At 40.6% G+C, this 72,089-nt stretch overlaps 1 protein-coding gene across 1 annotated transcript; it reads left to right on the forward strand.

The window, feature by feature from the left end:
* The first annotated feature begins 5,541 nt into the window (after nucleotides 1–5,541).
* crispld2 (cysteine-rich secretory protein LCCL domain containing 2) lies at nucleotides 5,542–40,402 on the forward strand. Its single transcript, XM_059993179.1, has 15 exons — nucleotides 5,542–7,264; nucleotides 8,887–9,177; nucleotides 11,482–11,600; nucleotides 12,443–12,575; nucleotides 13,661–13,776; nucleotides 14,873–14,973; nucleotides 17,792–17,944; nucleotides 26,934–26,994; nucleotides 27,718–27,784; nucleotides 28,441–28,574; nucleotides 29,734–29,777; nucleotides 29,879–29,951; nucleotides 31,414–31,489; nucleotides 36,942–37,075; nucleotides 38,297–40,402. Exons 2-15 carry the CDS (start codon nucleotides 8,953–8,955, stop codon nucleotides 38,346–38,348), a joined length of 1,488 nt encoding a protein of 495 aa, XP_059849162.1. The 5' UTR covers nucleotides 5,542–7,264; nucleotides 8,887–8,952; the 3' UTR covers nucleotides 38,349–40,402.
* The last annotated feature ends 31,687 nt before the right edge of the window (nucleotides 40,403–72,089 follow it).

Raw genomic sequence — 72,089 nt, forward strand, 5'->3', positions numbered from 1 at the left:
GCAGCTCCCCAGAGTTCTCTGTCTTGGGCCAACAGAGCAATACATTTTAAAAAACCTATAAATTACAATTATGTTATTAAATATAGAGAAACATCCTAATTTGTATGTTCAGTCATCAACATTGCAGAATGCATCAGATGATGGAAAAGGAAATAAAAGGAAACGGGAGATGAGGGTTGATTGGGGAGGAAGCTGCAGTTTCCGGAAGTGGTGCAAACCACACCGACCAGATATCATACTGTGGTCCACCGAAGGCAAGAAAATCATCCTTGTGGAGCTCATGGCACCATGGAGGAAGGATGCGAGGCAGCTCACGAGAGGAAGGCCCTAAAGTACCAGTCCTTAGTCCAGGAGTGCAGGGACAAAGGGTGGCAGACGTGGCAGTACCCCGTGGAGATTGGCTGCAGAGGGTTCCCTGGCAAGGTCAGCACGGAGGTTGCTGTCTGCGGTCGGCCTTAACGAAAAGAAGAAACGAGCAGCTCGCAGGATGGGAGAGGAAGCAGAAAGAGCCTCTTGCTGAATATGGAGCAGGTCTAGAGGAGTTGGGCTGGAAGTCAGTAGCAGAGGGGCAGTGACTTGGCCACCACCGCTGACCCGCCAACCGGAGAGTGTAGTGGTTAAGGGTCGAAACATTCTATAAATTTGGGCACCACCTGGCGACATCTGCTCCTGGCCAAAGGCTAAGGTTACCTCATCAGGTCACTGAAAAGAGCACCCCAGTGTATGATGCAAGAAACATCTGGTTTGCCAGTGTCTTCCAGGAAAGACTGGATGGCAATCACGGAAGATCAGTGACGCAGGAAAGACATCTGACCTCCAGGAAGAACTGGCACGGGCACACAAGGCTAGTAACTTTGTGTGCAGCACTCACAAGAGGGCACCATACAAGCTACGGATGAACTAAATACGCAGTTTCCTAAGGGTCTCTCTGGGGGGAGGGGGAGGATGAGAGACTCAATAGGATGGACATAGTGGCAATGGAGAGACCTGGAATTATGAAAATAAGAAGGCTGCAGCAAGCAACAGTAACCGGGAAGGCATTCATTGCAAGGTGCCATTGCAGCAAAATCTACGAAAACATCAAAGCCTGAAGATATACCAAAGCAGGTCCAGCTGTGGAACGAAGGTGACTCAAGTGAGACAATGGGAAACACTCACAGAGCTGAAGATCTCTCCGCACCTGAGCCACTCCAGTCCCAAAGAAGAGACCAAGTGAGCGCCCCCGGACACCCAAATCCATTCATCAAGGACAGAGAGGGTCAGATGGCCTAGATCATCTGACAATGTATCTTGAAAGCAGTTTGATGACAACCTGGATTGCATCTTGAAAGCTACACAGGCAGGACATGTCTGCAGGAAAATTGACCCACTCCTTTGTGTTCAACTTTGCTGAAGAGCGATTTAAGAAGATTTAAGATCCCCATGGATAAGAAGGGGGATCTTAAACCATCACGGCAATCAAACAGGAGGGAAGGGGAGATTTGCCACCTGAGAAATGAGATAAAAACCCTGAACAAATACTTCAAAACAGATCATCTGATGAAAAAGAAGGTGTCAAAGATCTGTAGGAACAGCTGTGTGAAGTTCCGGAGGTGGAGAAGCTACGAAAGTGAAGAAGGGAGAAAGAGAGAGGAGCACACAGTTTGTTAAAAACCCATTCAGGTTCACCAGGGCTCTTCTTAGCCAGCAAAGATCTGCCACCCTAACAAACTCAAAGCAGGAGGTGGAAGAATTTCTGTGGGAATCACACAGTGATCCCCGTAGGAATCAAGGACCAGTATTCAGTCCGAAAGTCCCCCAACCAAGAATCTCTGCAACTGAACTGAACGTGGCAGGAGGTCCAGGATATTATCAAGAAAGTCAGCTGCTACCCAACAACCAAGTGATATACTCTACAAGGTATATGAGACTCCTCTGGAGGTTGTGGAAGATTTGGAACAAATGTTCTATCCCACAAAGCTGGAAAATAGCTGAAGATCCAAGGATCTTTTGTTCCCAAGGAAGAAGATTCCTCCACAATCACCCAGTTTAGGACAATCTCCCTGCTTAGCGTGGAGTGCGCAATATTCTTCTTGGCGCTTGTGAGAAGGCTGACCTCTCTCTTAATGGAGTACCACTGTATCAACACACCCATCCAGAAGGGTGGGATCCTGGGCTTTTCTGGGTGCCTTGAACACACCCCAATACTCAGCCAATTGATCTGTGTGGCCAGGCAGTGGTTAAGGGTCGAAACACACTATGAAGGTTGGGTACCACCTGACGACATCTGTCCCTGTCCAAAGGCCACAATTACCTCATCAGGTAACTGAAGAGAGCACTCTAATGTATGATGCAAGTGGAAAAGGAAATAAACATATATGAGATCCAGAAGAACTGTTTCAGAATAATTCATTGTGATCTTTCTAATTCTGTAATATTTTTCAATTGAGTTGAACTTATGTAATATTTTTACATTTTGTGGCCGATATGCAATATAAGAATGTGTAATATTTTTAGCTAGTACCTCCATGTCCAGCACATAATTCTCCATAACTTCCACATTCTCTAAAGGGATCCCACCACCAAGCACATCTTTCCCTCCCCCCGCCCCACTCCCCTACTGTATACTGGTGAGACCCAATGAAGATTGGGAGACCAAGCACTAAAACACCATCCACCAGAAAAAGCAGGATCTCCTAGTGGCCACCCATTTCAACTCTACTCCCCATTCCCATTCCGTCATGTTGCCCATGGTCTCCTCTACTGTCACAATGAGGTTGGAGGAGCAACACCTTATACTCCATCAGGGTAGCCTCCAACCTGATGGCATGAACATTGATTTTTTGAACTTCCAGTAATTACGCCCCCCCCACTTCACTATTCCCCCATTTCTGTTTCCCTTTCTCACCTTATCTCCTTACCTGAATATCAACTCCATCTGTGCTTCTCCCCTTCCCCTTCTTCTGAGGTCTTCTACACTCTCTTATCAAATCCCCCCTTCTCCAGTCCCTTATCTCTTTCACCAATCAACTTCCCAGCTCTTTACTTCACCCCTCCCCCTCCCAGTGTCACCTATCACCTACTTCCTTGAATTTCTTTCTCCCCTCTCCCCACTTTCTTACTCTGACTTCTCATCTTTTTTTCCAGATGCAACAAAGGGTCTTGGCCCGAAACGTCAACTGTTTACTCTTTTCCACAGATCCTGCCTGGCCTGCTGAGTTCTGGCATCATCTTGTGTGGGTTGGTTGTGCAATATTCTTAGTGTTTAAGTATTTTGAAATGTATAAAATGTGCATTTCTAAGATTAACATACTAAGCCCAACTGTTTAATTAATCAGAAGTTTCTGTATTGCTACTACATAAATTCTGCTTTTTCACACCTTTTCCAATGTCTGATAGATGGCTCCTATAGCTTTCTTAGCTTCAATTTATAAATTTAGGTCAGTCAAGTAAGTGAAGAATTATATAAAATTGGAAGGGATTTAAAGTTATTTTTAAGTAACCACAGCAGTAGAATGTGGCCTATGTGGAAGAGATTTGGTCCTATTTATTGAGCTATTTTTATGAATGTGATAGCTCTTGATTGTATTATTGCTAGTTAATGACAGGTAGTAATCTGATCAAAATATTGATCTGACCACCTGGCCGCAGGATGAATGAAGTAATGGATACACCTGTACATCATAGACATGTCAGCCAATCAGTGACAGACGGACAGAGATTCATGATATCAGGTTCATGGTATTAAAACACACCAGGACACACTGCACATTGTGAATCTTGGCAACAGCTAAGCAATTAACAACCCCTTGGTCCTCATGTCCTTTCTGCATGTAACAGTTATAATTAAAATAATTTTCTTATTTCTTAAATCCAGCACAAAGTCAAACCTTGGTTACAAATCAACATTGAATTCAAGTGTAAACGAACATTCGAAAAAGTCTCAGAGTTTGGAAAACCAAACTAAAAACAGAAGATGCAGTGGACATTGAACAAGCAGGTCAGGAAGCAACGGGAGAAACAGTTAACATTTCAGATCCAGGTGAAACACCTGCTCATTTCCCCTTTCTACCGACAATTGCACGATCTAACATTTATATCATTCATTGTTCTGTTTATTATTAAATTCAGCAATTTCAGATAATCTGCTTTTCTAGGATTTGGTGGGAATGCACATTATGATCAGATTGGCCATGATTTGATTGACTGATAAGAAGGCTCAAAAAGGGCCAAGTCACCCACTCCAAATTTGAATTTGTATGTTTTATACTTGCATCTTTCAGAATTTTCTTCTCTTATTCAACAATTTCAGGTTTCCATTTATCTTCTCATTTTATAATTCACATTCACCAGCATCTGCAACATGCAAGCATGCCTCATTTCCACCCTATTGTATATTTTCCCTTTTGATTTGTATGGAAAAACTTATTTGTATCTCTGAGTTCACACAGTTGTGTTGAAATCTTATTGACCCTAAATATTAACGCTGATTTCTTCAGCAGTACTGTTTGGTCTTCTGAGTATTTCCAGCGTTTTCTGTTTCATTTTACATATAACCATATAACAATTACAACATGGAAACAGGCTACCTCGTCCCTTCTAGTCCATGCTGAACACTTACTTTCACCTAGTCCCACCGACCCGCAGTCAGCCCATAACCTTCCATTCCTTTCCTGTCCATATACCTATCCAATTTTACTTTAAATGATAATATCGAACCTGCCTCCACCACTTCTACTGGAAGCTGGTTCCACACAGCTACCACTCTCTGTGTAAAGAAATTCCCCCTCGTGTTACCCTTAAACTTTTGCCCCCTAACTCTCAACTCATGTCCTCTTGTTTGAATCTCTCCTATACTCAATGGAAAAAGCCTATCCACATCAACTCTATCTATCCCCCTCATAATTTTAAATACCTCTATCAAGTCCCCCCTCAACCTTCTATGCTCCAAAGAATAAAGACCTAACTTGTTCAACCTTTCCCTGTAACTTAGGTGCTGAAACCCAGGTAACATTCTAGTAAATCTTCTCTGTACTCTCTCTATTTTGTTGTCATCTTTCCTATAATTCGGTGACCAGTATCATTTCCAGTATCGAAGCATTATGTTTTTCCATTATAAAAAATTATGACAGTATCTGTTCCTGACGCAGGAACAGGAGGTGAAACTCTTATGACGGAGTTGAGGTTACCTGTTCAAACCAATTACAAAGAGCATCAAGGATTGTATAGCTGAGGCGATAAAAGTCATCACCGCTAGAGGGCAGCACCACACCCAACCAGGCGAAATAAAAACTCCAGAGTTTTAAGTACCGGCCAATCATACTTTACAAATGTATTGATCCAAACATACTATTCAGTCATAAAAGATTCCAGAAATATACGGTGATTAATATTCAGGCGTCGTTTTAGCGAGAAAAGGTTGTTTTTAACATGTATTAAATATGATTAATATTAATTAATAATGTTAATTCTTCGATGATATTGGGATGTACCTGGAATAATTCTGAACCATTTAAGTTGGCTAGAAAGTTTGAAAGTATGGCGGAATGCTAATTACACATATAAGACTCATCCTTCCAGCTGGTTATTTTGTTGTTACGAAGTTTAATGATTAAGTTCACCAGTCTAGTAAGCAAGTCGTGATGGCAAAATCAATCACATTGTTTGAATGTGAATATCCTTGGTCGCAAACAATTCAAGGCATAGCGGATGCGCCAGGTCGAAAACCAGCACAAACACAAAACCCAAAGTGATGGAGATACTCATTGGGTTAAGCAGCATCTGCGAAGGAAGGAATCCAAACCCTGTAGGTCAGAGATATAATAACAGCACCCAGCACTCCCCTATACGGTTTATTCACTAAGCGAAGGGCTACATTTGGGGGAAACATACAACAAATCTAATTTAAAGTTACATCGCGTTTGGGCGCAAGAAAGAATCAACAGAAAGGAGAGGAAATCTGCAGACGGCGGAAATCCGAGCAACACACACAAGGTGCTGGAGGAACTCAGCAGGCCAGGCAGCATCCATGGAAAAGAGTACAGTCGACGTGTCGGGCCGAGACCCAAAAACAGAATGTTGGTTACAAGGAACATCGTGTAATGCGAATACATCTACCTCAGTAAACTCGCTCGAGCGAGCGGAATGATTCTAGAGCAGATCTATTCATTCATCCATGTGAAGATATGGAGATAAATCTTTATGTGAAGATGCCTTTATCTATATTGCACAAAACGTCCTTCGCTGAATACTGGGACATGGGCGGAGAATATAAAATGGAAGTAGACACGAGAGCAACATTGAAGAGGATTTTAGGCTGGCACATAGACTTGTGGGGAATGGAGGGATGCGGATTTTGTGCAGGCATTCGGAGTTACTTTAACCTGTGAAGAGCGCAACATGTGGGCTGAAGGGCTTGTTCCTGTGCTGTATTGTTCCACGCTCTTCAAGTTAGATAAATTGTGTAAGAATGGTCATTCTACTATCTGCAGTCTCCTGTGCGTTCAGGAGGACGCTAAGTATGCTTTCAAGACACTTAGTGAAATCATTCATACTTAGCTGTTCAATAATCGGGGTGACATTAAGTCTGTTAAACGTTAAGTTTTCTCGTAGTAATCATTAGGACGAAAACAGAGTTGCAGGGTTTGTTACATTACAAAATTTGCCCGAATAACCATTTCCCTCGATACCCCAGGCGTCCCAGTTCGATTGGGATGCCTCGGCATTGAAGTCGACCGGGGGGCGGTGGGCTACAGCCGCAGTTTGTTTTCCCCGTCCGGCGAAGACACACTTCCAAACATAATAGCGACTGCGAGGGAAGTTTTACATAGTCTCGTGGTCTGGATGGGCCAGTGCACGGTCGGGATGTTTCCAAATTTGTTGCTGCATCAGTAAAAATCGGGTACTTAAGTGCGTTGCAGGGGGAAATTCCCTCCACCCACTAAAATGATCAAATAAAGCCCTGTTTGGGCTCTCGTCCTGCCTCGGGGTCGCAGCGGCCGGACATCTGATCCTGGACGGCGTCATCACCAGGTCCGGCGCCAACAAAAATCACTTCGCAGGATATGACCAGCCTATCTGATCCCAGATATAAATTCGGCCGTCGGCTGCCGCAGAGACGCAGAGAGCCCCGTCAACTTGAGCTCCGCCAGTCAGCTGCCGAAGCGGCGCTAAGGGAGTCGGTTTGAAACCGAGTGCGTGCGCTCCTCCAGCTCCATCCACATCACTCCAGCTCTGCACCGGCCAAGGAGCTGAGCTCCCCTTATCCTCTTGTTGCCGCTGCAAGGTGAGTGAGAGGGTTTTTCTGCACCAGGTGCCCTCTTTGTAAAATAACAGTTTTATTTAAAGCGGGTGGACTCCTGCGGCGAGCCGATTGTGAACTGGAAGTGCCAGCTGCTGGATTTGGCCAGACTTACAACAGAAGAGGTCCCAGACGAAGGTAGAAGCCCCACACACGCGTTAACCCGCCGCTCCCTAGGCGAACAAACTTCTTGTCCCGCTCTTTCGGGTTCTTTCGGAGGGAGGAATTAACGAGACATTTAGACAGATACTGAAGTAAAATGTAGAAGGTGCAGTCCCAACTCTGGCATTCGGGTTAACGGGGAGATGCAGAGGAGCTATTGTGTGAGGGATGCCACTGGTTTGAAATTAAGAGGCAAAATAAAAGTGCGCTTGAAGGAGTTCAGAGCGGCACACACTCAAAGTTTCAGAAACAACTTCTTCCCCTCAGCCATCAGATTTCTGACTACCTCTCTATGTTGCTCCTTTCTGCACTACCTATTCATATTTTATCTATCTTATCTTTGTTTACGCCTTGCTCCTGCAAAACAACAACTTTCACAATATATGTCAGTGATAAGAAACCTGATTCTGAGCAAACACGAGGAAACCTGCAGATGCTGGAAATTCAAACAACACACACAAAATGCTGGTGGAGCACAGCAGGCTCCAGCTCTGTATTACTTTCCCCAATCATCTTTCCAGCTCTTAGCTTCATCCCACCCCCTCTGGTCTTCTCCTATCATTTCGCATTTCCCCCTCCCCCCACTACTTTCAAAAGTATCTCTCCTTTCAGTTAGTCCTGACGAAGGGTCTCGGCCCGAAACGTCGACAGCGCTTCTCCTTATAGATGCCGCCTGGCCTGCTGTGCTCCGCCAGCATTTTGTGTGTGACCTGATTCTGATTCTGAATTGGTGGTCATGATCCTAATTGGCTTTATTGGACTTGGAGTAGAGAGGAGATTCTGTGTTGTTGATACTGGGCCAAGCATTGACCCTCAATGGATACCCTTCCTATACACGCAAGTCCAACCTTCAGAGCAGATCCCGTCTGGCTTCTCCATCCGAATGTCTAGTCAGCCTTACCACGTTAGTGCCACCAGTCATCATTATCATTATGTGCCTTGTTGTATCACACAGGCGATCCACGGTCTTTGACCATGGCGATTCTTGGTAAATTTTTCTATGGAAGGGCTTTGCCATTGCCTTCTTCTGGCCAATGTCTTTACAAGATGGGTGACCCCAGTCATTTAATACTCTTCAGAGATTGTCTGCCTGGCGTCAGTGGTCGCATTACCAGGATATGTGATATGCACCAGTTGCTCATATTACAATCCCCCACCTGCTCCATGGCTTCATCTGACCCTGAAGGGCTGGGGGTGGTCGGTTTCTAAGCAGGTGCTACACCTTGCCCAAGGGTGGCCTGCAGTCTAGCAGAGGGAAGGAGCGCCTTACACCTCCTTTGGTAGAGACGCATCTCCACCCTGCCACCCATACAGTAGTGGGGCTGTAAGTCGCTGTTGTAAATAACCTCACTGCCCGTTGTCATGGCAGCTCTCTCCTCCTGAGGCTGCCCGGTGAAACTATTCTAGCCCCAGCTGAGTCTGACCACTTGTTATCTTTGTTCTAGGTTGTTCACTTAAGGTTCTCACAGGCCGTTTTAGTGGGTTATTGGAGGCCACATCATTTCCCAGCCATGAGCCCTGTCTACACCTGGATCTCTGTCGCCTTTCTAATCGGCCTGGCTCAGGAGTCGAGGTGCCAGGATTTCCGCAATGTCTCACACTTCGGAAGTATGTTGGGGCGCATCCTTTTCAGGAGCAAGCGAGCCATCTCCCAGATCGACAAAGATGAGATTTTGCAGCTTCACAACCACCTGCGCGGACAAGTCTACCCATCATCCTCCAATATGGAGTACATGGTGAGTACCTGTCCAGGTTTGTATGATGGCAGCTTTGCCCTCAGAGTGCCGGGGATTCCCATTGTACTGAATCAGACCTTGAGGTGCTTGAGAACATTCAGAGATCTGAAGAGACCAATAAAAACAGATTCCACCTTGTGTACCTTTGTCCTGAAGAACTAAAAAGCAATCAGTTCAATGCAACTCTGCCATATTCTCCTTTTGTCATTTCAGGTCCTATCACTTCATTGTTAGTTAAGAATTCTTTGTGTTTTATGGGATGGGAGGGTAGAATTGGGACTGTAGATGCACTATATCCAAAATCAAAGCATGACAGTTGCTGGAAATCAAAGATAAGATCTAACAGGTCAGTGTTAGAATCTAAGTTGAAGATAGAATCTAAGTTAGTATTTCTTCACTCTTATAACTCTGTATAATGTCCTCACCTCAACACTGAACTAACTCTACAACCCATAGAATCACATTCAAGGACTCTACAACTCATGTTCTCAGTATTATTTGTTTACTTATTTTTTTAAATGTTTATTATTAGCACAATTTGTCTTCCTTTGTAGTTGGTTTGTCAGTCTTTGTTCTTGTATACATTTTCATAAATTCTATTTTGTTTCTTTATGTTCCTGTAAATGCTTGCTTAATAAAAAGAATTGCAAGGTAGTATATGGTGACATATATATACTTAGATTATAAATTTACATTATTTTAGATAGATGACAATTCTCCTTGTGTTTTGTGTGAAATTTCTGGCTTCCCATTTTATCTTGGTGGGGCCCTTGCATTTCAGAATCTGATGTACGTTGCTTGGACAAATTAGGAGTAGAAAAGGTTTAGATCAGGGGTTCCCAACCTGGGGTCCACAGATCCTTCGGTTAATGGTAAGGTTCCATGGCAGAAAAATGGTTGGTAGAAAGATATGGACTAAATACAGGTAGGTCAGATAGGCAATTTGGTTGGCATGAACTTGTTGGTGGAAGGGCCTGCTTCTGTGCTGTATACTTTTTGAGTTGGCCACTTCGCCCCATAGCCAGCTTTGCCACTAAAAACATCATGGCCAATTTTATTGAGACCTCCAATTCCACATTTTAGTCTGCACACTGCATCCTTTCATCCCCTTGTTAATCAAATATTTATCTGTCTCTGCTTTAAAGATATTCAAAGACTTTGAGGAGGAGGGCCCGGTTCTCGAAGCTCTGCCTTCTCTTCTCCTAAAAGGATATTAATGATTTCCACTCTTTTGTCTAGATGATCAGGTCCTGGCAGATTGAGTAGAGTATATGTGGTAAAATGTGAGGAAACCGCATTTTTATTGCCTTCCATTACGTGCCTTTGTTTGGCATACCTTTCCAGTGTTTGCTTGTGATTCTTGATAGAGAATGTTCCTGTTCTCCCTGTTCTAAGTAGACAGGGGACATCTCAATAGAGATTATAACACAAAGAAGTTGGGTTTTAGTGATAAGCTACAGAAATATAAAAAAAACTTAGGTATTTGAGTAAACAACATTTTTACCATGTTTCAATATAGTCATAAAAAATTAAAACCCAGTTAGTCATAATTGATGCATCTCTCTCAGTTGTCCTTTCACCCTTGGGTTAATTGTCTACAAAGGGAATTTTAAATAGATTGCATAATTAAAAGAAACAAGTTGTAGGGAACATGCAGACAGGTTGATATAGACATACTGTATACACAATTATTTCTGCATGGAGCTAATACATTTCTTGTGTAATTCACAGTATAAAATCCTTTATGGCATGAATAAGCAGTACATGGAAACATGCATAATTAAGCAGATTGACAGATAAATCTGCATGATTGGGCAATTTAAAGGAATGTTATAATTACAATAAAAACAATAAACGCTGGAAACATTCATCTGGTCAGGTCACATCTTTGGAAAGAGAACGAGCAGAGCAAGGTAAAGATAACAAGATCATTTCAAGTTGAAGATAGAGTGGGGGAGAGGCAGATATTTCAACGAGATAAGTATGTGTGTTAGAAGCAGGGAACTGGTTGAGGTTATCTTCAAAAGAGAAATTGTTCAGTGTGTTTAGTTGTTAGCACAGTCTAGTGGGGATGTAAAAGGATTATTAGTCTATAGTAAAGATGAGCTTATTGGGAGCAGGAAATTGGAAGTGTTAAAAGAGGGGGAGGGCAATAGAGGTATCTTTGACCTGAAACATTAATTCTTTTTCTCTTTCCACTTTTTCCAGCATTTCCTGTTTTTATTTTACATTTCCAGATCTGAACTACTTTACTTTCACAGTGGGTTATTCTTTAATTTTATGTGTGGCACGTTTTTTTTGTAGGAGTGGGATAATGAATTGGAACGGTCTGCTGAAAGCTGGGCCCAACAGTGTGTCTGGGATCATGGCCCTTCTCAACTAATCAAGTCAATAGGTCAGAACCTGGCAGTGCACTGGGGCAGGTGAGCCAATCACAGGATGTTTCTTTTAATGTAGAGGAAATCAAGGCTTCTGGGGATTGGCCAAGTCAGCAGCTATAGTCACCTTAGCCATTGTATGGCCAAGTCCTACTCCTGCTTCCAAACATCTTGTGTTTACACAAGCAATGATAGACGGAAAGGACCCTTTATTCCACCCAACTTCTCCCACAGTAAAGGACTACTTTGTTCATGCTAATATGTACTCTTTTCACCCTATCTATAATTATCATTTCCTCCTAGAGCCAATAAGCCAGATAAAGCCCAGGGCAATTTTGGAGAAAAAAAATCTATTAAATTCCTTCCTGATCTCCTTAGGCAATCAGTCTGGAAATATCCAGTAGATGATCTAAATTATTTTGTAAGTTTGATGGCCATACATGCTTCCTGTCAGATTACCATATAGATACCGGTATGTATGATTTAATAACCAAACAGAAATTTGTAATCTGCATTTGCAGCTATTCACCCGTGGGGGCAGTAGTAGCATCTGATATATTTCTTTCCTCAATCTGTGGTTGGTGGTGTTTGCCAACTGCTCCATTCTGCATCCCCATAAAATGTATGTATAATATTTAACTGTGTTAAAGCTGCTGTAGAAGTTTATTTTATGGGTATCTTTCGAAGAGGTTTAAAACAGGAGGGACTTGGACACTGGTGTGACATTTACTCCACTGTATTCATTGAGTAAAGTTGAGCATTGTAGAATTTGACTTTCATTTTCCAGACCACTACAAGTTAAATCTGTATTTATATGTGTATTCATGCTTTACAAAAGTTCAGTTGAAAACTGAAATGGTGACTGAGTGGTGGTTCTGTGGTTTTAGGTACCGATCTCCAGCTTCACATGTGCAGGCCTGGTACGATGAAGTCAAAGATTACACCTACCCATATCCTCATGAGTGCAATCCATGGTGTCCTGAACGATGTTCTGGTACAATGTGCACCCATTACACCCAAGTAAGTAAAATGTACTCTAACCTGGCTTTGAAGAACAAAGTCTATTTATTGTTGATTTTGCCTGGGTGCAAGAGTCAATCCAAGCACTTCCAGCAAATATGGTCAAACTTCTGAAGGGTGAGGAACTTGGCTGAGTAACACTTTGGCTACAGCAGAAATCAAACTGAAGGTGCAGTGTTATTCTACTTCGAGTAGTTCACTTTTGTATATTCCAGCAAATATGAAACAGTTTAAAGATTCTTAGAGAATAACATTATTAATACAAGTGCATAACCCATCATCCAATCTTCCTTTCCTTGATGATAAAATTTACTCTGCTTACAAATACCGCTGAATGTGTGTGCGACAGTAATGGCTGTTAACTACCTTTAATAGCAGTTCCTGATCTGAGATTGTTATCTTAAATAAGGTCATTTGGAAACTGCAGCAGAAAACGGAATGGCGACAGACACTAAGAAGGAGGTTCTAAAGTACAGTCCATCTGGTAACAGCTGTCCTCCCAGGGGAAATGCAAGCCTATATGTTGCTATGTCCGGACTGCATTCTAGCAAGATTTCTTTCTAGGCAGGCATTTTATTGTTGGTATTGTAAATAGATCACCAACAATCTTTAGAATGTGATTAATATCTAGTTGCCATTACATCTCATTGTAAGAGGAAGTTTGGCTTGAGATTTTGAAGCAAACTTTGCATTGAAGTGTGTGAGTTATGAAATTGTATTACATTTCGGATGAAGCTTTTTTTGAAGCATATTTGAAAATATGTTTATTAACTATTCAGTTACTAGCTTGAATTCAGATCAAAGGATAATTCACCACTTTTCCTTTCATAAACCTACATAACTTTACATTCTTAATTAATGCTACCTATTTCCTCCTTTATTTTCAATTTTATGCTGTGGGTTATTTTGCCATATACTAAACCAGATTTGGGCTTGAATAAGAAAAGCTAGTGGTTAGTTGAGTTATACTTTTAAAACAAATTTAGATTACCTGTGTTGGTTAGCAGTAAATTACTTAAGAGCAAAGGACAAACTTAATTGCTGATCCTTTGTTTAACAGCTTTCTCTTTGTCATTTCTTCACAGTTGGTGTGGGCAACAACGAACAGAGTTGGCTGTGCTGTCAATGTTTGCGCAAGAATGAATGTGTGGGGAGAAATCTGGGAGAACGCTGTCTATTTAGTGTGCAACTATTCACCAAAGTATGCTATTTATTCTCACCATTGCTTTTATGTGTGTGTGGGTTGGGGGGGGGGGTCATTGCTGGTTAATTGATAAATGGAGCCCAGAGTGTTTGGCTCTTACTTAACCTCTGTCTTTTGTTTATAATGTAAAAATTGTTGATTGAAGCAAATGTAATCGCCATTGAGAGTGTTTAAAATTGCTAAATACTTCATGTACCTGGTCAAAAAAAAGCTGGGAGAGGGCAAATTTGCAACTTTATTTCACTCCAGATGCTGATTACATCTACAGTGAACCTTAATCATCTTGTACCCTTGGAACTTTGTCAGTGCTGAACTAACATATCACCAGCAAACTGTACGCCCGTGAAGTTTGTTGACTTTGCAGCAGCAGTAGGATACAATACATAATATTAGAAAACCAACTGTGAATTACAGTAAATATATATATATAACATAGTTAAATTGAATAAGTAGCACAAAATAGAGATTAAAAAAAAGGAGTGAGGTAGTGTTCATGGGTTCTAAGTCCGTTCAGAAATTGAATGGCTGTGGGGAAGAAGCTGTTGCTGAATCGCTGAGAGCATGTCTGCAGGCTTCTGCACCTCCTTCCTGAGGGTAGCACTTGGATGTAACTCCAACTATTGCTCAAAGATGTGTATATTCCACTTCTTTATCTTATACGGTAGGATGCCTACCTGGCCGCTACCCATTTTGACATGACTCATGGTTATTTTGCTGATGTTAGAGCTGTTTATTGTGGCTCAGAGTCAGTTGCCATCAGTTAGAAGCAATTAAACTATTGCTAAAGCATGGGTAAACATTTGTTTGGATTATTCAACCAACTTTTGGATAACTGCTGATTCGCTGCTCTCACTTGTCAATCTAAATGTGCCAGGATTCAGAGAAACGGCAGGTTCCCTTACACTTGTTACTGATTAGCTGGTTGCTGCATTATACTTCATGCTGGTACCAGTCCTGGCCAGACTTTGGAGCTTTTATACCCTTGTCCTTCCCTTCATTTTAGAGATAAAGGCCAATAGAATCAAAGCTCAAAGTGAGATTAGTTCCTGTAAGCTGACTTTGCTTTGATATTCTTTGCTGTTTATTCAACCAGGGGGAACTGGATTGGAGAAGCTCCTTATAAGCATGGCCGTTCATGTTCAGCATGCCCGCCCAGCTATGGTGGAGGCTGCAAGAACAACCTCTGCTACAAAGGTATGTACAGGCCCTTCTGGCCCAAGGAGGCTGTGCCACCTAATTACACCCACATGACCAATTAACCTACTCATCCATACATCTTTGGAACGTGGACGGAATGTTGAACACTCGGATGAAACCCATGCGGTCATGGGGAGAACATACAAACTCCTTTAAAACAGCAGCAGGAATTGAACCCGAGTTGCTGGTCCTGTAGTAGTGGTGGGTTCACTACCATCCCTCGTTTATTTGAGTGGGTTGTGCTGTTTGCTGAGTATTTTGTATCAGAGACACAAGGTGGTAGTCGTTGAGTCATCAAAGTAACTGCAGACGTGAATCTTGATGGATGTAAGGTCTTGGGCCAAGGAGCTGCTTTGGCTGAAAGGGTGAGCTCCAGTGACAAGGCGTTGTTCCAGAGAGAAAAGTTGGGGTTCACTGAAAGCAGAGACTGAACTTGGAATTCAGGAGATAGATAACATGACTAAACAGATAGAACCATAGAACGTTACAACACAGAAACAGGTCTTTTGGCCTTTCTTGGCTGTGCCGAACCATTTTTCTACCTGGTCCCACTGGCCTGCACCTGGCCCATATCCCTCCATACACCTCTCATCCATTTACCTGTCCAAGTTTTTCTTAAATGTTAAAAGTGAGCCCGAATTTACTACTTCATCTGGCAGCTCATTCCACACTCCCACCACTCTCTGTGTGAAGAAGACCTCCCTAATGCTCCCTTTAAACTTTTCCCCCTTCACTCTTAACCCATGTCCTCTGGTTTTTTTCTCCCCTAGCCTCAGTGGAAAAAGCCTGCTTGCATTTACTCTATCTATACCCATCATAATTTTATATACCTCTATCAAGACTCCCCTCATTCTTCTATGCTCCAGGGAATAAAGTCCTAACCTTTTCAACCTTTGTAATTCAGTTTCTCAAGTTCAGGCAACATGCTTGTAAACCTTTCTGCACACTTTCAACCTTATTAATATCTTTCCTGTAACTTGGTGACCAAAATTTTACACAATACTCCAAATTCGGCCTCACCAATGCCTTATACAACCTCACCATAACATTCCAACTCTTATACTCAATGCTTTGATTTATAAAGGGCAATGTACCAGATGAGCTGGTAATTGATATAAAGCCTTAGTGAGAATGTGAAAATAAGAATTGAAATTTTGGAACAGGGAAAAGCCAATGGCTTATAAAACCTGCTCAAAGATAGAGAGGATGAAATGAAAGCTATTCCTCCCACTCCAATACAGAGTGTTTCAAAGCAATGGAATTAAACAGAACAACAGTGATAATGAAGAACCAGGATTGGCATTGCTTTAACGAACCAGATAAGAAACATATAAAATATGACTTTTGATGGCACATTTAATACTGGTTATATGTAAAAAGAAGGCAAACAAAAAGCCCTAGCAAATATACTGTAATTCAGTGTAATGTTTACAATTAATTATCTGATTACTGGTAATTACATTTTAATTGATTTAAATATTTTAACAATTACTTTAACACTTTATGCAGGTCCATTTCTTTATAACGTTGATACAGCACAACATTTTAACATTAGTTGCATGATATTTGATTTATTGAGAGAGTTTAAAAGCAGACATAAATATGGCATTAGAGGGAAAAATAGTGTGTGGTTTCCAGTAGATTTTTTCTGTTTACATTTGGGAAATGATTTTAATGTTTGCTTCTTTTTCCTCAGACTAAATTAATGTAATTTTCAGTTGACCAATTTGAAAATGTTAATCCAGTTGATTTTGGCTAGCAAAAAACCCCACTGTGATGAATAGCTGCCTGTTTCTAAACAGAGTATTCCATTTTAAGATGCCAGTTACACTGTCAACTGTTGAATCTAAATGACCTTTATGAGCAGTATTGCACTGAATTATTCCAATGAATGATAATTAGCTGTCATCCAAATATAGTAGGGCAGAAGCAAACCCAACTATGAGGAAAATTACCCTTAATGGCTCAGACCAGAGAAAAGGAAGTGTATTGACTGAAACATTGCCTAATGCCAATTTTTTTTTTGTTGATTTTCCTAATATGACCTAATTTATCCATTTGGACCACAACAATAGCTTTATAAAGGGGGAAGCAGAGCAAGTTTCTTGCTCTGTCGCTATGCAATGAATGTTTTTGGAAGTGTGTGGGTGTGTAGATACCAGTGCTTGGACACAGCATTGATTAGTCAACCTGCTACCTTTCAAGATGCAGTCTGAACATTGTCTTCACTGGACCCTAATAGAAGACGTGATGTCCAATCGTCTGTAAATGCCTATTTAGCACTAGCAATTAGAGATAAATTTCTATCTTTAAATTATTTGGACTGCTCTGTCATGCTCATTCATACTTACTTTATTAGGCACACCTGTATTCCAGCTCATTAATGCACATATCCAATCATAGAGCAGGAATTCAATGCATAAAAGCCTGTAGACATGGTCAAGAGGTTCAGTTGCAGTTCAGACCAAATATCAGAATGGGGAAGAAATGTGATCTAAGTGGAATGACTGTTGTTGTCAGATGGGGTGGTTTGAGTATCTCAGCAATGAGTTTTAACAGTGCCAGCACAGGCAGAAGTGAGGAAAGGTAGAGTTATCATTCAAAGAGGCTTCATTGTCAAGGTGTTGGATATTGTCAGCATCAGAATGCAAGATTAAAAACAAGTTTGCCATCAGCACTGCAGTAAGTATGAGAGTGGAAACAAGAAAGCGGAAAAAAATAGGCAGGAGAATAACTTGAATTTTCCCTCTTATATTGAATTCTTAACCCATCTGCACAAAAGATTGTTTAGTTACATTTCACTATCTTCTTACAGAGAATACTATAAAAAGACCACAGCATGAACATACAAATGAAGTTGAGCCTCCACAGGTCAATACAGATGTGCTAAGTCCTTGGAACGTACCGGAGATCCAACCAAAACCGAAGCCAGGACCAAACGTGGAACATAGCGGCTATGATTACATGAGTAAGGAAGCATTTAAGTTGTATATGTATACTTAAATGCTACTTAATATTTTCAAGATGCTTGCGTGCTGCTGAATTAAAACGAAATGTTCAGCGCTTAGTCTCGGGAGCTCAGATGGAATGCATGTTTCAAAATACGATAAGACTGTGCTAACTAGTATTACTTCAGCAACATAGCATTAGTAAGGCTGGTCATTTGCCTTGCAAAGGGAATTCCGGAGCTCTGAGAGGGCTGTAATTGTGCACATGGAAATGATGATCTGCTAGGAACCTGTGTGCAAGTTGCTGGGATTGGAATCTTTTTATGTGTTAATAAATACTATAGAAATAGAAGTTCACCAATGCCCGGGAATGGGTGTTCTCAAGCATTACTTCTACCAACATTATCTAGCTTTGGAGGGAGATTTCTCCCTTCAATTGTTGTTGATAATTTTTCTCTTATCCATCATTTTATCCCCTTCCTAATGTTTTAACTCTTCTCCTCTTTCCTAATTTTTAGCTTTTTTTTTCACCTTCATTGTAGGAGATGATGCCTGTTGTTTCCCAGTTAGCCATAATTTCCTGTTATGCTCTCAAATGCACTGTTATTGAAAACACTGTGGAAAATATTTACAGGATCATTTGACATTAAATCTTGAGGCATAGAGTTAAACAAACTAGAAAGTCATGCAAAACCTCTATAAATCACTGGTTAGACCCAAGCTGTTGTGTTGTATCTAATTCTGGATATTACATTTTAAGAATGATGTTGGAAAGAGTTCAGTAGAGATTAACCAGAACAGTCCTTGAGAATTCCTTCCCTTCAAGAGAAACTGGGATTAGTATGAGAGAAGGATAACAAAACATTTAATCATGAAGGGTTCTATCAGTTTTCCAGCACTAGTAGCCTTGGCATGACTACTATTTCTTTTAGCCGTCTTCATTCATCTCATCTCAACTCATCCAGGGACTTCTTACCTCAACAACCAGGGTGGTTAAGATTATCATCTCCCTGCGGTGAACATTGTAGACATGCTTCTGAAATAAAGATGCTAATCCCACTTGTACAACACCACACTTATGTACCCCTCCCCCACCTACCCATTCCCAACCATTCATGAATCACTCTGTGCCAGCATTGACTAGTGTTTCTGCAAAGTTCTGTTTCTCTCCTGAATGATTGTGAGATGTCCAAATCTACTGTAGCTCCCACCCTGAGGATGGGCCTGACTGAATTATTTTGTTGCCTGTGCAAGTATCAATATTCAACCCCAGGTTGGGGAATTTTAAGCAAACACTTATGGCCACTGAATGACTCATTCAAATGGTGTCATCCTTGTTCTGCTCGATGCTTGAGATTGTACAGAACAGGTAGGGGACAGTGGTGAATATGCTTTATCCACATCGATGACACAAAATGGCAAGGCAAATCATCCTGTCTGAATTGTCTCTGCCTGGTCTTTCCTGATGTTTTCCTGTGTGTCCACTGCCTTCCTACCAACATTATTGCATGCTTCACGTATAGATCAAGAATGCTGAAGATGAAGGAACCCATACTGATCACCATCAGCATATGATAGCTACTGTTTTCAGAATTATTTTCAGGACCCCCCTGATCAAGCTACAGACTTTCTAATATAAAAGAAACGTTTCCAAGACACCATTCCATATTGATCATAGACCTGATATATTGTATCATTATAAAATTTGGAATCTAATGCTCTGTGATTTAAAATAGTTTTTAGATCTGATTCAAGAGTAATCTTCCATAAAAGCTGATTTTTAGCTTTTGATACTATTTTGTAAATCAAGGTTACAGTTAACATTAATTTCACTCACTCTAAATATTCTCCAACTTGCTTTCCTAATATTAATGAATGCCTTGCATTCCAAATCCCTGTTAATTATTCTCCTATCACTTAACATGACTGCCTGGTTCCTGTTCATGTTCTTAACTATTCTCAATACCCTGTTTTTCTTTTGTGACCCCAAATACTGTGCAAATTAAGTTTAGTGCTACTAAGTGGGGGGAAGGGATAATATTTTTAAGGTGTTTGCAGTAAAGTATGGGTTGAAGTCAGAGGTAAGTTTTTCATACAGGGTGTCTGGAACATTTAAGAGACACTTAAGAGTCTCTTAAGTAAGCACGTTAATGATAGAAAAATTGAGGTCTATGTAGGAGGGAAGGATTAGATTATCTTAGTGTATATCAAAATGTCAGCACAACTTTTATGGGCTGAAGGACCTCTTATGCGATGTAATATTCTCTGTTCTAGTTTTGTCTGTAATTATGGTGCACGTGTTTTACAGTACATGACAAAAGTGGAACAAGGTTTGAGCTTTAGTGGTCACAATGACGTTGGCCATTTTGTATCATCCATTCATAGCCGTTCACTGTCTGATATGCTTACTGCTGATGCTTACCCAGTAGGGGATCATTTTGCGCACATCTTTAACCCTTCCATTCACTCTGCAGTATTTCTTCTTATGGTTTTTTTCTGTGTTATCAGTTCAATGGTTTTGAGCCACACCTGTAATCACAGCCGGATCTCCTTCTCACACCAACATCTTTTCCGGCATAAGAAGTACTCCTTTGCCAATGTCACTATCGCAGTCCTGGGAACTATGATCATCTGTAATAAGGACCAGCATCTATCATGCTTCTCCTGGAGAGCTCTGGAATGTTTAACGTTGCATGGCATGCACTGTCTGGATGTTCACTTATTTTTTTCTGATCTCCTTCCATCACTTTGTAAATGTCTGTGTTAAATCCACATTCTATATTAACCTGAAACTTGACACTTGATAAAGCATGATCTGTTTATGCTCAACAGTGCAACTTAGTAAAAGTTGTTGCCCAGTGAATTTTCAAGTGGGGCTGATATTATACAAAACATTTTAAAAGATCCCTATAGTCAGTTATTTAACTTCTGAGCTTACTTTATCGTAGCATCTCCAGCAATACACATGTTAAGTAAACTATAAAGATTCATAACTGAATTGGAAAAACATAATTCACAGATCTGAGTCATGAAAATAAGTATACTGATCCTGTTTCAAACATCATCTGCCTAAACAGCAGCAGGCACAAAGAGAGAGGTGGAGTTGGGATTGGAGTGGGAAAGAAATTCCCAGGAGTTGGAAAAATCAATGTTCGTATCATCAGATGGAATATGAGGGGTTGCTCCTCCTACCCAAGTTTGACCTCATCATGGAGGAGGCCAGGCACTGACTTGACAGAGTGGGAGTGGGAAGACAAATTGAAATGGGTAGCCAGTGGGACATCCTGCACTTGGATGAGTGAAGTTGCTCGACAAAGCGGTTCCTACAAAATTTTGGGTCTCACCGATGTAGAAGAGGCCACACCAGGAGCTCTGAGAGCATTGATTTCTCCAGTGTCTGGTAATTTCTTGCCCTCTCTCCTTTTCTTTTTTCCCATTTCTTATTCTGGTTTCCCTCTTACCCCTTCTTTTCTCCTTGCCTGCCCAACACCTCTCTTTAGTTCCCCTCCTCCTTTCCTCTCTTTCATGGTCCGCTATCCTCCCTTATTAGATTCTTTCTTTGGCTCTTTACCTCTTTCCCTTATCTGCTCCCAGCTTCTTACTTTATCTTCCCTCCCCAACCCATCCATTTTACCCCTTAACTGGGCTTACCTATCACCTGCCAGCTGGTACTCCTTCCTCTCCTCACACCACCTTCTTATTACTTCTGCCCCCCTTTCCAGTCCTGATGAAGGATCATGGCCTAAAACATCGGGACTGTTTATTCCCCTCAATAGGTGGTGCCTGACTGCTGAGCATTTTGTATGTGTTGTTCTAGATTTCCTGGACCAGCAGGATCTCTTGTGTTTATTATGAAAAAGGCATATTGACATATAGTGCAGAGCTGACTCTTCTGGCGCTTTGAGCCATGCCGCCCAGCAATCCCCTAACTTAATCCTAGCTTAATCGGGGTCAATGTACAATGACCAATGAACAACTGGTATGTCTTTGGAAAGAGGGAGGAAACTGGAGACCGGAACACCCAGAGGAAACCCATGCGGTTACGGGGAGAATGTACAGACTCCTTACAGGCAGTGGTGGGAATTGAACTGGGGTCTCTGGTACTGTCAAGCATTGTGCTAACCATTACGCTATCGTGCCACCCTACATGATGGTTCCAATATCAGCATTACACTTTTGCTGAATAGCTAAAAACAAGGGTTTTAAAAGCAAAGGACACCTAAAGCACAGAAATCCCAAGGAAGCAGAAACCATAGGTTGTTTAATTGCACTTTCACCTTCACTGTTGAACACCACTCTGAGCTGTTTCCAGAATTAGAATATTCATCACATTTATAGTGAAGCGTGGTACTTCCTTCCTCCATTCTATGCACATAGAGGCCAAATCTCCCAGAATTGGGGCACTATATTAAATTGATTTAAGAAACAAATGGCCCTTAGAGAATTATTCCAAGCTAGATCCCTTGTTCAGTATTTAATAGCCGTTCTTACCTTAATGATGCTGGAAGGCTGCATATTTTCTGCCATAGCCCTTTATTTTATTCATGTTATGTGTGATGACATTAGAAACTGTTCAATAATTTACTTACACTGTTTTCCACAGAGCCCTGACTTATAATTTAATAACTTGATCAGGTACAGTCAGAGTGACCAGGTCAATTATTCAGGCTTATTTCTGACTCAAATATGCAGGCAGTCTTAGATTGGCACAAGCATGTAAATACAGGAGAAGGGTAGATTATCAAATTTAAAAGATTGTCTTATGGGGTAAACAAAGACTGAAGTAATAGGAAAAGCCTTACTGTAAGGCTGTAAAAAGCTTTGCTGTAAAGCCTTACTAAAGTGGGTGCTATGAATGGGTTAACACTGCAGACAGGAAAAGGTGTGGAGCATGCTGCACACATCTGTAGAATTGCTGTATGAGTAACAACTGCAAAAACTGATCAGTCAGTTGGTATTATATCTCTGAAAAACACAAATCTTATACTACTCTTTGGTTTTATCTCTTGTATTATTATTGTTTAATTTTTGTTGTTTGTTGCACGTGTTGAGAGTAGCTGAGGTCACTGTGAATAGTCTTTGTCATTTATGAAAGAGTTACAGTTAATCCCAATTGCTTGCCAACATTTTTTCTTTCCTCCACATGGAGAAACGAGGCAGGGAGCCATAGAATATGGGTGGGTGGAAGGAGGCTTGGGCAAGGCGAGTTCTGCAAATGTCCAAGTCTTGTTCTCATTCTCTTTATGAAAATGACACAACTGCTCTTTATCCAGTAAGTATCTAGACATATTTTTGAGCACTCCCATTTCTCTTAAGCTTAACTCCCTTTTTTTTTCCCAGTTATCACTTCCTCCAATCTCCATTTGTTCTTCTTTTTCAGTTTTGAATTCCTGTCTTTATAACTCCTTGATGTATTTTTCCTGAGTTGCAAATCTGAACTTCTACCTAGAAAGTTCTTAATCTTTAATTATTTCCCCCTCCCCCTCCCCTTCCCCCTCTCATTTATTTATTGAGATGCATCACGGAATAGGCCCTTCTGGTCCTTTAAGTTGCATTGCCCAGCAACCCCAATTTAACTGCAGTCAAATCACGGGACAATTTACAATAACCTATTAACCTACCTATGGGAGGAAGCCCATGCTGTCACGGGAATAAGATACAAACTCCTTTCAGAAAGCAGCGGTAATTGAACCTGGATTGCTGGTATGTAAAGCGTTGTGCTAATCACGGCGCTACTGTGCCGACCCTAAAAGCCCTCACTTTCCATGGGAGGATATGCAGATTTCTTACAGATGATGTTGAAATTGAACTCTGAACTCCGATGTCCTGAGGTGTATTAGCATTGCACTAACTGCTATGCTACTCTGGAAAACATCTCTGCGTGTCTCTCTCTGTCTCTCTCTCTTGCTGTCTCTCTGCCTATCTATCTCTGTTTGACTCTCTGCTGCCTCTCTGCTATTGATATGCTCTTTTCCTAGACATTGGCTCAGCAGGATCTCCAATATCTGTCACCTCCTGTGGAGAGGATCTTTACTGGTTCTTGTTGGGGTGAATGCATGCATGATTGATGCTGAAGAGCAGAGATGTGCATGCACCAAAGCCACATGTTTATTTACTTTCATTTGATGTGATTATATTTGGGGATGTGCTCCTGATTTTACCCGCCCAATTGCATGTACACCTCTGCCTGATGATTATCTTGTTCAGGAGGGGATTCTACATCTTGTAGCATTGGGCTCTTTGCCTGGATCTTCCTTGTTGTCTTCCAGGCACTTTCTGGAGTCTGCAAATGTTACTACAGTGGGTTTCCTTTTCTGCTCAGGCACCCTCATTCAATGAACTGTTGCCAGACATGGATGCAATTACCTGCTGACATTTTTTTTCTATACTCATTATAAAATGTTCCACAAAATTACTGATAAAACTCTATATGCCGGGATCCCAGTTTATGGAGGTGCTTTTAAGTGTCCTTACTGTGGTCATAACTATTTTATGGATAACTTGTTTTTTGATTTTAGCTTTTACCTTTCATCTCATTGTAATTTAAATCTTGTGTGACAAATTGTATTAATTCTCAATTCTCTATACCATTCAGCTATAACAGGAGAACGGTAGCTGCCCAGACTGATTCTTGCAGGTGGAGTCTTGCTATTGGCTGCAACTCCGAGCAGCCTGTGGTTCTGCAGGCTCATTGTTCTTGAGTTATACGGTTCCTAAAACATAAGACATTAGGGCAGAATTAGGCCATTTGGCCAATCAATTCTGCTTGAACTGCAATGGCCTTGTGTAGTTTCAGAAGTAGTAAAGAACTAGATCGCCTTAGCTGAGATCCACTGTTGTCCAAGTACAGAAGACTACATGAACCCAGAAAGGAAGTGCCAAATCATATAACTTACTTGTACAGTGCAGAACAGAGCAACGACTGAAAGCAAGTTATGGTGGCGTGTGATAGAGCTTAGTATTATTTTCCTATTATTAAAATAATATTGCTTCTTTAAGATATTTAGTTATAAGCATCTTTTTAAATTATAGGTATTTAAAATTGTTTTAACATGTGTTTCAATCTAAATATATTAACATGTACAACATGGGATTATGTGGAGTTTTTTGTCTTCATTATTATAATATATATGACAAAAAAGCAAAGATGAAAATCAGACTGGGTTTGTTTGCAGGATAAAAGTGGTTTTATGAAAATTAATGGTGTGAGATAATCACATTTCTAAGGTTAAGTTAGTTGTACAAAATAAAGCCAACTATATGAAAAGATCACTGCAGATGCTGGAAATCTGAAACAAAGTCAGAAAATGCTAGAAAAAGTTAGCAAGTCAGGCAGACAGAAGAGTCTGCAGATGTCGGAATCTGGAGCAAGGCCAGGTGATGCAGGTACTCAACCCAAAATGTGGACAGTTCCTTTCCTTACACAGATGTTAAGTTTTGCTAGAATTTTATTTGTTGCTAGCAGGGCAGCCAGCATCTGTGTAAACAAAAATCAGTTATCATTTCAGTTCCAAGACCCTTAATTGGAATTCACCTTAACTTTTTCTCTTTTACAAATGTTCCGTGACTTGCAAACTTTTTTTTCAGACATTTCCTGTGTATTTGTGAAGCAAGCAATTTGATTGCTCTAAGGCAATGTCCTCTTCACCCACTGTGTATGGAAATGATTTGTCCTTCCAGAAATGGACTAGAACCATACATTACAGCCTTATCTACAAATTAATGCATGTGGCCCCATTTTTAGTGTCTTGGGAACAATTGGAGGACATTCTGTGATTATTATCTCTTCATGTGAGTAGAGCAATAATGAAAACAATTACCTTTGGTCTTTCAGCTCTTTATAAATGCTGCCACATTTACATTCGTTTCTGCTGGCTTCCCGCAAAGGCAGAGAAATCACGTTATCAATTATTTCACATTTGCTGAAGTTTTCAGTTTTTAAAAAGTTCACTTTTTGAAGATCTGGATGTCACTTACAAGACAGATATTTGTTGTCCACCTCAGCAAATGAGGTGGTGTCAGCAGCCTTCTGCTGGCCTTGCAGTCCTTCTCGTAAAGGTCCTTTTTTTTAGGAATGTTGAGCAGGCAGTTTCAGAATTGAGATCACCAAACCAGTATTCTCCTATTTGCCTGAATCCTCTAAATCTACTCATGTAATTAGATAGCTTTCAATGAAATGCATAATAGCAGGTCTCCTTTGCAACTGATTCTCTTCCAAGCTATGTGTCAAATTAAATGAGCAATAGACACAAAATGCTGGCAGAACTCAGCAAGTCAGGCAGCATCTGTGGAAAGGAATAAAGAGTCGACATTTTGGGCTGAGACATTTCCTGATGTATGGACATTCCTTGAGCATTTTGTATGGATTTCCAGCATCTGCAGAACCTCTTGTGTTTATATTCTGTGTCAGATTAAAATACCCTGTTATGATCAGCATGATCAGTCTTCACTTTTTACCTCTCATGTTCAAAATCTTTGTGCTAGCTATGTTCCCTTATTGTGTTTTCAACCTATTAGCTTAATACTGTATTAGTAAATTGCCGCTAGTCAAGTCTATAGTGAAAAAATATTTCTCTTTCTCTACCCTAGATCTTATATTTCAATTTGCATCTACGTTGCTTTAATCTAGACTTTATGTTAAAAGTTTTCTTCAATCTGCCCAGTCTTATTCATTCATCCCTTCAAATGCTTGTATCAAATCACTCTTTTGTTCAAATTAAAATATCATTTTTAGTCCTGCTTTGTGTTTGTACGTTCTCATTCTAGGCAGCTTCCCAGTACTGAGACATTGAATTCTGAGTTTTTTCTAGAGCCCCAAAGCCACAACTGTTCACTGTACATTTCTTGTTGCCATTCACTGTTGTCATTTCTTTTTTACCTATTGATTCACTGAGAATTTTATGGATTCTCCATTGCATCCTGAATGCTATTTGGTTGCCATTTCTTTTGTACTTTGGACTTGAATTGTTTTGCTTTCAGATCATTATATAAACTCTGATTGCCTTTCAGCTCAAGTCATCAAATGTGAAACAAAAATGAGAGACAAATGCAAAGGGACAACTTGCAACAGGTAGCATTACTTTCTCTGTCTATATTACTTGTGTATTATTTCTTCACTTTCATTGTTCATGAAGTTGTACATTGACAAATAATAGGTATAATTATCACAGCTTGCACCAGTTCAGTTGTCTGAGGCAGTTTTAGTTTATTTACAGAGAAAGTATTTTCAAAAATTGTGACAGTACAACACTCAATTTTGAAATCGACTATTACACCAAATGTCCTTCAGAGGATATGATGGCTTCCATCTGACCCACTTATTTGTATTATTTAATTTGCAACACACACAAAATGCCACAGGAACTCAGCAGGTCAGGCAGCATCCATGGAAATGAACAAATTGCTGAGGTTTCGGGCAGTTTGTTTCTTCGTGACCCCCTTATTACTGAAGAAGGGTCTCGGTCCGAAAATGTCAACTGTTTGTTCATTTCCATAGATGCTGTCTGACCTGCTGAGTTCCTCCAGTATTTTATGTGTTTCTTTGGAGTTCCAGCATCTGCAGAATTTCTTGTGTTTATTATTTAATGTGCAGTGCTAATTGTACAGAAAATTTTATGCGGAAGTAGGAAGCAGAAAGCTTGTGCTGTTAGTTAGGCAGTAGGGAACACACTGTAATGCTGTATAGTATTTTAGCATTTAAAACAATTAAATGTATCTTCAAAGTGTGACCTGAGGATTTCTCACATGTTCTGCACTTTCTAAAACTTGTCTAATCGGGTATCTTTTTGATTAGGTACAAGTGCCCAGCCAATTGCAGATCTTCAAAGGCTAAAGTAATTGGGACACTCTACTATGAAACGGTAAAGACAGTCTCTCAGTTCACTTAAATGTCTGAAGGTCCTTTCCCAATATAGATACTGAGTGTGCTTGTGAGCTTATGCCTATGAATCTTAGCAGGATGTATGGCATTGTAGTTGGAGCTGGAAGAAGGAGGTCTTTGATGGATAGAGAGATCAAGACTTTATCTGGGGTAAACTTCAACCTCCATTACTCTTTCCCTCTGCAGAAATAGGCCAAGTGGTTCAGCTTTACCCACCCTAACCCTCATAGTCATGAGGAAACAAATACATCTTGGGCCAACTTCTTCCTTTGAAAGGAACAACAGTTAATTATTTAAAAAAAGAGAGATTGCCCTGCCCAGTTCTGAGATCCAGAATTTAGCCCATCTCTGGAACCCCTCTGTAGGTAGCAGAGATTTGCCGACTAATACCGATGCTCAATAACAATTAAGTAAGCCCTGGAGTGGAAATCTGCCGTCTCCCTATTTAACGCAAAGTTGGAGGCTACTTTTTATCAAACCCATCCTTGCATGTCTAAATTAGATTGAGACATCTGGTTTATGGTAGGCTTACTTCAGCCTTGCAGTCAAAGATTTCTAGAGCCAGAATTGAGTTTTTAAGGGATTTATCAATTTATGAAGGAGATCTTGAACCAAATTATTTTGCTTAATTTTTAGCAATCCAGTATTTGTCGGGCTGCAATACACCAAGGGATTATCAAGAACGAATATGGTGGTCTTGTGGATATCACTCGGAAAAAAAAAATCCCCTTCTTTGTCAAGTCTACCAAAAATCATATTCAGTCCATAAGGTAAGAACATCCTGACTTATTTAAAGCTTTGGATAATTTTCCCTGTATTTGACTTAACTGCAACAAATTCCTAATGGCTATTCTTATGAATTTTCAGTTTTCCCCATACACCACCACATAATAATTTAAATTGACACCATAAGGATAAAAGGGTTAGGATTATTGGTCATCTGGAGAGAAAACATCAAGGACTGGTAATGTTGCTGTTGGGCGTGATGAATTAATTTACTGGATATCAAAGTAGGCAGCCTAGTAAGAAATTCAAAATTAACATTCACACTCCTTGATCTAACTTCCATTAGTATGAGACTTGAGCTCAAAATATGGTATTGTGTGGCAACAAATGGAATATCACACACTTCGAGGGTTACATATAGTCCAAGGCCTAAAGGATGTGTCCAGTGTGGGAATTGTCCTAGCTCTCTACTGAATAAACACTTGAAGAAGTGAAGCTGCGCCGTTATTTGTAATCTCTTAAGGAGGCAGGAGGTGGAAGATAAATACATGGATCAGAACAACTCCATCTTCCTCCCTTGTGCACTTGTGAATGAGTGCACACTCCTGATAATACCCGCTCAATTTGAGAGGATTGGGATGAGGTTACTGTGCAAAATCAATCTGTTTATTTTATTGGCTGCTTGTGGTTTTCTTTCCAATAACAGTTTCACCCAGAGACAGAATACTGGAGTTTATGCAGATCTATTGAGATTCAGATTTAGTTCTGTTTCCATTAGACATACGATATAGGATAGAATAAGGCCATTCAGCACATTGAGTGCTTCTTTTTCAATTCTATTGCATTATTATGTATAATATGATGAATTGATAAGCAGATATGTATTTAGTATTTAAATAATATTTGAGTAATCTTGTATGCATTGGTTGATTAAGGATTTGTGTTTGTTTAAATAATTCATTACAGATTATGTGTATAAATACTGAATTGTATACATCATCATGCTACCAGGTGATACATGTCCACCTCACTTAAAGTAAAATGTAAAGTTAGATTCACATTTTGGACTTCTGTGGCTTCTTTTGAATTAGTTTCCTGTTTTGAAGTTACAAAACATAACAGATATTTACAACTTTTAAAATCATTGAGTCTTCATAAACTAATGCTAACCTTCCGTTTAATCTGTGTGATATTTATTTACAGCAAGTTCAAGCAAGCCAATGGATTTACTGTTTCTAAAGTGACCAGTAAGATAACATCTTCAAATTTTACTAAATTTCTAAAAGCATTTTTTGACTTTAAGTATTTCCAATGTACTGAATGTAATTTTATAAATTTGCTTTGCCAGCCCGGTCAGTTGACTGTTATGCCACAGTGGCTCAGCTTTGCCCTTACAGAAAGCCATTTACACATTGTCCAAGGTAAGACAGTAGGAACATCTATTTATTTATTAGTTCCCACAAAATTCATAACAACTTTATGGTTGGTTACGAAGAACTTTACTAATAGATTATGTATTGAACATTTAATAAGAAGTAGGTTTTTCATGGATGAAAATACAGTTTCAAACCCTTCTTCCATGATAAATGTGCTTCATAAACTTGTTAAACAGATCCTGTTAAACTGATTAAAGGAAGGGTGAAAATATCCTGTAAATTCAATTCACTGATGGCATAGTGAAACTTGGATTAAGATGATAAGGTAGTTTATGGGGCAAAAAAAAGGAAAAAAAAACTATCCTTTTATAGAAAGTATTCCAGACCTCTGGTATTTTTAGATGTTTTGTCATTTGATGTTGTTTTAAAGAGCAGTTAACTGTAATATAGGTTTCTACATGTTAGCTCCTCGTAATACACACACAAATTGCTGGAGGAACTCAGCAGGCCAGGCAGCATATATGGAAAAAAGTAGAGTTGACGTGCTTTTACATCGACTGTACTTTTTTCCATAGATGCTACCTGGCCTGTTGAGTATCTCTAGCATTTCGTGTGTGTTGCTTGGATTTCCAGCATCTGTGGATTTTCTCTTAAAAGTTTAGCTCCTCGTAATTATTGTTTTGGAAATACTCAGTGTTAATATGATACTGTAGTTTGGAATATTCAGTGTATTTGCCTCCTATCCAATGAAAACATCCTTCTTTTACTCTGGCACACAGATGTTGCCATTCTTAAGAATTAACATTGAATTAAGTCTGGTCAAAGCTGGCGATTACTACTTCATTGTTAACGACATACAGAATTAATCATATCCAAGGACATTGATTGGAGTATTTTACTTGTTCCCATTTTATGCAGTATTTATTTCTTCACAATTATTTTACTGTTCTTCGTAGTATTTTTAGTCAAGTTTGAGAGTAGATTCTTTCTCCTTTGCATCTTCTAATGACACGGTCCCAAACAAGGTCAATGTACCCTTTTCCTTAAAGACTAGGTATCTGTTTTCTCAGTGTATTTCCATTTATTGAGCACCTTGGGATATTAAGTTCAATAATGAAACTGCATCTTTGCCCATTATGTAGGTATCAACCATTGCGTCAGTCTCGGTTTTGTCATGCTGCTGTAAGCACTCTCTATCGAAACCACTTGATGTAAAGTGTAATACAAAAGTCAAACCGCTCTAGCCATTTTGTGAGAGCACAGAGTAATATACATTACCAAGAACGTGTTTCTACATACCACTTTCTGTTACTACTGTTACAGTTGATTGAATTAAAATGATCCACTTTTAAAACTTTTATGTAAGATTGTCCATGTGTTTAAGGTGAAGATTTTATTATATCAACCATTATATTTGTGAACTTGATCTAATTTGTGCAATTAAGTTCTATAATGGATTTTTTATTGTGCAATTGTCAGTTCAGAGAGTTCTTTCTTTGATTTGTAGGATTAACTGTCCACCAAGCTGTTTAGAGGAGTTTCCCTTCTGGGCACGGGTCATCGGCAATAAAATTTATTCTGATGTAAGTACACTGTACTTTTCTTATATTCATCGAGATCCTGTCAGTAAGTGTAGATGTTTACCTCAGTATCATAGGGAACTACCTCAGGTTGTACAATATTGCAGCAGGAAAACTGAAAACTGAGATGTCACAATTTGCCCTCTTGCTTCCCCTTTTGTGGTATGGATGTCCATGTTTACTTTCTGAATTTTTGATTTTAATCCAATGCAATATCCTATTGAGAAAGAAAATCTGCCCATCTGCATAAAACGTTTACCATTGTGCATCATTCTTTTACTAATATTAAAACCACATTTCTGATTGCTGGATAATTGTAATGAGGAAAATAAAAGCCAGAGCTGAAAACGCTGAGGTTACTATAGATTCACCACAGAAAATTTGAACCTCCAGGAAGATTAATCTCTTTCTGAATTTTGTTTTTATATTTGAAGGCGAGTTATGGTTTCAGTACTAGCTCATTCTAGTTTGTTCTGCTATTCTGTGCTCCTCTTGTTTACTTATTTTGCTGCCAGTACATTTCATGAGAACAAAGAAAAATCCGGAAGAAATTGATGTATTTCTTCAGTGGCAGATGTAGCAACAGTAGACAAATAGTATCTGGCTGATGCATTAGATTTGATTGTACTCCCTTCCCCAGGCCTCAAGTTCTACTTAAACTGTTGCAGAACGTTGTGTAATGACTGAGTAGGTTCCGGTGAGTGAGAAGCCAGCAAAACCTCTAGAAGTTCACAGTGTGCTCTCCACCTCTGACTCTGGCACTGCTCTTAGAATTTAGATTCCTTGTGTTCAAACACCTCCTCAAAACAAATGAGTAAAAATCCAAACCCACTGTTAGTTTTTTAAAGAGAAGGATCTAATGATGTTATTGGGTCTGATACTGAATCCTGATCACAATTACTTTGTCTCCATTTTGTTCGATTCAAGGATCAGTGACTGGGGTAATAAACAGAGATGGCTGAGGACCTAACTAGAATGGTTAATGAGTTTAACTCCCTGGGAGTAGAAACTTTTAAGATGGCTTGAAGTTTTTGCTTTGATAGCCCTACAGAGCTTTCCAGCAGGGAGCTTTTGGAAAAGGCTGGGTTCGTAGTGTCTGCAATTACATTTCCTGACCACTTCCCTGTGTTGCCACATACAAGTCCTGCTGTGATGGTAGACCGCAGTCACTGACCTTTTCAGCCGAGCTGATAGTTCGTATATTGTGTATACTTTTGTATATTGTGAGAGAACTAACCATTTTGTATCCTTTGGCAGATCCACAATAACATTAACTATGCTAACAAATCTGAAAGAACAATAGAAAGTTACAGTGTTTATATGTGGACTAATCTCCTTAGTATTATACAGCAAAAGAACCTCCTGTAACATTTCAAGCTGACACTTTAAATGACTCCAGATTAAGGAGCAATAACATTTAAATTAAATGCCCAAGAAGTTTGTCCTTTTAAGAAACAGGAACCCAATATTTTGAGTTCACATTCATAGAAGCATAGAAAACCTGCAGTGCAATACAAGCCTTTCAGCCCACAAACCTGTGCCGAACATGTCCTGAGAAATTACCTAGGGTTACCCATAGCCCTTTATTTTTCTGAGCTCCATGTCCTTGTACAGGAGTTTCTTAAAAAGTCCCTACCGTTATTCAGTCCATTTTGTAATACATTTTTGCATTTCAAAGACAATGTAAATTAATTTTCTAAGCATGTTATAGTATACTACATTGTGGTTCATTTTCTTGCAGGCATTTACAGGAAAATAAAGAAATACAATAGAATTTATGAAAAACTATACATAAGCAATTCTTGGGGAAAGAGTCTGGAAGTGATAAATCCTCATGACTCTTCAACATACCAAGTTCTGTTAACTGTGTGATTGCGATGAAAGTAAACGCATTCCTTCACATCTCTAGAGTACGCTTCTATACACAGTGGCAGTAAATCGTGGATGACAGGTGGAGCTTTGCCAGCAATTGAGTACTGCTTCTTCACCAGTGACCAATATATAAAAAAGAACAATAAGACACTAATGTTGTCTAGCTAAAATGTAATAACATTTCTTAAAGCATCTAAAGCTTTGAAAGACTTCCATAGGTATGTGGTGGAGAGTATATTGACTGGCTGCACCATAGCCTAGAATGGAAACACCAATGCCCTTGAATAGAAAATCCTACATTAACTAGTGGATGTGGTCCAGTCCATCACAGGTAAAGCCATCCCCATCATTGAGCACACCTGCATGAAACATTGTTACAGGAAAGCAGCATCCATCATCAGGGACCCCCACACCCCCAGGATGTGCTCTCTTCTCACTGCTCCCATCAAAAAGAAGGCGCAGGAGCCTCAGAACTCACATCACCAGGTTCGGGAATACTCATTATCCTTAACCATCGGAGTGTCCAACCAAAGGGGATAACTTCACTCAGCTTCACTTTATCATTGAAATGTTCCCACAACTTATGAACTCACTTTGAAGGACTCTTCATCCCACGTTCTCAATATTCATTGCTTATTTATTTATTGTTATTACTTTTCTTTTTGTATTCACACAGTTTGTGCCTTTTGCACACTGGTTTGAATACTCAAGACAGTGAGGTCTTTCAATGATTCTTTCAATGGTTATTATTCTATTGTAGATTTATTGAGTATACAATCTAAGGGTTGTACATGGTGGCATATGTGTACTAAATTTACTTTGAACTTTGAACTTTAAGGACGCAACCAGTTATTTTTATTGTAGTATAGTCAGACCTATGTCACCTTGACCAAAAATTATGGTTGCTTTATTATTTAACAGTTAGGGAACTTGACGATTCTGTATTTAACTAAATTTGTGAACGTGAGGATTTTCCCAAGGCTGAATTATTATTTCAATAATTAGCAATTTTTTTCTTGTTTCTGAACTGCTAGGTGGTAATGATAAAAGAAAGCTTGATTTTCTATTTACATTGGGACAGTAGACGTGTATGTGAATAGTTGAATGTAGGCATGGGGTTTCAATGCACCTGTGTCTTCATCAAATGTGTCCAGATTTTCTTGGCTCTTCAATTATGTACACTGGCTCTTTAGTTTTCCTCGCTAATACTGCTGTCCTCGGATGACATTGTCTTAATGTATTGTTCAGACTTCATTTGGAGCTTGTGGATCCTTGCAGCAATCATCACCCAGCCAGCAGGGGACTATCAGACTGCTTGTAGAGTATTGAATTATTGATAAATAAATAATAACACAGCAGGACTGTTCTGCTTCCTTTAGGACTTTTGCATATTGGCTTCCCTTCAGCTTTTTCACAGAAGGCTGCATTGTGGTATGCACATCCGATGTGTACTATTTGACACTAAGCTCAAGTTCAAAACCCACATCCCGACTATCACCTTCATTCCACTGGTCCAGTATTGCACGTCTCCACTCCCTATCTCACCCACATAGTTACTGGGTCTCTTATCCACACCTCCAGGCCCTTCTGCCACCATTGTAAATCCTCACTCAGAGTTCTTCTACTCACACGCCATCCCTAATATCGGAATTTCCTTTCACTCTCATCTTTGTCTTCCGATTCCAACTCACTGAATTTTATGTTCTTCCCTTTCCTAAATTCTGCAATTTTCTACTACCAACAGAACAGCCAAATTTCGCACTCAAAGCACCTTTAATGTAGTTATACATCCCAAAATGTGGTATTAAGAATGCTGTTCTAATTTCAGTCACTATTGTATTGCCTCCATTCCTTTTCTCATGTGTTTTCTTAGGCCTTCTATTTGTTTTGTCTCTGGATGAACCATTAACAATCTCTTCAAGCATCTCTACTTTACGTCTGCTCAACTTTCCTTCAAAAGCTTCTTCAAAACTATCATTTCAGGCAGGTTTTTAGTCCCTCCCTCCAACTCAATAGTTACCATCAGGACTCTTGGTGTGGCTGCTTTTGCCTGAAAGACTGCTAATGATATGGAGGTTGTTTATCAAAGTCAATCTGTGGATCTCAGAGAGTTTTATTTACCTTGTGTAAGGAAGGCCCAGACACAGCTTCTTGTTTGTGAGGATTCAAGGGGAAGACCTAGGAAGTGATTGCTTTTTGAAGTATAAAATATTGATGAGATAAAAATACCCGAGTCTTACTGACCTAATGGAAAGTTACAGAATGTCTCATCTCTGCAAGTCTAGTTGTGATTGCTCAGTACAAGTGGGTTTGAAGTGGTGGGGGGTAGTGTAAGCTCTTCTGTTTTGACATTATAGAATGAAGATTTTATTGGACCAGTCAACAGTGGGCTAATTAATTGAGGTGAAGTTTGCATCCAAGTCTTATTGGCATTGTGGTGAAGATATTTTGGTACTTTCAGATTTTTTGGGGGTCTTGGCCAAGAAGGGTTTGTGTTCCTGACTTATTTCGGAAGTATTATGTATTAGCCCAAGGGAATGGGATTAATGTCTGGACTTAGATTCTGTAAAAACTAAATATTAAACACAGCAGTTTCCAAATCTGAAAGCTTATTCCCCCCTGCCTTCTGCTTTTGGTGAATACTATTGAGGATGCTTTCTCTCAATTTCACTGTAAGTGGTCACAATGCTGCTATTATGTAACACAATGGATCAGAGTGCCTATTAATAGCAGCTTCAGTCATCTTTGGCCCGCCTCTTACTATTTACTAACAGAGAAGCTGCATTAAAACCCATTTTAATGCACACAAGGGCAAACCTAAACAAATTAACTGTGTTGGCAAGCATAACTTAGCATAAACCTATGGATTTTGAATCCTTACCTATTGATTAGCTCTTGACATTGTATGGTGCACATATGATGCCTTCTGTCAACTGGAATGTACTGCAGACCTTCAGGAGGGAGAACCTGTACAATCCACTGAGTTTGTTTAAACTGCACCAAATGCCACATTTTGGACTGAATAGGAAGCTCAGTTTAAATTGATCTCATTACTACAAGATCCATCAATGTCCGGTGAAAGTGTGAGTATATTCAACTCAGTGACATGACGGAACCTGAGCAGATTTTCTGTATTTTTGCTGCAGAACAGCAAAAGAAAAATAACCCTCTTTAATTTGGAATGAGGAAACATTATTAATTTCTGTCCCCTCACCCTACTTGCCACACTTAGGAAGGATGCTGATGCTTTTCCTTCTGACTTTCTGCTGCTAATCTGAGATGAAGGGATGAACAGAAGAGTAGTATATTTTAAGACAGGGAGCCAGGCACTGCAAATGAAACAAAATTGAATAAAAATCAATAGCACTTACATCAAAACTGTAGGGACAGTTTCTTACTTGGTTAAGATTGCAATAAGTGTATTGGAGGAGAGAAGGCATTCACTCTTGAGAACGAGTAGTAATATAAAGGCTCATTTTATCTTTGCCATTTAGAGATAGTGGTTTTAACTGTGGATATCTGAAATAGCTGAGCTATATGGAGCAGTGAAGGGTCCAACTCACTCCTTCTGCTAATCTCTTAGAGATCCAGTATCTGTCGAACAGCGGTGCATGCCGGTGTAATTGAAAACCACATTGGTGGACTCGTCGATGTGATGCCAGTGGAGAAGAAGAACCGATATAAAGGAATCTCCAAAAATGGAATTCAATCAGAGAGGTAAGCAGCAGGAAAAACAGTTGAAAAACACACTGCACAATATAAGAAACTTAATTCTTTTGTAGTGCTACATAGAGCAGAACTAGAATGGGAATCAGGTTTATAATCAGCCGCACATGTCATGAATTTTGTTGTTTATGGGAGCAGTACAGTGCACTACATAAAAATGCCATAAATTATAATAAGATACAGTACTATGCAAAACTCCTAGGCACATATATACAGTATAGCTAGGGTGGCTAAGACTGTAGTAATTTTATGTATTGCACTGTACTGTTGCCGCAAAACAGAAGCAAATCTCATGACATATCTGAGTGATCATAAACCTGATTCTGATTTGGATCTCTATTGTGGACTGTGAATGGGAAGGGGGCAAGGAGAGGGAAATCATAGTTGGGAAAAGGGCAAGGGAGAGGGGTGGGAGCAGGAAGAACTGGAATCCACTGCAGTACGCTACCTTAAAGGACTTTAACCATGCGTTCAGACTCATATGCTAGAGGCAAGAGTATATATGGTGCATTAAAAAATCCATAGTTCTTGTTCCTGTTGGGATTTGGGCTAGCTGGCAGAAGCTTCCATCTGAAGCAATGCAAGTTCCAATTAAATTTCAATATGGGATGGAGCTGTCCCACTTGAATGTTCTTTTATGTTGGTGGAATATGATGAAACATGAACTCTTCTAAACAAAGTTGGAAAAAAAACTTAAGGTCATATTTTTACTGTGGGCATTGTTGCAAAATGGGGGAAGCAAACCTTTGGAGGCATAAGAGACTCTTTCTATCCCCCACCCACCCACCTACCTACCCCCTCTCATCTGGATTCTTATCTGCCAGCTTGTGCTCGTCCACCCCCCCACGTTTTTTAACCTGGCTTCTGCCCTGGTTCTGATGAAGTGTCTTTGCCCGGCATGTTGAGTATTCATTGTCCTCCATAGATGCTGCCTGATTTACTGAGTTCCTAACCATTTTTTGTGTGTTGTTGGATAGCAAATCTTCAAGATGTTCATATTTTAAAAACTCAGCAGTAAACACAAATCCCCCTAAAACTTGTCTCATGCACCTCCACAACAATTCTCAAATTGAGTCAGATAATCTATGCAGAATCAAAGCTCCATCTGAATTGCGAGGATTCTCTGAAAGCACATGGAAGCAAATCTGGCATACTGTACTTTAACAGATTTTCTCTCGGGAGTAATGAGACAATGACTTCCTTCTCTTCCAGTATAAAAAATCCTCCTGATGGAAAAGCCTTCAGAGTATTTGCTGTGGCATGAGCGAGAAGGTAATTGTGACAGAACTACTCTGGAAGCAACAGCGAACGAAACATTTTCACATACCGTGCACACTTGACGATGTTGATCAACCTCATCACATGAAGGATTAAACATCATCCTCAGATTAGAAATCTTACATCTCATTGGCTACAAAGAAAAGTGGACTCTGGTTCGAACATTCCTCTTGTTATTGTACATAATAAATTTGATATTTTGTTTAAATGCCGAAATATAGTTATTTACAGCAGTGCTGCTAAGTTATATTGCTCAGTATAACATAGTTAAGTATTTACTCCTAATTTGATCTCTGCCTCAGTGCAATCTATTGGAAATGATGGGTGCATGTCTCATTTACAATTGTTTGCATCAGTGCGAATGGACAAAGTACCGTGTGTGCACATTGCAGGAGACGAACGCTGGAGAACGGTTAAAGGCGGGGCCTTCAGGTCTTTGTGACACTTCCGGCAGTTTTCTCTTCACCCAGAGGTGTACCCAATAAATCTGGTGATCCTGCAGGCTGATCTACCAGAATGTGTGTTGCTCTGGATTTCCAGCATCTGCAGAATCTCTTGTGTTTGTGAAATGTTTTTTTTTAAAAAGCTGCTTTCAGTTGCACAACAACAAATGTCTGTGTTCTTTGAGTTTATTTGGAACCTCAGAAGCTGATAATGTAAGAATTTGCTTGAAGTTCCAAGAGTTCATTTTGTGCAAACATTTTTTTTGTCGTATGGGGCTGTTACATTCTAATGAATGCAAACTTATTTCTTGAATCAGTGCATAAGCAGATACCTTATGAATAATGCTCTCCGCCTCTGCCTCCCCATTAGTTGTCCTTCAGCATTAGCACCTGACAGGAGTAAGGTAAAAGATGAAATGAATCGTGCATGACGTGAGACAAAAGGAAGGAATTTGTATGCTTTGGCAAACAAGGAATGAGATACACACAGGTGTATGTGGTGTCTCGTTGACTGAGGATTATAAGTGTCTTGTGGCTGAGCCACTCGTGTAAATAATAGCTCAAGTTAATAGAGGACCACACACAGCCCTGCACTTCACCCTCATCCATCTAGTGTTCTGTAAATAAACTAAACCTTGGTGAAATCATTCCTTTCACATTGATACCTCCATCATTCCCTCTTTATTCAATTACCCTCAGTGTTTGACAAAAGTTTCTTATTTATTTGGTCAGAGCACTCTTTGCTCTGTCATGGAGACCACATGACCCTGTTATACTGTTTTCTTTTTTATGAATTATAGGTAATTGATGACCTTACGAACTTAACAGTTCAAGTGCATTAGCACAGTGGATAGTTAAAACGCTGAGACAGAGGGGAAAGTAAGAAGAATTTTATTTTGAGAGTCCTTGATTACCCAGTAATCAATGTAATCAATGGATAATGTGGTAGCAATGAAGAAATAGAGGCAATATTAAAAAAAATGTATCAGATCAGAGGTTCTGAAGCTATTTTTTTAATTGCATGCCCACTTCAAAATTTATCAACTGTTTATGTGTAAGTTACCATCATGTTTAATATTTTAAGCCTATAATTAACTTTTTAACAATTTAACTTTAAATGATATTAAAAGTTCCCTACATATTTTTCTATTCCATTTGTTACTTAAGAATACAGCACTCTATCAAATTTTATCAATGACTAACCTGTTTAGTCTAAAGTAAACAAGAAATATGGGCATGCTAGCACAGTTTGGGAACCCCTGGATTAATGCATTGGATTCACCACTGTGGTTTAGGATTTTTTTTTTAGCTTTTTAATTGTAAAAAAATCTCTTATTTCTCTTTATTGGATACCTGCAAACTGTCAGAATGAAGACTTGCATGTGCAAATTCTGACAATATTAAATATAATTTATTGCGTCGGGCAACAGGGATGAAGATAGCCGCTCAACCACTTTGATTTTTGTTACTGCATCACATTGTATATTTTTTCATATCTATGTTTAAGACTAAATAGACTTACAAGCCGCTAACTATTTTTAATACTTTATAAAACTGAGTGCATTATTTCACAATAAAATGTTATTTTTCTCTCGGATTACCCAGTGTATTGGTTTTGAGCTGCACATTCATAAACTTCTGCTGTGAGTTGACATTGGAAATATTTGTTGGCTGTAAAATGATTAGAAAGGGTAGCCAAGACAGAAACTATGCATATGATATGATAAATGAGTAAGAGGAGGGAGCTCAAGATTTTTGGTAATAGAAACTATTTTGCAGTTTTAGTATTATTAAATTGTGCACAACCATTTAGTACACTTCCAAGGAAAATTGTTCTCTGTTGGCTTTCATCACCCATTAACACTTGACAGAGGGTGTAAACTTTTTTCACAGCAAATCTCTCAATAAGAACAAAACTCCCTTATCCTTAATCTCTGGGACATGTGCGAGTAGCAGGCAAATAAACCAGAAAGAGAGTCCCATAAGGTTGCTAGTTTAATTCAGCATAGCAACAGTGGGGATAGATTTATGCTAATTGATAGGATCAAGGATCAACTTTATTCACCAAATACATGTACATGTATTAGGAATTTCCTGTGGGGTGTTGGTCAGGGTGCATCATTCACAAAGTAAACCATCTTATGTGAATTTCATTATTTTGTAGCAGGTATGGGATAGCATTAGATAGAAGCTGTTTTTACTTTATCATTTGCCATATTATTTCTCATAGTATTATACAAGATGCATATGAAATCTTGAACTACTTATTACATTTAATATTTCCTCATTTATTGAATATATTACAGTTTGGATCTCAAAACAGGTTGTACACCCAACAAAGCATTCTGTACCAGATTCCCAGAGTCATAGAAAAGTGCAGCACAGAAGCAGATGCCTCGGTCCACCTACTTGATGCTGAACCATTTAAGCTGTCTAGTCCCATCGGTCTGCACCCAGACCATAGCCCTCCATACACCTGCAGCCCAAACTTCTCTTAAACATTGAAATTGAGTTTGCATGCACCACTTGTGCTGATAGTTTGTTCCACACTCTCACGACCCTCTGAATGAAGAAGTTTCCTCTCATGTTCTTCTTAAACTTTTCACCTTTCACCCTTAACTAATGACTTCTTGTTGGAGTCCAACCCAACCTCAGTGGGAAAAGCCTGCTTGCACTTATCCTATCTATACCTCTCATAATTTAGTATACCTCTATCAAATTTTCCCTCAAACTTCTAAGCTCCAAGGAATAAGGTGTCAAATTATTTAATCTTTCCTTATAACACAGGTGCTCTGGTCCCAGCAACATCCTTGTAAATTTTCTCTGTACTCTTTCAAACTGGTTTACATATTTCCTGTAGGGAGGTGACAAAATGTACACAATACTCCAAGTTAGGCATCACCAACATCTTATACAACCTCAACATAACCTCCTGTCTGCTGTTCTCAGTACTTTGATTTATAAAGGCCAATATGTCAAAAATTTTTACGACCATTTCTACCTACCTGTGATGCTACTATCAATGAATTATGGAGCTGTATTCCCAGATCAATTTGTTGTACTGCAACCCTCAGTGCCCAAACGTTCACTGTGTAAGACCTACCCTCATAGGCTCTACTGAAGTACAACACCTTACACTGGTCCACATTAAGTTCCACCTGCCATTTTTCAACCCAGTTTTGCAGCAGATCCAGATCCCGCTCTGAGCTCAGAGAGTCTTCCCCACCGTCTACTACTCCCCCAATCTTGGTGTCATCCGCAAATTTGCCGATCCAGTTAACCACATTATCATCCAGATCATTGATATAGGTGTCAAAACAACAATGGACCCAGCACTGATCCCTGCGGCACTCCATTAGTCACTAGTTAGACAGCCACCTACTACCGCATTCTGACTTCTCCCACAAAGCCAAGATCTAATCCAATTTACTAGCTTATTTTGAATGCAAACGACTGAACGTTCTTGATCAACCTCCCATGTGAGATCTTATCAAAGGCTGGCAGGTGGTAAGAGTGGACTTCCACACCTCTGTCCCTCTGACCCTCAACACAGGTGCCCCTCAGGGCTTTGTACTAAGCTCCCTCCTTTACTCTCTCTATACTCATGACTGTGTCGCCACCCACAGCTCCAATCTGCGAATTAAATTTGCTGATGACACTACACTGATTGGCCTGATCTCAAATAATAATGAGGCATCCTACAGAGAAGAAGTCGTCACCCCGACTCAGTGGTGTCAAGAAAACGAAATCAAAGCAGCTGGTTGTAGAGTACAGGAGGAATGGAGGCAGGCTAGCCCCTATTGACATCAATGGATCTGAGGTTGAAAGGGTGAAAAGCTTTAAGATCCTCGGCATAAACCTCACCGAGGATCTCACGGGGTCTGTACATACCTGCTCTGTGGTGAAAAAGGCACTACAGTGCTTCTTCCACCTCAGACGGTTGAAGAAGTTTGGAATGGGCCTCCAAATTCTAAGAACTTTCTGTAGGGGGCACAATGGAGAGCATCCTGACTGGCTGTATCACTGCCTGGTATGGAAATTGTACTTCCCTCAATCGCAGGACTCTGCAGAGAGTGGTGCGGACAGCCCGGCTCATTTGTAAATGTGAACTTCCCACAATTCAGGACATTTACAAAGACAGGTGTGTGGAAAAGGCCCGAGGGATAATTGGGGACCCGAGTCACCACAACCACAAACTGTTCCAGTTGCTATCATCTGGGAAACGGTACCACAGAATAAAAACCAGGACAAACAGGATCCGTGACAGCTTCTTGCACCAGGCCATCAGACTGTTTAATTCATGGTGATGCAAATGTACTTCTACGTGATATTGACTATCCCGTTGTACACAATATTTATTATAAATTGCACATTGCACATTTAGATGGAGACGTAACATAAAGATTTTTACTCCTCGTGTATATGAAAGGTGTAAGTAATAAAGTCAATTCAATTCAATAAAGTCTATGTAGATAACATCTACTGCTTTGCCTTCATCAACTTTGATGGAAGCTTCCTAGAAAAACTCTATGATTGGTTAGGGATGACCTACCATGCACAAAACCATGTTGACTATCCCTAATCAGTCCCTGTCTATCCAAATTCTCATATATCCAGTCCCTCAGAAAACTTTAGAAAAACTTTCCCACTACTAATGTCAGGCTGACTGCTCTATAATTTGCTGGTTCATTTTTAGAGCCTTTCTTAAACACTGGAACAGCATTAGCTCTACTCCAATCCTGCAGTACCTTACCTGTGTATTTCAATATCTCTGTTAAGGCCCCTGCAATTTCTGCACTTGCCTCCCACAGAGTCCAAGGGAACACCTTGTCAAACAATAATTTGCCTCAATTCAGCAAATAACTCCGCCTTTGTAATCTGTATTCGGTCTATGAAGTCAATACTGCTCTATCTGGCTTCTATAGATGTTGTATCCATCTCCAGAGCAAATACAGATGCAAAAATCCGTTACAGATCTCCCCCTTCACTTTTAGCTCCACTCATGGATTTCAGTCCCTTTGCTCTCCATATATCTGTAGGATCCCTTAGGATTCTCCTTCACCTTTTCTGCTAGCGTAACCTCACGCCTCCTTTTATCCCTCCTGATCTCTTATATTCCATCAGTACCTCATTTGTTCCTACTTGCCTATAACTGCTATGCACCTCCTTTGTTTTAATTAACCAGATCCTAAATATTTCCCGAAAACCCCAAGGTTGTTTAAACCTTTTATCTTCACCTTTATTCTGACAGGCACATACACACTCTGTAAAAGAATTGTCAATTCTTTTCTGATACCATCAAAATTGGACTTTCTACAACTTAGCATTTCAAACTGCAGACCAAACTTATCTTCTTCCATATTTACTATGAAACTAATGGCATTATGATCATTCAATGCAAAGTGTACCCCTACACAAACTTTGTCACTTGTCTCGTTATCCAAAAGCAGATCAAGTATTGACTTCTACGCACCGATTAAGGAAACTTTCCTGAACACATCTGACAAACTCCATCCCATCCAGTCCTTTCACAGTATGCCTTTCCTAAAATACTTCTTGCTTTGATATATTTGCAGCTCCTAAAATATTTTGTTGAAATCTTATATAATAAACATCCAGGTAGTAGCGAAAAGCATGGTTCATAAAGTTGTGCAAATTGCTAAACCATGTGGCAGAATAAAATTAAAAATACACTGTGTGCGTATAAACCTGTTTGAAAATGCTGAATTGAAGATCTCGTCTAGAAATTGCTGCCAGAAAAAGCTTTAAAAATCACTTAATGTCTTTGCTGGATAGTTGAATTTAAATTTGCAGAGGATTGGTTTTCCATCTGACAGATGGTAGAGTGAGTTGTGGGCATGGTATGTTGCCATTAGAAGTGTTGCGACACTTGCCAACTCCCCCGTGTATCCTCGCTGATTTGATTTGACACAAACAACATTTCCCTGTATGTTTCAACGTATGTGTGACAAGTCAACCTAACCAACCAAAGATCTTTCAGTGCACAGAACATATGCTGAATATAGTGTTAATGTGCTCTTAGATGTCCTAAAGATATTTTGGAAAATTGGGCACAAACCTCTTAAAAGTAACACTGAGGTTTTGTGCAAAAAAAAAGCATTTTTCTTAGGAGTTCGTAGTTGATGTATTGTCCCTTGTGCATCAGTGCAAAGAGTTCTCCATATGGCAACAGGAATGTACGCCATGCACAGCAGGAGGAAAGCCTGCCAGAAAAATGTGGTGACGGGGTGGGAGTGATGTAGTGTTCCCCAATGTTTCTTGGCATTCACACATGATCGTCAAGCTCACTTGACTACTTTGCTGTGTGTGTCGTCATTCCACTGCGAGGTGTAGGCTGACTAAGATGTAAACTGATAGATCTGAGAGAGAGAGAAGAGACTGGATACTGGAATCTGCAGTGAGAAATAAACCGCTGGAGGAGCTCAGCAGATCAGGTGGCATTTATGGCAGGAAATTAACGCCCAATGCTTTGGATTTAGATGGAGGGTTTTAAACATGTCCATTCACCCCATGGATGAAGTCTGACATACTGAGTTCATCCGGCAGATCATTTTAGCAAGTTATAGCTCAGGATTGACAGGAACAAAAAAGTTGCAATTATTGAAGGAACCTCCACTGTACCATATAACATAATGCAAACTGAACAATAAAGTTGGCAGATGAGTAAAGAATTTGTTGTGAAAGTGCTGTCCCATTTTTAAACCCACGAACATGTTATGAAGTCATACACTTATACGAGGGGTGATTGATAAGTTTGTGGCCCAAGGTAGAAGGATTCAGTTTTAGAAAACCTTGCACCTTTATTTTTCAACATAGTCCCCTCCTACATGTACACACTTAGTCCAGCGGCCGTGGAGCACACGGATCCCTTCTTTGTAGAAGTGGTCCACAGCAGGGGTGATTGGTAAGTTTGTAGCCTACGCAAAAAGGAGATGAGTTATACAGCTCTCGTTACAAGCCCATGCAGTTCATTGTTTGAGTGAAAATGCAGAAAGTTTGAAATTAATAACATCTCCTTCTATCTTAGGCCATGAACTTATCAATCACCCCTGCTGTGGACCACTTCTGGAGGTCCAAGACACTGACAACTACGAGGGGTGATTGATAAGTTTGTGGCCTAAGGTAAAAGGAGTCAATTTTAGAAATCCTAGCATATTTATTTTTCAACATAGTCCCCTCCTACATTTACACACTTAGTCCAGCGGTCGTGGAGCACACGAATCTTGGACCTCCAGAAAGTGTCCACAGATGGTTGATTGATAAGTTTGTGGCCTGAGGTAGAAGGAGGTGAGTTATGCAGCTCTCCTTACATGCAAATGCAGTTCAACTCTTTGAGTGATTATGCAGTAAGTTTGAAGTTAATAACTCATCTCCTTCTACCTTAGGCCACGAACCTATCAATCACCCCTGATGAGTTATTATCTGATGAACTATTGACTTCAAACTTTCTGCATAATCACTCAAAGAGTTGAACTGCATGTGCATGTAACGAGAGCTGTATAACTCATCTCCTTCTACCTTAGGCCACAAACTTACCAATCACTCTCATACAACACAGAAGCAGGCCCATTGGCTCACCATTTCTGTGTTGACGATCAAGCACCTATCTGTATTAATCCTGTTTAGCAGCACTTGGTCCTTAGCCTAGTGCAGTTCTGCAATATCTCCCTACTTTCTCCATTAGTGAACTGCAAGGGTCAGAGGTTGCCTCTAGAAGCCCCACCTGGCAGTGGAAGAACTGAAATCTATGCTTTATGACCCACAATGACAGCAGGAGCAACACGACATGAGACAAGTTTCAGCCATGGTGGTTTGAATTGTGCAATTTCCGGTTTCCAGAAGGACACACTCAACCCATAAAAGATTGCTAGTGTGATCTACCTTGGGTAAAACCTCTTTTATGCTCAGTTTGCTCATCAAAAACTTATGCCAATGATTTCAGTTTCCCAGTTTTAGACATTTTTGTCTAATAACAAAATAATAGGAGGGAAAAGTTAAGCACATACAGAAAGAAAACAAATCTGTGTGCTAAATTGTTAAAAATTAGGGCATGCAATATTTGTCAAATATCACTTTCTCGCAGATGTGATAGGTCTGAGATGAGGAAAAGCCAACTGAAAGTCACATTGTATAAAAGAGTAAGTCAAAGCACAACATAAGCAACATGTCTCTGGTTTGTTATTTGAAAGAAAATGGGGATGGGGGGGGGGGAAGTTGCTTTGGATGTTGGAATCCCAGTTTCCAGCAGCTGGCATCTGTTGAGTGAGCAGCAGAAATAATGTCTCAGTTTCATTACCTTCAATACAAGATGATTTGAGAGACTAACAGCTTTTCTATGAAAATATGTAGAACCATAGAAAGGTGAGTGAGGATAGGATGAAGGACAGGATTGGTTAAATAAGAAAATGGGTAAAAGGGCTGAAACAATGAATGGCTTGAAGGAGGTTGGAGTGGAGCGGGAGGAAGCATAAGAGTGTGAAGGGAGATGTCCTCTTCTTTCTGACTGACCAACAAATCAGCGTACATTTTTTCAAGGAAAAATCTTGGCTGAAAAAATATTTTATTAGTTGTGCGTAAGTACTATTTTGTCTTTCAAGGATGAATTGGACTGGAGAGTCTGTAATGCTGATCCCTTAAAAGTAGTTGTATTAAGGGATCAGTCTTACCTCAAATGGCTGTTTTCTTCATAATTGCTCATGGGTTCATTTTAGCTGCTCACCGGCAGACTTTGTTATTTTCTCCATATTTGAGCATTTTAAGTTTTTTAATCTGCTGTCACGTCAGTATTTGAAGTCAACTGTTCCTTTTAGCTGTAAAAGAACAAGCCACAGACAATGCAATTTCTACTGTAAGTAAATTTACTTCAACACACTATAAATACTACAGTTTGACTCACAAGACTTAGCATAGAATTGCACAGCTCAGAAACCAGCACTTTGGCCCACTGAGTGTGCCAGCCATCAGTACTATCTACATGAATCCCTTTCCATTTCTCAGCCTTTTAAGCCATGGTGTTTCAAGTGTTCACTTAAAAGCTTCTTAAGTCTTGTGAGTGTTCCCCCTTCACACCATAAGTCTGTGTGTTCCAGATTTCAATTATCCTCTAATGGGAATAATGTTTCCATTTCTACTCTAAATCACCAACCCTATATACTTAAACTTTTAGACACAGCTAAGGAAAAGGTTTCTCACTACTTAACCCATCTGTGCACTCAATTAAGTACCGCCTGAATTGAATATTTTGAGTAACTTAAACCAAAGCCACAAGCATGTTGTAGGAAGTAAACCCTTTCAGCTTTAATCTTCCAAAATACCAGGACTGAAAATGCAATCTTTTCAATAAATTGATAGAAGACAGTTTTGTGTATGACTTTTTGTATTCAAATTTGCCTGGTGCAATCTGGTTAAAGATGCTGCTCCTTTACATTGGTGAGGCACATCATAAGTTGGCGGGCTGATTCGTCGAGCACCACTGCTCTATCTGCCAAAAACAGAACTTCCCGGTGGTCAGATGTATTGATTCCGATTCCTATTCCTGTTCTGACATGTTGGTCCATGGCCTCCTCTTATGCCACAGTGAGGCCCACCCTCCGGGCGGAGGAGCAACACCTTATATTCTGTCTGGGTTCAATAGGTTCAAAAGGTACATTTAATGTCAGAAAAATGTATACAATATACATCCTGAAATGCTTTTTCTTTGGAAGCATCCATGAAACCAGAGGAGTGTCCCAAAGAACGAATGACAGTGAAATGTTAGAACCCCAAAGCACCCCCCCCAGCTCCCCCCTCCCATGCATAAGCAACAGCAAAACAATGACACCCCCCCAACCAGTAAAAAAGCATCGGCACCCTCCACCGAGCACTCAAGCATGCAGCAAAGCATCAATAAAGACACAGACTTGCACTACCCCAAAGACTATTCATTCACCTGATAATTCGACATACCACAGGCTCTTTCTCTCTCCCTAACAGGGGAAAAAGAGCTGTCCCCATTTCGCAGCGAGAGGGGGGACATAACAGAGTAACAGGGTAGCCTCCAACCTGTCGTGGTGCATGTAGGTATGAGAAGGGGAAATCGATATTGGGTAACAAGGAAATGGCTCAGGCATTGAACAACTGTTTTGTGTCGGTCGTCACGGTGGAGGACATGTCTAATATGGCAAAGAAGGATGTTGTGGACAAAATGGGAGGTAAGGACCTCGATGAATTCACTGTCACTAAAGAGATAGTGATGAGCAAAGTAGGGGGCCTGAAGGTAGATAAGTCCCCTGGTCCTGATAGGGTGCATCCCAGGGTGCTGTGGGAATTGGCAGGGGTTATAGTAGTAGGCAGATTAGAAGACAGCAGATATCATGCCACTTTTTAGAAAAGGATGTAGGCAAAAGACGGGCAACTATAGGCCAGTTAGCTTAACAGCTGTAGTCAGGAAAATGCTCAAAGTTATCATTAAGGAAGAAATAGCGAAACATTTAGAAAGGAGTGGTTCCATTAGACAGACGCAGCATGGATTCAGAAAGGGCAGGCCCTGTTTGACAAACTTACAGGAGTTAGTTGAGGACATAATGAGTGCAGTGGATAGAGTGGAACAGGTGGATGTTGTATTCTTGGATTTCCAGAAGGTGTTCGATAAGGTGCCGCACAAGAAACATATGGATATATGGATAAATAACATACGGATGCATGGACTCGGAGGAAGTGTATTGGCATTGATAGTGGATTAATTAACCAATAGAAAGCAGAGAGTTGGAATAAATGGGTGTTTCTCCGGTTGGCGGTCTGTGGTGAGTGGGGTGCTGCAGGGGTCGGTGCTGGGCCCGCAGTTGTTTACCATTTACATCGATGATTTGGAAGAGGAGGCTGAGTGTAGTGTAGCAAAATTTGCTGATGACACTAAACTGAGTGGAGAAGCATTGTGCAGAGGATGTGGAGAGCCTGCAGAGGGATATAGATAGATTAAGTGAGTGGGCCAAGCTCTGGCAGATGGAATACAACTTGGTAAATGTGAGATCATCCACTTTGGAAGGAATAATAGAAGAGCAGATTATTATTTAAATGGTGAAAGATTGCAGCATGCTGTTGTGCAGAGGGACTTGGGAGTGCTTGTTCATAAATTGAAAAAGGTTGGCTTGCAGGTCCAATAGGTTATTAAGAAGGCAAACGGAATGTTGGCCTTCATTGCTAGAGAGATTGAATTCAAGAGCAGGGAGGTCATGCTGCAAATATACAGGGTACTGGTGAGGCTGCACCTGGAGTACTGTGTGCAGTTCTGGTCTCCATACTTGAGGAAGGATATACTGGCTTTGGAGGCAGTGCAGAGGAGATTCACCAGGTTGATTCCAGGGATGAAGGGGTTAACCTATGAGGAGAGAGTGAGTCCCCTGGGACTATACTCTCTGGAATTCAGAAGAATGAGAGGGGATCTTATAGAAACATACAAAATTTTGGAAGTGATAGATAAGATAGAAGTGGGAAAGTTGTTTCCATTGGTAGGTGAGACTAGAACTAGGGGACATTGTCTCAAGATTCAGGGGAGAAGATTTAGGACCGAGATGAGGAGGAACTGTTTTTTCCCAGAGAGTGGTGAGTCTGTGGAATTTTTTGCCCAGGGAAGCAGTAGAGGCTTCTTCACTAAATATATTTAAGATACAGTTAAATAGATTTTTACATAGTAAGGGAATTAAGGGTTATGGGGAAAAGGCAGGTAGATGGAGCTAAGTTTACGGACAGATCTGCCATGATCTTATAGAATGGCGGGGCAGGCTCGATGGGCCGGATGGCCTACTCCTGCTACTATTTCTTATGTTCTTATGTAACCTGAAGGCACGAATATTGATTTCTCCTTCCAGTAAAAACAATTCCCTGCACCTCCCCTCTTCTTCTATTCCCCACACTGGTTCTTGCCTCTTCTCATCTGCCTTTCATCTCCTTCCCTTTCTCCTATTATCCACTCTCCTCTCCTATCAGATTCCTTACTCTCCAGCCTTTTATGTTTCCTACCTACCTGGTTTTGCTTACCACCTTCTACCTATCCTCCTTCCCCTCCCTCCACCTTTTTATTCCGTCGTCTTCTCCCTTCCTTTCCATTACTGAAGTAGGGCTTCGGCCCGAAATGTCCACTGTTTATTCATTTCCATAGGTGCTGCCTGACCTGGGTTCCTCCAGCAGTTTGTATGTGTTGTTCTGGGTTAAGCTGGCTTACCTCATTACTTCTGACTTCGCAATGGAATGGGTTGGAGCCCTTACATTTATCTGTGTAGCAAATGATCAATTCATATGCATACATTTTCTGCATGTTCTTTATTTAATAACTATTATTTGAAATCAATCACCAAATCTAGATGCTTGAAATAAATTAACTATTTATATTGCTCCGAGTGCTCTGGTTTCCTCCCACATTCCAAAATATGGGTTGGCGTTAGCAAGTTGTGGTCGTGCTATGTTGGTCATTGATGGGAATGATGCAGTTCACATGTTGCGATGGACATGTGACAATTAAAACTAATCAAAAAAAAATTGACAGACTTTGTTGTTTATTTTCAATTAATGAGAAATTTTGAAGGCTTACCTTAGTAGTATAAAACCTTTGGATTATTGCAATATCCCATCAGTTTCATTAATCTACATTCAGTAACAAACCCCAGTCTCTACCTCCTCACCTGGCCTGACCTTCATGTGAATTCAATTCCACAGCAGCATAGTTAACACTTGGCTGCTCTTAGGAGAAGTCTAGTACTCAGCTGTGCCAAATTGCACAAAGATAGTCCTTCACCACCTTTCAAGGTAATGAGACTGTCTCAATAGCAACAAACCCATCTGAGGAATTGATGACACAGGGCACAGGTGCATGTTTCCAACTTAATGATATTTATTACATAAACATCTTTGTCATTAATTTCTGTTTGCACATAATATATTGAACAGATAGTCATATCCGGAGAAATCCAGCTATGAAACAAAGATTACTCCAACAGAAGCCCAGAGCCAGACTTTGTAAGATTCATTGGGGATCAGCTGTAAATGAGTTGGAGCAGAGAGCTGTTTTTCATGCTTCGACAGTTCCACGTTGGTAGTTTTGGGCCTCATTCAAGCCCTTCAGAGCAACTTTAGCCTCAAATGAGCAATTCAGCGTTTTTAAAATGCTGGATTTTTTTTTACAGTAGATTTTGTTGATCTATAAAATATAAAACAAGATGACTGACAGTGGTGGAAGAGGCTTGTGTGAGGTGGTAAGAAGCTCAGTCTAATTCATCATCATTATGTGCCATGTTGTAGTCTAACTGGATGTAACATAATTTGTTTCCACATTCTAATTCTGCGACTGTAATTGTGACAGAGTGCTCTTGTTCTTATGAAACTTCTGTGGAGCTTATGGTGGTGTGATAGATCAAGCCTTTGGCAGCAAAGGCACAACTCAGTTCAATCCATTACACCTGAACTTATGATGACCTGATCCGTTTCAGTTTCCTTTGCCAACTCTGGCCGTTTCAGGCTGATTTCAGAAGGGCTTGAAACCACTGTCATTTAATCTGCGTGATGTCTAGCGGGTGGAACGTTGATGGAGGCGTGCCATGGAGTGGTCAGATGCAAAGTTACACCTCAATAATTTCCTGATCAGTGCTTTGGCATCAGGGAAATGTAAAGAATCTCTCACAGGCCAGCAGACGGAAAAGAAGGAGGATATTTTGAAGTGAGATGATCTTCTTAGATTTTCATTAGCTGATTTGAGTCTCAACAGAGGGTTGGAAAACAGAACATCATCTTTTTGTACCTTTATCATCTGAACAGAAAGCTGTGATTTGTATGTTAAGTGTGCCATAGAATATATTTTAGGAAAGAACCTCTGCAGGCAACTGAACTGAAACAATAGACAAAGAATAAAATAGTTGGGGGGAGCATGGTAGCATAGTGGTTATCATAACACTACTGCAGCACTTGCATATCCGGTGCAATTCCCATCTCTATCTGTGAGGAGGTTGTCTGTTCTCACAGTGACCGTGAGGGTTTCCTTCGAGTGCTCCAATTTCCTCTCTCATTCCAGAGTTGTACAGGTTAGTAGGTTAAATGGTCACATGGCTGCATTTGAGTGTTGCAGGCTTGTTGGGCTGCAAGGGCCTGTTATCTCTAAATAAATACAATAAATACCTGCAACAAAAGAAAGTATATTCCTGATATCCAATGGTATTACAGTTCCCAAACCGCCCCACTATCATCAAGAGCTCCAGTCAGAAGATCAGTTGGGACTAGCTACATAAATACTGTTGTAATGTGAGTATTGTTAAAAGTAAGTTAATAACAATCGGGGAGCTGTTGGTAACGAGAGGCGGGATCCGGGGTTGGTGGGGTCTTTACTTCCGCTTTTTTTACTCCCAGTTTGCATTGTATATAGTTCCCCCACCCAGGCCGCACGAGGTACCTGGAAGCCTCTGTATTGTAAATATCATTTGCCGTCCCAGATAAAGATGCTCTTTTGGCCATCAAGTTGTCAAGCGGTCCTTTTGTAAAGTAGAAGTTACCAGATATTTTTGGCGACGAGGTGAACTGGTTTTGTGGACATGTTGGCACGTTTCCATCAGGAGCTGTGAGCGGACGAGGAGCCTCGCGTTCGGATGGCTCCGTTTGGAAACATCTGTGAGTTCGAGGAGCGGACCGAGGACTGGCTGGAGTACGAGGAAAGGTTGGGCCACTTTTTCTGTGCTAATGGAATTACTGAGGAGGCTAAGAAGCACTTTATTTTCCCGAGTGAGTGTGGGGCAAGGACGTACAGGCTGATAAGGCACTTAGCTACGTCGCGGAAACTGGGAGAAATTCCATACGATGAACTGTTCAAACTCATGGGGGACCACCACAATCCGAAGCCTTCGGTGATAGCCCAACGGTTTAAGTTTCACAGCCATGTCTGGAAGCCAGGTCAGTCTATGGGCGACTTTGTGGCCGAGCTTCAGCAGCTGTCGGAGCATTGCGATTTTGGAGCCATGTTGGATGACATGCTCTGTGATAGATTAGTATGCGGCATTAATAATGATGCCGTATAACGCCGCTTGTTGGGGGAAACCCCACCATTGTCTTTCAAGACAGCCCTAGAGATTGCCCAAGGCATGGAGTTGGCTGCTGATAATGCCAAAGATATACAGGAAGGATATGGGGGGTCGCAGTCGGCGGCAGTGCTCCAAGTCAGGAGGGAGACCGGTAAACAGGCAAAGCGGGTGGAATGTTTTCAGTGTGGAGGAACGCACTATGCAAATGTTTGTAAATTCAAAGATACTGCCTGCCATGCTTGTAGCAAAAAGGGACATTTAGCTAAAAAGTGCAGCAACATAAAGGTTGAGGTTAAGCCTGGGCAGGGGAAAGCTCAGCAGACTCAGGCAGCCACACACCACCTGGGAGAACCAGACGGAGAGGCAGCGTGTGCCTACAACATGTTTTGGGTGGAAACAGATGAGGGACCACCTGAACCGTGTTATGCCACAGTCGCTGTCAAGAGAAAGGACATTAAGTTTGAGATTGATTCAGGGACTACTGCATCGTTCATTAGTGAAGAGACCTACAGGAGGACATGGGGATCCAACCTGCCTCTCATCAGACCATCTAAGCTCAAACTCAGGACCTATACGGGGCAGCCCATACCTCATTTAGGGGTGATATATGTGGATATTTCAGCCGGGGGTCAGAAGGCTGAAGATAGCTAAAGGCCGTGGGCCCAGTCTTTTGAGCCGTGATTGACGTCGCAAAATCCGGCTCAACTGGCATGAATTTAAATATGCACACATGACGGAAGAGCATGAGGTGAAGTAACTGTTGGCAATGAGAGTGAGCTCGCAGTGCAGCTTGCGGCTCTTCAGCCTATGACAGGAGAAATTGACATTACCCCCTCAGCACTGAAAGCCAGCTGGCCACTTCTAGTACGGTGAAACAGTGACCCAGCTCTTGTACCACCCGCCCAGTTACAGCAACGTGCATTTCAGCCCGATGATCCCGTTAACAGGAAACTGCATGTGAAGCCAATTCTAACAGTAGCAAATGGGGCATCTGCAGATGATGTAAGAACAGAGCCTCCAGGACCACCAGACAAGCATTCAGAAAGCACTCTAAGTGATTTGACAAAGAAAGTAGAATTTTCCGGAGATGGTGGCCCCCTGGGAATCCATGTGGTGCCTTTTAACTCTACGTTGAGTGGAGGATTCCTTGGCCTGAGTATTCGTGGTATTGAAGAGAACAGCCGTTCAAGAAAAGAGAACCTGCTCCAGGAGAATGAATGTATCATCAAAATCAATGACTGTGATTTAACAGACAAGACCCTTGTTCAGGCATGAGGTTTTCTGAAACGCATTGCAATTTCCTGCTGTTGAACTCCAGATAGTTCCAAGTTATAACAAGGAACTCTATGAAAAATTTGCAATTGGGTCTATTCTGAGCCATGGTCGTGACGATGATTCAAAAACCAAATTTCCTTCTTCAGTGCATTCTAAGCCAGGTGGCAAATCTGCAGATGCCGTTTATTCCAAAAATGCTGAGAACAGCTTGCCACCGATTTTAAAGAAGCTCAGAAGTCCAAAACCGTTAAGGAGCAATGACCACTTAATGCAGACCAGGAAAGCATGTCCACCAGTGACTTTGCTAGAGGGTGAGACACTGGCAGAGGGGACAGAGTCCCCTGAAGAGAATGGACATTCTCACGCAGACACACAGACCCCTCTCGTATCCCCAACACTAGATCCACCCAAAATATCCTCACCGTTTTATCTGCCTTCAAAACTGGAACAATAGGAGCCGCTCACCTTGAAAACTGGACGGGCTCAATGATGCCCAGCCCCTGTAAACGTTCCAGCTCCGCCTCGACTTTGCCTTTCATGGCAAAGGGCACCCACCTGGGCTTAAAAAAACGTGGCGTGGCCGCAAGGTCGACATGGAGTTTCACGGTCACGCCCTTCACTGTGCCCAGCTCGTCCCTGAAAACATCACTATACCGCTGCAGAATGCCCTCTGTCGTGCGTGCATGGCAACAAAAACAGGCTGTGCTCTTTGCCGTCCCTGTCTTCTTTAAATTTAACTTGCTCCAACAGTTTCCCAGCACAGTCAAAAAGTTTGATCACTGCAAAATACATATTCTTTAAAATTAACACTATTTTAAATAAAATAGTTCACAATCGAAAAGTTTACATTTCATCTCAGTACAAGTGCAAGGTGCTCCCGGTTCGGCCTTCTATATATTGGTGATCCAGTGCAGACTGGGAGACCGTTTCGCTGAACACCTACGCTCTGTCTGCCAGAGGAAGCTGGATTTCCCAGTGGCCACACATTTTAATTCCACGTCCCATTCCCATTCTGATATGTCTATCCATGGCCTCCTCTACTGTCAAGATGAAGCCACATTCTGGTTGGAGGAACAACACCTTATATTCTGTCTGGGTAGCCTCCAACCTGATGGCATGAACATTGATTCCTCTAACTTCTGTTAATGCCTCTCCTCCCCTTCTTACCCCAGTTTCTTATTTACTTATTTATTATTCCCCCCCCCTTTTTTTCTCTCTCTGCCACTCTCATAATCACTCCTTGCCTGCTCTCCATCTTCCTCTGGTGCTCCCCTCCCCCTTTCTTTCTCCCATGATCCTTTCCTTTCTCCGGCTGTGTATCCCTTTTGCCAAACAACTTTCAAGCTCTTGGCTTCATCCCTCCCCCTCCTGTCTTCCCCTATCATTTCGGATCTCCCCCTCCCTCCTCAACTTTCAAATCTCTTATTATCTTTCCTTTCAGCTCGTCCTGAAGAAAGATCTCGGCCCGAAACGTCGACTGTACTTCTTCCTATAGATGCTGCCTGGCCTGTTGCGTTCCACCAGCATTTTGTGTGTGTTGCTTAAATTTCCAGTATCTGCAGATTTCATCATGTAAACAAAAATGCTATTACTTTGTACATTTGCATGTACATTTGCATGTATCATAATAGAGTAATCATGATATGTACAAATATAACAGGAGCCCTGTTCTTTAGAGGTTTTTCAGTTTCATTCTGATAAAAGATCAGTCTTCTGTTTCCACTGTTATTCAAAAAAGAAAGTTTATGTACTGAGGAGAATGCTCCTGTAACTAAACCATCAGATTAGACACCTGGGGTTTCGCTCTGCCTCATTTGAATTAAAGGTTCTACAACACATTGAAGTGTCAGCCTACATTATGTAGTAGAGTGAGGATCAAACCCACCACCTTCTGAACGTAAAGCATGACAGCTCAGGCTGAAAACTAAAATCTTTTTGGTTAAAAGTTACTCGTACTGTCAACTCTGGTCAGTTTCTTTTAGGAGACACTTGCTTTGCAGTGCTGGAATCTCAAATAAAATCAGGATGCTGGACGTATTCAGGTGTCAAGCAGCATCTGCGGAGGAAGAACATGGGAGTCAACTTTCTGGGTTGAGCTCCTGCATCTGGAATGAATGGGAACAGGAAAGATTGCCAGTCTGTAGATTCAAGAGATTCTGCAGATACTGGAAATGAGCAACACAAACAAAAAGCTGGAGAAACTCAACAAGTCAGGCAGAAACAATGGAGGGAAATGAGGTTAACGCTTTGGGCCAAGACCCTTCAGGAGGACTGGGGAAAAAAAGGTGAGAAGAAGGTGGGAGAGGGGTGGTGCCCAAGCTGGTGGGTGATAGGTGAAACCAGATGAAGGGGAAGGTGGGTGTAGCGTGGTGCGGGGTGGTGGTGGGATTGAGGCTGGACCCAGCTGCTCTGCAATGGATCGAAAAAGTGATAAACCCAGCTATCCTCTGAGTCAAAGAAGAAAGAAATTGTATGTGTCTACTGGCTGAGTTGACATTCTTCCCAGATGGAGAAAGTAAATGAAGGCCTGGGGTTGGAATAGTAAATGATAGAATGTAGAAATAGCTGGGATTATGAAAATAAATGCCAGCAGCAGGAGACAACACCAAGATGCAGCTCCAGCCTGTGGGTAGGGTTTAAACATACAAACTCTGTCTGTCCCCTCTGGACAGTGACTCATATTTTCAAAGTGAAGTATAAATACAGATTTGAACCAATTGAGTGGGCTGCTGTTCAATTGCAAATAAATATTCTAACTGTCCTACTGTTTCAGTCATAAGGATGAGAAGTTGTCGCATTCTCAGCTACTGACTTGATAGACATGGCATGAGTCCTTTCAAGATTCACCAATGAGTAAACTGTGTGATGAGACATTTTGCATGTGGTTGGTTTCTGAGGCATCTTTGGCTTGAACGTTGCCCTCTGCCATCAACTCTAAGGCATTCATAGTGGGCTTGTCTGGTCTGTGGCTTTTACATCTACTGTACTGGTAAATAAAGAGTAACCACCCACATTTACCAGCCAGGCAATAAATCACAATTTAACGCTTTACTTGCAGGCACATAGATCATTTAACGTTGATCTGGCTTTCCGCTGGGTTCAAGCATCGTTTTCAGGGGAGACCTGAGTTAGGGTGGGGATAGGGATGGGAACAGGATCATATCAGATTTTTAAAAAAGAGTGACCATTTTATTAGGTACTCCTGTACATCTTTTCAGTAATGCTAATATCTAATCAGCCAATCATGTGGCAGCAACTCAATGCATAGACACATGTAGAGATGGTCAAGAGGTCCATTCATTGTTCAGACCACACATCAGAATGGGGAAGAAATGTGATCTAAGTGACTTTGACTGTGGAATGATTGTTGATGCCAGATGGGGTGCTTTGAGTATCTCACCAACTGTTGACCTCTTGGTATTTTCAAACCCAGCAATCTCTGGAATTTACAGGGAATGGTGTGAGAAACAAAAAAAACATCCAGTAAGCAGAAGTTCTGTGGGAAAAAAACGCCTTGTTAATGAGAGGGGTCAGAGGAGAATGGCCAGAGTGGTTCAAGCTGACAGGAAGGCAACCGTAACAAATAACTATGTGTTACAACAGTGGTGTGTAGAAGAACATTTCTGAATGCAGAACACATTGAATCTTGGTGTGGATAGGCAGTGGAAGACCATGAACACGGTCTCAGTGGCCACCTTATTAAGTATAAGGGGTATCTAATAAAGTGGCCATTGAGTGTATATGAGGCTACAGGGAAACAGGGAGTGAGAAAATAAGAAACTTTCTGGAAAGGAAATATTATTTGATGTGATGGTATTATTTGAACTAGAGAGGTGCAGTGAAGTTTCACAGGAATATTGCATGGACTGGAGAACTTGAGTTATAAGGAGAGGGAATTGTTCCTGAAGTGAAGGAAACTGACAGGTGACCTGTTAGAGGTTTATAAAATTATGAGATAGGGAAGTTGGTCACTATCTTTTACGTAGGATAGGGATGTCTAAAATTAGAAGGTGTAGGTTTAAGCTAACAGGAGAAAGATTTAAAGGGAATATGAGGGGCACATTTTTCACACAGAGGGTTGTGGGTATGTATTTCACACAGAGGGCTCTGGGTAAGTATATGGAACAAACTGACAAGAAGAGGTGGCAAAGACGGGTGCAGAATGTTTAAAATAGTGGCTAAAGAAATTCTCCTTGTTTTCTGTAGCCGTGGTGTCTGGTTCTAGACTCTCTCACTAGCCCACTAACGTAAACGTCCTCTCCATGTCCTATCTAGGCCTTTCAATAGTCAGTAGATTTCAATGGTATCTCCCCCCTCCACCTTTCTTCTAAACTGTAGCAAGTGCAGTCCCAGCAATATATCAAAGCAGTGGGAACCGGGTCCGAGTGCGAGGAATGATCTGCGGTTTGGCAGGATTAAGTGCTGGGCTGGATTGAAAAGGTCAGGGTGTCCGGGCTGGAGGGAGGGATGGGTCAGAGTTCAGCTCACTGCTCCTCAAGGTTCACCCACCTCTGTACTGAACTGAAGCTGTGGCTTGCAACTAGTGGCTCCTGGACTGGTTGTGTACTCACATTTGTGCACTTCAGTTCTGAATGATATTTGTTAGCTTTTATTGTTTGCACAAATTGATTTTTTTTCTGCACATTAGGTGCCTGGCAGTCTCAAATAGCAATGAGATGAGTTATTTTGTGATGTTACGTAAGGGATACACCTTTATCATGACATCAGGGTTGGGCATAAGGAATTGAATAAACTTGTCCTATTCCAATAACTCTGGAAATTACAGCTTTTCAGTTTCAATACGGAGCAATTGGCCATGTGATATTGGTGTGATAACTTTTCGATGAAGATTGATTTTATCTCTTTTACCTTAAAACAAGTGTTTTTTTTTTAAAAAAAGATTTTCCTCTTTTCTAAATTTAACACACTTAATAATAGACTATTTATAAATTGTTTTCAAATTTGCTAAAAGCCAAAATTCTAGAATAAAATATTCAAGGAGCACCAAATTCCAATGGTCAAGCAAGGTTCATTAGTATCATTGAGCATTATTTTTGTGTTGCTAGTGGTTAGACTTTGCGACTATTTTGCAGAATGAAAAACTGAAGTGATTATGTTGGTGAAAGCAGAGTCTGCCAAAATAGACACTGCAGTGTGTCAACTGAATGCTACTAAAATGCAGAAGGACCTATTCTCCCCTCCGCCCTCCCATGTAGTTCATTGAAACTTATATTTCATTCAATTATTGGTAGTTTAAAACGTGTTCTGACTCAGCAAGTTGTTCTCAATCAGCTTGGTTACGACTGCCTTATGGAATAAAATAGTAAACCTACATTAATTGGTGATTTTAACACTGAAGGCATTTGAAGATAAATAACAAATGGTTACAACAACCAAGACCTGAAAAAAGGCAATTCACATCTGAGGATATCACACATTATTTATATGCACTTTTTAGAAATCCTTGTCTGTACAGATATTGGTGTAACTAAACCCTTCTTCCTAGACTATAATTTGACTTCACATTAACAGATGTGTTCTGTTTACAGGCTGGCTGTCCTCCAGAACAGAGAGAAGAGGCACATTGTACGTTCTTGTGTAAACTTACTTTCCTGACCCAGTTGTGAGAACTATTGGCAAAGTGATGTTACTGCAGCACTGAAACAGCTGTCTTCCACTTCGTTCATATATTTTGAATTTTTATTTGACAAGTTGCTTGATTGCAGATGCTTTCTGAACTGTGATAGAGCCTCCAGGTAACATTGTAGCTGAGAGTTCAGCCTCATTGCTTGGCTTGACCGTCTTGCTGCCGCTAAAATTGATCCTTCGCTTTCAGTCATAAAACAGCCTATTATTGTGACAAAATTGTGCATTCCTGCTGTTGATTTGAAATGTATCTCAGATTCTTCCTTGCTGCCACCTGGAAATATGGTTCCTGTACTGCCAACTGTAGAGCAAGTTATCTAGAGACTGGTGATGGTTCTGGGCCTGCACCCGGTGGAGTTTTAGAAGAATGAGGAGGGATCCTATTGAATATTGAAAGGCCTAGATAGACTGAACATACAGAGTATGTTTCTAATAGGCAATCTAGGACCGGAGGATATAGCCTCAGAATAGAGGGACATTACATTAGAACTGAGAAGAGGAGGAATTTCTTTAGCTGGAGGGTGGTGAATCTGTGGAATTCATTGCCACAGACAGCTGTGGAGGTCAAATCATTGGGAATATTTGAAGCAGAAATTGGTAGGTTCTTGATTAGTCAGGGTGTCAAAGGTTATGGAGAAAAGTCAAGAGACTGCAGTTTACTGGGGTAATAAATCAGGCATGATAGAATGGCAGGCAAGACTTGATGGTGTGGTAAACTACATATACCTGTTTGGACACACCCCTCTGCTGACTGCTTCTGTGGCTCCTCCCACAGACCCCTGTATAAAGGCGATTGGAGGCACTGCTCCCCCCTCAGTCTCCAGGATGTTGTGTGGTGGTCTCTTGCTGCTAATAAAAGCCTATCGTTTGCCTCCCGTCTCCGAGAGTTATTGATGGTGCATCAGATGGGCTGAATAACTTAATTCTGCTCTTATGCTTTATGGTCTTATAGTGAAGTGTAAGCACAAAGAATAGTTTCTTTGCCTTGGTTATCAATTTTTTTTTGGTCTATCAATGATGCACCAGCAGTCACAGGCCTCCATTTTGAAAGACAACCCTCAATCACCACCCTCTGATTCTGACCTCTGAGACAATTATAAATCCCTGGATTCCATTGGATCTAGATTTCCATTTCAGCGTACCACGTTGGAAATTGTTGAAGGCCTTGCTAAAATCTGAACAGACAATATCCACTGGCCTACCTTCATCTATCTTTCTTTTTGGTTATTTCAAAAAAAAATCCTAAAAGGTTTGTCAAGCTTGTTTCATCTTGATGCAAGGAGAATATTTCCTCCACCTTTGATGAAGAAAAATTTGTTCCTCCTACTCCAGGAATATTCAAAGAGTCATCATTAAGCCTAAGAGTTACCTGCTCACTGAGGAGCATTGCTGCATAACTTGGAGGAGCAAAACTGGGAACAAGTAAAACAATTCTGTTGTCCTTTATAGAACACGAATAAACAAGACAGGGCTCTAAAATAACAAAATAATTTCATAGAATGTTTTTGGATTCTTATGCTAAATATGCCAGGAGATGTTTAATCACATCAAAGAAAATGGGTGTAAAATTTTAAATGTGTCAAAGATAATGGGATATAGACTTTATACAGGGATACTTGTCTAAGCTCAGGGATTTATGAAAATAAATTATTTTGTGTTTTATACCTTTTAATGTCAATGCTTAAATAAAATGTCTCTCCCTAACAGAAATTAGAATGAAATACCTACATTTCTTTAAATAGCCTTAGTTGTTTCTTCAGCCTGATCTCAGACTGATGGTATAGACAGATGAATTGCTTCAATCATCATCAATTCTGTTCTATCACCAGTGAGTTGCCAGGAATTATGTCGGTGTCCATTACCTCCTGAGGGAAGTGCTGAGTGAAGATCAGGCTCGGAGATCAGTCCAGGGATGTGTGATGAGGGAAGTTTGAAAATGGTTGCATTTCAATTATTTACCAAAAAAATATAAAATAAATGTGCACTTCATGTAAAGAGGTGGGTGAAATGCAAGATGCATAACTCCTATTTTTTAGTTTTTCTATTATTAAGATATTTGTTTTGTTCTGTTTCAGACAGAAATTCCAGGCATTAATACTTCTCTTCACATTAACCAGTAAGCAAATACTGTAATAATGAAGGGAATTGTGAAGCAGTCACCTAGGAGTTTTATTAAGTTAGCTTTATATTTGCAAATATCCTATTCTTTGTGCGTCATTTTCACAGCCAGGCAGTATATCAGGCAAGTCAAATAGTATTAAGCGAGGATGGTAAGAGAATGTATGAGCTGTCACTTTAATGATCTGCTAAGAACTTTGGTTATTTCAGGTGCCAAGCACATTTTTGGTAACTTCAAACATGTAGAACTCCTCATCAAACTCACTAGACAACAGCCTGAGTCTTGGATCTGTCTTATTATGCCCTTCATCCACCCATCTGGACAGCGTTCACATGAAGTCTCTACATTGGTGCATAACTAACAAATCACATTGATTAAAATACTGAGTTTGTCCCACGATTGAGCTGGTTCTATCCCTGCCCAGCAATGCTCAGAAGACTGATTGGTCAGAGCCTCCAATTCCAGGAGGCGTCTAACAAATCCTGAAAGTGTGTAGGCTTCTTGTTAAATATTGTTATGGTCCTGGGCTGGAATAAACTGACAGGAGGCAGAGTTTAGGGGTGGAGCGGTCAAATTCTCAGAATTTTAAAAAATGATCTGATGTTCAGTGAAAATGCTGTAAGCACTCAAAATTTAAAAAAAAACTTGACATCTTAAAGTACTCAAAGGTCAAATAAGAACAATAAACTAAAGTAAAATAATTTTAAAATGAAACAATTATCTCTCCCATTCTCTAGTATGAATTGTACACCAGCTTTAACCCAGTGTGGAATCAGAAAGATGGATTACTCAGCATGAATCAAATTCAGCAGATCTATCTAGGTTTGAGATTTACTTGCATGGAGGAGGCCAAATGCCAGTCATTCAGTTTAGAAACCCTAATGCAGTAACGCACAGTATCATATAGCCATCTCCCCCATACCATAAGATCAGGCTGGATCTGAATCAACTCAAATACTGTGAATGCTAGAAATCCAAAATAATAACACGATCCTGGAAATGCTCATCAGATCAGGCAGAGAGGAAATGTGCCAATGTTTATAGTTGATGCCAATTCAACACTGGGAATTATACTAATAACAGACTAGAAAGTTTATACTGTTTTATTTTTATGAATCTGCTTTGTTCTTACCTAGTGCACAATGGAATTTCACTGATAAGCCAATCAGTAAAACAATTAACTACTTTGGGAGAAAGCAATATTCTTCATCAAGGACGTCCACCATCTAGGCCTCTTTGCATGCTGCTGCTGTCGGAAAGAAGTTGTTTTTGCTCCCACACCACAGGATTTGGGAGCGGTTATTACTCCTCAGCCACCAGTCTCCTGAGCCAGCGTAGATAACTTCACTCACCTCAACAGTCAACTGGTTGTACAACCTATGGACTCACTTTCAAGGACTCTACAACTCATGATTTTAGAACGTATGCATGTATTTATTTATTTTGTATTTGCACAGTTTGTCCTCTTTTGCATATTGGTTGTTAGTCAGTCTTTCTGTGTAGTTATTCATAGATTTTATTCCATTTCTTGAATGCAAGAAAATGAATCTAGTTTAGTATACATGTAATTTGAATATATTTATTCATCGGTCTCTGGAATTGAGACTTCCAGTACTGTTAATGACTCACAATACTCTTAAAGTTTTTTCATATCCAATTCTAAATTGTAGATGCATTGACAAAATAATGACTTCTTGGTTTTAACTCTACATTCAGGGAAAATGTTGACTGTTTGACATTACAGCAATGGGCTGCAGGACTAGCACTCTCTGCTGTTTGGGATCTGGGTGTTGCTGTAATAAACTAGAACTAACAGCAAATTGATTACTTGATCTCTTACACTGCTTCATTCCATGATTTGTTTGTACATAATGGACATTACATCGGCCTTGTATGGGGGACAATACAGCCACATCCACCCAATGGCCAGTCTTCAAACATGCTAGGACCTGAAAGGCTAAATAATGGAGGTTAACAAATCATTTTTGAGATTATAGATGGCACATCATACACATACAAGCATCTGTCTTAAAGACCTTTGTAACCCAAATACTATAATTAAGCAGCAGCAATGTTGCCCAACAAAGAACGCAGTTGATGGCCAGCTGTATTACTAATTATATGCAAGAGCAGCCTGCTCTGTTCTTTGATAAAATCATGGCTGACCTGATAATAACATCACAATATTCCATCTACCTGCAGTAATATTTTTCAAAGTTCAAAGTTCAAAGTAAAACTTTTTATCAGAGTACATATATGTCACTACATTAAACCCTGAGATTCATTTTCTGTAGGCACACTTAGCAAATCTAGAGAACAGTAACTATAAACAGGGTCAATGGACAACAAACTGTGCAAATGAAGATATAAATAAATAGCAATAAATAATGAGCATGAGATAAAAAGATAATTTCCTTAAAGTGGGACCATTGGTTGTAGTAACACCAGAAGTGGAATGAGTCCATTTTGTTCAAAGGCCTGATGGTAGAAGGGTAATAATTGTTCTTGAACTTGGTGCTGCAAGTCCTGAGGTACGTGTATTTCCTATCTGATGGCAGCAGCGAGAAAAGAGCATGGACTGGATGGTGAGGATCTTTGATGATGGATGCTGCTTTTCTATGGCAATGTTTAATGTAATGGTTGTGAGGGTTTTACCCATGATGTATTGGGCTGAATTCACTGCTTTTTGTAGGAATTTCCTCTCAAAGACATTGGTGTTCCCATACCAGGTCATAATGCAGCCAGTCAACACACATTCCACCACACGTCTATAGAGGTTTGCCAACATTTTTGATGACATGCTTAAACTCTGCAGAACCCTGAGAAAGAGGAACTGTCATACTTTCTTTGCAATTATATTTATATTATGGGTCCAGGACTGGTCCTCTAAGATGATGAGAACCAGGAATTTAAAGATACTGACCCTCTCTACCTCTGACCCTCCAATGAGTACTGGCTCTGGTTTCCCTCTCCTGAAGTCTACTATCAGTTCCTTCATCTTACCGACATTGAGTGAGAGGTTGTTGTTATTACACCACTCAGCAAAGTTTTCAATCTCCCTCCTGTATGCTGATTCCTCAACACCTTTGCTATGACTCACTGCAGTGGCGTTATGCAAAACTTGTATATGGTGTTGAAGCTATACTTATCCACACAGTCATAGGAGTAAAGTGAGTGGAACAGGGGGCCCAGTACACATAACTGTGGTGGCCTGTGCTGAAGGAGATAGTGGAGGAGATGTTATTGCCAATCTGAACTGACAGGGCCAAAAGTGAGGAAATCCAGGATCCAATTCCACAAGGGGTACTGGAGCTTACAAATTAGCTTTGAGGGGATGATGGCATTAAATGCTAGCTGTAATCAGCAAAGAGCATCCTGATGTATACATCTTTGCTGTCTAGATGTTCCAGCCAATGAGATGGCATCTGCTGTAGAGCTATTGCTTCATAAGACAATAAGACATAGGAGCAGAATTAGGCCATTCAGCCCATCTAGTCTGCTCTGCCATTCCATTATGGCTGACCCTGGATCCTACTCAACCCCATACACCTGTCTTCTCACCCTATCCTTTGATGCCCTGACTGATCAGGAAACAATCAATATACCCACATTGGCCTCCAGCACGGCCTGTGGCAGGGCATTCCACAGATTTACTACTCTTTGGCTAAAAGAATTCTTCCTTACCTCTGTTCTAAAGGTCAACCTTCAATTTTGAGGCAGTGCCACCACACCCACCACAGTAAACAACCTCTCCAGATTCTAGTTCTTTCAATGTCAATGAGGTCCCCTTGCATTCTTCTAAATTCCAATGAGTACAATCCCAAAGCTGCCAAACGCTTCTCATATGTTAACCCCTTCATTCCCAGAATCATCCTCGTGAACCTCCAAGTCGCCACTCAGACAGGAGCTGACATGTTTCATCACCAGCCTCTCAAAACACCTCATCACTGTGGATGTAAGTGCCACTGGGTGATAGTCATTGATGCAGGTTACCATGCTCTTCTCGGGCGCTGTTATGATTGAAGCCTGCTTGAAGTAGATGGGAAGCACATGTTTCTCAAGCGAGATTTTGAAAAAATCCGTGAACACACCTGCCAGATGGTCAGCACAAGTCTCCAGTATGTGGCCAGGTGCTCTGTCCAGACCAGACGCTTTCCTTCGATTCACTCTCTCGAGGGCAGCCCTCATGCCATCTTCAGATACTGAGACCAAAGGATCAACTGAAGACATGGGGGTGCGCAATGATTCCGCTATGTTCTGGTGGTCAAAGTGAGCGTGGAAGACATTAAGCTCACCTGGAAGTGAAGCTCAGCTGTCCCCTTAGTCACAAGATTTAACTTTTAGGAGGTTATGGCATTCAAACCCTGCCACAGCTGTTGAGCATCCCTCGTTGATTCCAGTCTAATCTGGAATCTCCACTTTGCCCGTGAGATGGTTTTCTGGAGATCGCACCTACACCTCATAGCATTTTTGATCTCCAGACTTGAATGCCTCTGATCTTTTACTGTGTTGCTTATCCATAGTCATTATGTCACTGCCTTAAAAAATATTGTCTGCCCTTTGAGCAGGAAATTTTGAATACTCACAGCCCTTAAAAATCATTTATGTCTTAAGCAAAAAAATCTCTTATCTGATAACGAAGACTCCTGATTTGAGATCCTCCTCTAGGGGGAAACCTCCACGGGCCTCCTCGTGCTTCAATTCATTTTCCTTTTGCTCTTTTAAACTCCAGCCATTACTAGCCAAGCTTCTCCAGCCATTTCTCAAATTAAAGAGTAGCTTTATTTGTCACATGTACAAGACATCCAGGCATACAATGAAGTGCATCATTTGCATCAAATTAAATCAGCCATGATTGTGTTGGGCAAGTGTCGCCATGCTATAGCATGCCCTCAACTCACTATCCCTAACCGCATGTCTTTGGAATGTAGGAGGAAACCAGAGCACCTGGAGGAAACACATGTGATCATGGGGGGACCATACAAACTCCTTACAGGCAGTGATTTGAGTAAATTTTCCCTGAATTGCTTTCAGTGCACAAATATCTTTATGCATTAATAATATCTTTTAAAGAGGGCACCACTAATGTACAAAGGACACTAGACGTTTCTTCACAGTTCTCGATCTAACAGAAGCATGATCTCAATTCTTTTTCATTCGATTCCACTACAATAAAATAACTTTTTAAATTACTTTCCTAGCCATTTGTTATAACAGTTCACTAGTCATTCATGAATCATACATTGTCATAGTCAGATCTCTCTACATCCCGGAATTCTGAAATTTCTCCTAATTTGATTTTATTTCTTTTGCCAAAAAAGCAAAAACTCACATTTTCCCACATTATACTCCACTTGCCAAATCTTTTCTCCTTCACTCAAATGATCCATATGAATTATAGCCTCCTTATGTGGTGTGCGCAGTTTACTTGTCCAACTTGCTCTATGTCAAAATGAATTTTAGCAATGCTTATATTCAAGTTATTTATGGTACCGAGCAGAAGTCTTAAGCACATACAGCACATATAGCTAGTGTGCCTAAGACTTTTGCATAGTATCGTATTTGTCAATACAATACCGAAGGGCCTGTAATGTGCTGTACTGTTCTATGTTCTATGTTCTAATGTGGAGCGGAAAGCAAGTTTGTAAATCTGGCGGGAGAAAAGGATGTTGGGAATGGTGAGGGTGGAATGCTATGTGGGACAGGTGGCTGAGATAGTGTGGCAGCTGTGGGTACAAACACACCCAGCCTGAGACACCAGCAAGGTCATTTGATTTGAAACAATTGGTTTATTGATAATACAGAATGTCTCTCTGGTGTTTCCCACTCCCTCCCTTCTCCTTGCCCCTTTTCCCTGCCCCCTTCCCAATCTCAACCCAAACAGAAACCAATAAAGGAATCAGTTTTATCATCAGTAATATACGTCATGAAATTAGTTTCTTTTTGCGCGGCAGCAGTGGAGTGCAATACATAAAATCTCTAGTCCTATGCAAAGATCTTTGGCACCCTAGCTATATGCAGTATTTGTATCTAAGACCTTTGTATACAATGTCAAAAAGTTGAGGACCCATCACTGATTTTTTTGGCACGTCACTCATTACTTTTCGCAACCAGAGGAAAAAATGTCTATTTACACCTACTCTCTGTTTCTTAATAGCCAGCCAATCTTCATAATTGCATTCAGGGCCCAAATCTTGTTAAGAATGCCTTGCTTTCAAGCTTTTAACTTCTATTGCCAAAATCTCTCATTATAGCTGTGATATATCTTCTGACTTCTGGAGGTCATAAAAATAGTGTTCAATATACTAAATTTCTTTCCTTAACTGCACATTAGCCCATTTAATACCTTTCTGAAAATAGCAGCTTTGCTGTAACAGTTTACAGAGAAATTTCACATGACCACACCAATATAATATTTAACTCAAAATTGTACAGGACGATTTCAATCTCAGAAAATAAGAATGCAATCAGGGTATCATTATTCAGATGCTGTCTTGTAATATGCTTTACTTGGGACAATTTACTTTTTTCAAATGTGTTTTAAAATAAATTCTTCTGCTTTCTGTAATTTATCTCTTTTCTTTTGGGGAGAGTAAGTTTAAGGCTCACCACAAGATTACACCAATAATCCTTAAGTAATCTTAAGTAAAATGCAACCTTTATTAAAAAGCCCCATATCTTATTTTGGTGGATTCTGCCCACCAATATCTCTCAACTCAGGGCATTGCTACTTAACAATGCCCAGTCCTGGTGTATGTTCCTAAAGAAAGGTCTTGGCCCAAAATATTGACTCTTTATTCCCCTCCATGGATGTTGTCTGAACTGCTGAGTTCCTCCAGCATTTTGTGTGTGTGTTGATCAAGATCTCCAGCAACTGCAGAATCTATTGTGTGTACACGATCATGTCCCTGGCGATTAATCATTAGCATTCCAACATCCAGGATCCTCCCACGGATCAATATCAATATTTGCCAGTGAAAGACTTTGTGATATATATCAAGATAAAGGTGTTATATACAGCAGAATGCTATAGATGCTTGAAATTTGAAGTAACAGCAAAAATTCATACAAATAATCAGCCGGTTAAGTAGCATCTGTGGTGAAAGAAAGAATTTATTTTGCAGTTTCACATCCTTACATCAGTCATTTCAGTGACTTACTGTAGATTTGTTATTAAATGCATTGTGAAGGATGGTTTCCACTGGTTAAATATTGTAGATAGTAAAGGACTTACAACCTTGTTCCTCCTTCATTAAACCAACCAACCGAGAATTAACTTATAAGTCTGGAAATTTGGCGGTTGCTGAAAATATTGGAATCACAATGAGCAAGATGCCTGGTGCAGTTTGCATCTTAATTTATGCACATACGCATTAACAAGATTACAGATCTGTCCAAAGTCAACTGTGTCCTTTGGTTTCCTTGTGCATGGGGTACAGTTTGGGAAGTTACAGTCACTGTCTGAAACCAACTGGCTGATTAATATTATGCCTGCAGCTCAGGTACTGACACTGTGATGTAAGTGAAGAGTAACATACAGGGAGGCCTTGCATGCAATAACTCAAGTTGCGTCTAGCAAGGAATTGACATAATTAAGGGTGTGCTGGCACTGGAGAAGGTCCAAAGGGAATTTACGAGAATGATCCCAGGAATGGAAGGGTTATTATTTGAGGTGTATTTGATGGCCGTGGGTCTATACTCATTGGAGCTTAGAAGAATGGAGAGGGGGAAGGAATTTCATTGAAACTGATTGAATATTGAAAGGCTTAGATAGAGGGGACATGCAGAGGATGTTTCCATTCATGGGAGAGTCTTGGACCAGAGAGCACAGCCTCATAGTAAAAAGATGTCCCTTTAGAACAGAGATGAGGAAGAATTTCTTTAGCCAAAGAGTCATGAGTCATGAATCAATGGAATTCATTGTCACAGACAGCTTTGGGTATATTTAAAGCAGAGATTGATAGGTTCTTGATTAAAAAAAGGTTCAAAGATTATAGAGAGAAGGCAGGAGAATGGCATTGAGAGGGAAAATAAATTAAGCATGATTGAATAGTGGAAGAAATCCGATGGGCTGAATGGTCTAATTCTGCTCCTATGCTGTAATATGCCGGTTCCCTGGAGGATACTAACACATACAAATTCAGCTCTAGAGGGATCAGATGAGGGCAGTTGAATGCTGATGAACCTCCATTTTGCATTTGCTACAATCAACCTGTAACTGCATGAAGTGTTGAAGAGCACCTGGAAGATCACTTCTAACTTTACGGAGAGACTGGAACCCATCCTTTCCTCCCACGCAAACTGAGGATGTTGCCTTCGGTATTCTGGACTGCAGTCTCTGAAGGAAGTTGGAAGACAGCACACTATTACAGAAGTCTGTTCTCCACCAGGTCACATGATTCTCTGCTCCACAGGAGATGCTGTCATTCCAGAGAACCTCTGTCAAGATAGCAACATTGATGATCCCATGTTTCACATCTCTCTTTGCTGTTGCTGTTGTCTCTCAGCCATCTACCATAATGTTGCCACTTCTATGAAATGTCTTCCAACTCCTGCCTGCTTTGGCTTAATCCTTCATTGTAAAGGAGAAAACTCCACAGCTGGCTGCAGTTCACACAAAATGCTGGTGGAACGCAGCAGGCCAGGCAGCATCTATAGGGAGAAGCACAGTCGACGTTTCGGGCCGAGACCCTTCGTCAGGACTAACTGAAAGAAAAGATAGTAAGAGATTTGAAAGTGGGAGGGGGAGATCTGAAATGATAGGAGAAGACAGGAGGGGGAGGGATGAAGCTAAGAGCAGAAAAGTTGATTGGCAAAAGGGAAACACAGCTGGAGAAGGGAAAGGATCATGGGTCGGGAGGCCTAGGGAGAAAGAAAGGGGGAGGGGAGCACCAGAGGGAGATGGAGAGCAGGCAAGGAGTGATTGTGAGAAGGGGCAGCAAGAGAGAAAAAAAAGAGAGAAGGGGGGGAAGGGAGGAGGAATAATAATAAATAACAAACAAACAAACAAACAAACAAACAAACAAACAAATAAATAAATAAATAGATAAGGGATGGGGTAAGAAGGGGAGGAGGGGCATTAACGTAAGTTAGAGAAATCAATGTTCATGCCATCAGGTTGGAGGCTACCCAGACAGAATATAAGGTGTTGTTCCTCCAACCTGAGTGTGGCTTCATCTTGACAGTAG

This window comes from Hypanus sabinus, chromosome 17 (assembly GCF_030144855.1).
Source record: "Hypanus sabinus isolate sHypSab1 chromosome 17, sHypSab1.hap1, whole genome shotgun sequence".
Lineage (NCBI taxonomy): Eukaryota > Metazoa > Chordata > Chondrichthyes > Myliobatiformes > Dasyatidae > Hypanus > Hypanus sabinus.

What these genes read in the sequence shown, in the direction of transcription:
- crispld2 (XM_059993179.1), top strand. Translation starts at nt 8,953, where the DNA reads ATGAGCCCTGTCTACACCTGGATCTCTGTCGCCTTTCTAATCGGCCTG. An exon ending in TGTGCACCCATTACACCCAA is followed by an intron (nt 12,576 to 13,660) that starts GTAAGTAAAATG and finishes ATTTCTTCACAG; the next exon opens with TTGGTGTGGGCAACAACGAA. An exon ending in GAACAACCTCTGCTACAAAG is followed by an intron (nt 14,974 to 17,791) that starts GTATGTACAGGC and finishes ATCTTCTTACAG; the next exon opens with AGAATACTATAAAAAGACCA.